The sequence below is a fragment of the Zea mays genome, chromosome 1 (assembly GCF_902167145.1).
Source record: "Zea mays cultivar B73 chromosome 1, Zm-B73-REFERENCE-NAM-5.0, whole genome shotgun sequence".
Lineage (NCBI taxonomy): Eukaryota > Viridiplantae > Streptophyta > Magnoliopsida > Poales > Poaceae > Zea > Zea mays.
Genome location: NC_050096.1, coordinates 76,236,162 through 76,308,250, shown reverse-complemented (window position 1 = coordinate 76,308,250; position 72,089 = coordinate 76,236,162). Strand labels below are relative to the sequence as shown.

The 72,089-nt window shown below is 46.1% G+C and overlaps 1 protein-coding gene across 1 annotated transcript; it reads right to left on the bottom strand.

The window, feature by feature from the left end:
• Nucleotides 1-26,040: 26,040 nt before the first annotated feature.
• LOC103636643 (protein argonaute 7) lies at nt 26,041-31,099 on the bottom strand. Its single transcript, XM_008658998.4, has 3 exons — nt 30,027-31,099; nt 27,929-29,180; nt 26,041-27,816 (listed from the first exon to the last, which is right to left on the bottom strand). The coding sequence occupies exons 1-3, from the start codon at nt 30,412-30,414 to the stop codon at nt 26,358-26,360; spliced, it is 3,099 nt and encodes a 1,032-aa protein (XP_008657220.1). The 5' UTR covers nt 30,415-31,099; the 3' UTR covers nt 26,041-26,357.
• Between the last annotated feature and the right edge of the window lie 40,990 nt (nt 31,100-72,089).

The window sequence follows — 72,089 nt, the reverse complement described above, 5'->3', positions numbered from 1 at the left end:
AAAAAACTTCATACGCAGTTGTCATGGCATCGTGCAAGCTGCGCCACTTCTTCGAGGCATTCAAGGTGTGCGTCACCTCGGATAGGGGTCTTGGAGAACTGTTTAGAAACCCGGAGGCATCCGTCCAAATCACCAAATGGGCAGCCGAACTCTCCGGGTACCACATCACCTTCGAACCTAGGACAGCGATCAAGTCGCAGGTCCTAGCAGACTTCATCGTGGACTGGACAGGGCCAACATGGAAACAAGAAGAGTCCCAGAGAAGGTGTGGACCATCCACTGCGACGGCGCATGGTGCCATGCGGGGGCAGGCGCAGCGGCAATTATCACGTCTCCCCCAGGCGTCAAATACAGATACGCAACACGCCTTAGCTTCGCTTTGGAGTCCGACAGATGCACCAACAACATAGCAGAATATGAAGCCGTCATCCTAGGCCTTCGCAAACTGCGAGCACTCGGTGTCACCACATGCATAGTCAGGATAGATTTCAAAATAGTCGCCGGCCAGGTCGAAAAAGAATACTCAGCAAAAGACCCCGCGCTCATGCAATATCTCACAGCTGTTCGCAGTCTCGAGAAACAATTCAATGGCTTCACCCTACAGCATGTAGACCGTGCCAGGAACAAAGAGGCCAACGCGTTGGCTAAGGCAGCGGCCAAAGGCGAGGCCTTGCCCTCCGACGTGTTCTACCACGTCATCGACACACCAGCTGTCCGCAACCCAGAAGGCTTACAAATAACTAATGACGCCGAAGGCCATCGCATTCTCAACCTCATCATGACTGAAGATTGGCGGGCCCCAATAACTTTGTATCTGCAAGGACATTACCACCCAAGTGATATCAATGAGGTCAAACGCCTCAAGCACCGAAGCCGGGACTTCGCACTAATCAGGGGCCAGCTGTACAAGAAGGGAATCAGTCAACCCATGCTAAAGTGCGTGACCGAAACCGAAGGCATTCAAATCCTTCGCAAAGTCCACAGCGAACCTTGCGGCTCCCACTCAGGACCCAGGGCCCTCGCTGCCAAGGTGATCCGTCAAGGATTTTACTGGCCCACAATAATCTGTATTGCGAATCGAGTCACGAGGTCTTGCGAAGCATGCCAAAAGTTTTCCCTCGCTCGAGCAACCCTTCGCAATTCACCAAGCTAATCGCCCACACATGGCCACTTCAATGTTGGGGGCTGGATATTGTCGAACCGCTGCCTACGGCTCAAGGGAACCTCAAATTCACCTTCGTTGCCGTTGAGTACTTCACCAAGTGGATCGAGGCCAGAGCAGTATCCACAATAACGTCGAAGACCGCCCAAAAGTTCTTTTGGAAAAACATTGTCTGCCGATTCGGAGTCCTGTCCGAACTCACAATCGACAACGGCAAACAGTTTGACAGCCAAGACTTCAGGGATTTCTGTTTCTCCATCGGCACCAAACATGTCTTCGCCTCGGTATACCACCCGCAATCCAACGGCGTCGTCGAGCGTGCCAACGGCAAGATTTTCACTGCCATCGAGAAAAGACTTCTCGACAACAAAAAGGGCAAATGGGCCGACCAACTACCTGAAGTGATCTGGGCCCTAAACACGACAGAATGTCGGGCGACCAGATTTACACCATTTCGCCTATTGTATGGATCCGAGGCCATGACGCCGCAAGAAATAAAGCATGGGTCACCCCGGACAAGCACATCAGCAGTTCCCGATGTCGACGAACCAACGTCCAAATATCTCATCGACGGAGACCGCGTCCTCGCCCTACAAGCCCTCAACAAATATCAGGCTCAAACCAAGGCCTAGCGTGACAACGCGGTTGTCCCAAGAGAGTTCAACAAAGGAGACCTCGTACTCGTCTGGACCACCCGGACAGAAGGGCAAGCTGGAGCCGAAATGGGAGGGTCCATTCATCGTCAAGTCAAAGGCATCCCCAAGCGCGTACAGGCTAGTAGCGCCTTCCGGCGAAGACTTAGAGCACTCTTGGAACATTGACAATCTCCAGAAATTTTTTCTTTAAACATCAGGGCCCTCGCGCCCTTGTAATTCAGCAAACAATGTTATTCCGACCCGCAATCTTTTCCTCCCAGGGGGTGAGGTTTTAAACAAGGCGGAGCCATTTAATACAACAGCAAAAGCCCCCGCAAAAACAAAAACTCAGATGCAACATGTCGAAAAAGATCGCTTCGACGGTCTTCGGCATTTGACCAATTCGAAGTCACCGCGACAGGTAGCGTAGACTATCCTCGCGTGCGATACTCCGTGCAAAAGTCGCCTAAGGGTGCAGCCGGACAAGCACAATAAGTGTGCCAATCGAAGTCTTTTATTAAAAAGACACTCCATGCAAAAGTCGCCTAAGGGTGCAGCCAGACAAGCACAATAAGTGCGTCAATCGAAGTCTTTTACTAAAAAGACACTCCGTGCAAAAGTCGCCTAAGGGTGCAGCCGGACAAGCACAATATGTGCGTCAATCGAAGTCTTTTACTAAAAAGACACTACGCGCAAAAGTCGCCCAAGGGTGCAGCCGGATAAGCACGATAAGTGCATCAATCGACACTCCGCGCAAAAGTAGCCTAAGGGTGCAGCCGGATTAGCACAAGTACGCGAAAACGGCCAAAAGTCCACAATACAATACAAGTTGCAGTTACATACACTCAGCGAGGGCACCACATACTACATCGGCTCAACCTTCGGGATGATGCCCGCCTCCCTATAATTGAACAACATTATTTTCAATTCCTCACCCTCAAAAAGATTTCGCAGATCCCCCTCATCAATGCTCGTCCCAATCGGCAAAGATAATAGCTCTCGTTTACCAAACCGGTCTACTCAAAGATGTTCTCGCTCCATCCCCATCCAACGGTGCCTACCACTCCGCGAAACCTCGCCCACGCCATGCTTCGACACCACCCTTCGTCGCCGGCACTTGGTCCTCGCACTAGGAGGATCAGCCACCTCACCAACCTCCACCCGCGATGAGGACTCCGCCGCGACCACATCTAACGCAGCAAAATAATCCAAGTCTTCATTCGAAGACTCTTCGGTCCAGGAAAACAGACTCCCAGACTCACCATCAGACGAAAATCACCCAGATCCAGAACTAGACAAATCGTCATTGGCAGGCACTACAGTTGCGGCCGCCACAAATTTAGTATCGTCAGCAGCGGTTGCTTGCGCAGGCCCATACGTCGGAACCTGCGCAGCAACCGAGTTTCAATATCACAAAAACAAAATCTTACACCCGACAGCCCTAGCCCCTATCCCACCACCTGCGAAGGGCTGGCCGACACCGCAGGATCTTCGGCAGCTGGTTCGTCCGCCACCACCGAAGTGTCCCCACCAGTCGGCGCAGCGGCTGGCACGGGGTCCTCGCCAGCACAGGTCGGCGCGGGGGTCACCAAGGGGCCCTCGTCAGCATCGGATGGCGGCGCCAACTCCCCCTCAGTCCCCTCCTTCGCACCCGAGGCCTCGGGCAGCGTGCTATCCAGGTCCCTGAGGTCTTCGACCTCCTCATCATGTGCCATCTACAGAAACAACATACTCATTCAACACAAACCGCACAAATATACACATATACCCACATATACAATCACAAATATACACATATACTCCATACCTGCTCCATCGCCCGATTGGACCTCTCTCGGACAGTCTCTCGACTGTGAGGGCTCCACATCCTATCATAAAGTGCCCTAGCCGACCGCTTCAGCACCAGGTCCTCAACCTGGAAGATTCCGCGTTCGAAGTCCTCGTCCGATCGGTCGAAGACCTCGAAGTGCCTGCATCCCTCGCGGGACAGGGCATTCACGACCCCTTCGCAGGTGATGAGTGAAGCGAAGGAAATGAAGCCCGTCACAATAGTCGAGAGCACCTCCAGCTCTTCCTGCAACCATCCGAGGAAGCGGAGCCCACCTCCTTTTCGAACGCATCAAAGGGAGCGGTCCACGCACCAAGCTCCCGGTACGCGTCCACGAGCTGTGCATGCGTCCGGTCGACCTCTGCGCAAGTAGAGGCCTCCGCTTTGTCCAGGCGGTCGCACAGGCTGCTATAGCTCGTTTCCACCTCCTTGGCGCATTGGCGAGCGAGACTGGCCTCCGCACGCGCAAGCTTGGCCTCGGTTTGTGCAGCCTGCGCCTCCTCAGTGCAGGCCATGTTTGCTTCTTTCCTCTCCGCCGCCAACTGACGGCTGAGGTCCTCCTTCTCGGCCTCTGCAGCCGCCAACTTCTCCATCAGCCTGCGGCTCTTGTTTTCCGCAGCTGACTTGTCCCACACAGCTTCCGTATGCTACGCCCGGAGGCGCTTAATCCTGCCCTCGAGTCGTTGCCTCTCCACAGCGAACTCCGAGGTCAGGGCGCCCGACGCAACATGATCGGCGAAGGCAGCCGCCTGCCATGAAAGGTCCATCAAATTCGCAACCACATAAACAAAACAAACCGACGAAGTCCAAGACGACTTACATGCTTCAGCTGCTGCGTTGCATGCTTCGACTGCTGAGAAACAGAACCCGCCACATCTTTAATGGCGGTGGCCGACGTAATCTCGCCGCTGGCGCAAAACTTGGACCATGAGTCCTGCGAAGCACCCTTCGGCTCGGCCATCGCCGCAGCTGGCGCGGCCGCCACCAGAGCCAGGACAACAGCCAGTTGCCCAGCATCCGACCCTGCACCATAATCTTGCCCAAGATCCAGTCTCCGTGTGAAAAAATAAACACTCACCAACAAGTCCCTGGCCCGTGTCGGCATCGAACATCATGACACCACCCACGCGGTAGTCATCCACGCAGATGTCCATGGTGAGGCCAGCCCCACCCGCCGCCGCCTCGGCGGCGCGCAGCGGAGACGATGGCCCTCGCTCCTTCGTCGGCTCCGCCGAAGGCAACTTGCTTGAGCCGGAAGCGACAGCCCTCGCACCCGACAAAGATTTGCTGGGCCCGGGCACGGCTGGCTTCACTGCCGGCGGTGGTTTGCTGCTGCCGGGGGCGGCGGACTTTGCGCCTCCTCACTCCCTCTTGATCTCGTGACTAGGGTCCCCGACCCTAGTGAACGCCCGGTGCTTCCGCATCGCGTCTTGGCGATCCTTGTCCATCACTGCCGATAAAACAACATCAATATTCCGTCCATAAGGAAAAATCTTCATCTCACGGGCCAAACAAGACGTAAACATGTCCTCACCGGCCACCCGGGGGGTCGGAATGTTCATCGGCCATCGACCCCTGGTAACCTCCAACATTCGCGCCGAAGATTCCTGGAGCTCGGGCGAAGACATCCTTCCCCCGAGGGCCGCACAGGTTCCCATTAAATCCATAGCAAAATGGTCGAAGACCCGCAACCCCTCAACTGCATTACCTAGTTTTCTCTTTTTAGTGGCCGACACAGCTCCCCGCGAAGGGCCTTCCTCAGCCGCAGCCACTGTCTTTTTCCCCGGCGATCGACAGTAGTAGCAGCGTCGTCTCTAGGGTAACCGCCATATGGCAGATGGTTTAGCTCGAAGACACGGTTCAAACGAACATTGGAACCACGAATATCCCAACTCCGGAAAGCTTCCGTCCTCGGCACATATCGCCCCACAATCCTCACTGCTCCATCCTCTACTTCACGAACGAACGCAGCTGGGTTCCGGCCGCGCAGATCCAAAGTGAAGGCCGGACTTCGCGCCAACTGCTCGCCCAAGGTAGGCATCTGGCGAGGGCACACATCGCCAAGCACCCAGCCGTGCGCCAAGGGCCATACTCCATAACCGATGAATTCCTCAACCAAATCACGCCCGCTACTCATGCGGGCAGCATACCGGAGGGCCACTTCGTCCTCATCGTCCTCCGCCACCTCAAACGGTGGGAATGCCACGTAACAGTGGGAGCACATGACTGCCGCAGGGAGCCCTGGGAGGTCTTCGATTTCCCCTCCTGAAACATAAAACTAATAGTCCCACCAGTTGCCCCACTTATTCCGAGCGCAAAGAACTATTTCCACGACTTCCGCCGAAGTCTTTCTGGTCCTCGGTGTGAAGGTGCACGATCCAAATTGTGCAATCTTATTTCCAATTTTCCTCTTTTGCCAGTGCAGACAATAGTTCTTGGCGAAGACCTCTACGGATGGCTGACCGCCGTACGAAGTCACCGCCCAGACATACTTCGCCAGGGCAACAACGACGTTAGGTGTCAACTGGTGTACCTGGACATCGAACCTCTGCAAGACCTCGGCCACGAAACGATGCGCCGGAAGGCGAAGGCCGGTGATGAAGAATGCCTCGAACACAACTAATTCGCCCTCAGGCTCAGGAATCTCCTCAACCCCCAGGACGCGCCCAACACCGTCACCAAAGTAGCCCAACTGCTGCATCTCCTGCACGCAAACTGAGGAAATCCTCGAGGTGCCGAACTCCACCGTGTGGCCCGGCTGTAACTCCATCGCCGCCAAATCGCTCAGGGTATCCTCGGACGATGGATCGGTCGACGACGCACTCACAGCAGATGAGGAGGAAGACATTGCTACGTACCGTCGGCGGCGGCGCGCGGTCTGCTTGACATGGGCCAGATCTCTGAAGCAGAAGAACAAAGGAGGGCAGGCGAGCGGGCGAGCGGTTTTGAAAAAGCTAGGGTTTCCGGTGCACACAAGCTGGGTAAGCAACAGCCCCAGCCGCGTCGCCTTTTTATAGACAGGACGCGGCGCTTCGGGAAACACGCAGTCCAACAATGCCACGTCCATCAACGGTCACCTCAAAAACCCCGCGGGACCATTTCGAGCGAGGGCAGCGTCTCCACCATCTAGCGACGTCTTCGGCACCAGATGACTCAGTCGAACTGGTCCCTCGGAGGGCAAATGTTGGGGCGAAGGCGAAGACGCTACCCTTCGCTCGACGTCTCCGTCGCCTCGCTACACCAACGAAGATGAAAGTCGCCTAGAGGGGGATGAATAGGGCAAATCTGAAATTTGCAAACTTAATCACAACTACAAGCCGGGTTAGCGTTAGAAATAGAAACGAGTCCGAGAGAGAGGGTGCAAAACAAATCGTGAGCGAATAAAGAGCAAGACACGGTGATTTGTTTTACCGAGGTTCGGTTCTTGCAAACCTACTCCTCGTTGAGGTGGTCATGAAGACCGGGTCTCTTTCAACCCTTTCCCTCTCTCAAACGGTCCCTCGGACCGAGTGAGCTTCTCTTCTCAATCAAACGGGACAACAAGTCCCCGCAAGGACCACCACACAATTGGTGTCTCTTGCCTCGGTTACAATTGAGATGATCACAAGAATGAAGAAAGAAAAGAAGCGATCCAAGCGCAAGAGCTCAAATGAACACGACAAATCACTCTCTCTAATCACTAAAGCTTTTTGTGGAGTTGAGAGGATTTGATCTCTTTGGTGTGTCTGGTATTGAATGCTAGCTCTTGTAAGGTGTAGAAGAGTGGAAAACTTGGATACTTGGATACCATTGAATGTGGGGTGGTTGGGGTATTTATAGCCCCAACCACCAAAAGATGGCCGTTGGAAGTGGGCTGTCGCATGGCGCACCGGACAGTCCGGTGCGCCACCGGACACTGTCCGGTGCGCCAGCCACGTCAGCAGACCGTTGGGGTTCGACCGTTGGAGCTCTGTCTTGTGGGCCACCGGACAGTCCGGTGGTGCACCGGACAGGTCCTGTAGACTGTCCGGTGCGCCTTCTCGCGCGTGCCTGACTTCTGCGCGCTCTGGCGCGCATTAAATGCCGTTGCAGGTGACCGTTGGCGCGGAAGGAGCCGTTGCTCCGCTGGCACATCGGACAGTCCGGTGTGCACCGGACACTGTCCGGTGACTCACCGGACAGTCCGGTGAATTATAGCGGAGCAGATTCCCGAAGCTGCCGAGTTTAGAGTCGCTTCTCCCTGGGGCACCGAACACTGTCCGGTGGTACATTGGACAGTCCGGTGAATTATAGTGGACCGGCTCTAAGAATTCCCGAAGGTGGAGAGTTGAGCTTGGAGTCCCCTGGTGCACCGGACACTGTCCGGTGGTGCACCGGACAGTCCGGTGCGCCAAACCAGGGCACACTTCGGCTGACTTTGCTCCCTTGTATTTGAATCCTTTCTTGGTCTTTTTATTGGCTTATTGTGAACCTTTAGCACCTGTAACACTTATAGACTAGAGCAAACTAGTTAGTCCAATTAATTATGTTGGGCAATTCAACCACCAAAATCAATTAGGAACTAGGGTACCGTTTGGTTCAAATATTTGTAACGTAATGGGTAAGTGATAACGTTAAATTATGTTTGTTTTAGTCCAACCGTAATCAGATACCATACTAAAAATTGATACCGGACTATTCAAACTTGTTACCGTCCGTAATCGAGTGTAAACCGTTACCATTACCCTTTACGTTACATTTCGTGAACCAAACAGCACCTATGTGTAAGCCTAATTCCCTTTCAGAAGACCACGCCCGAGCGAGCCGAGAGCGCCGGCCGGATGATGACCGGCGCGATCACCCTTCGTCCTCTCCATTGCAAGACGAAGGCAAGACTCCGACGAAGACTGCTAGTCCCATGTCCTCATCGCGCCCAAAGGCCCATGTGGGATTCGACCCACTGTAACGGGCCCCGCGCGGATAAGCGTGTTACAGGCCTCGTCTGTAATAGCCTTTTCTGTAATGACGGTCTGTAACCTCCCCTTGTGGGAATATTCTAGGGATAGTCCAGGTACCCGAGGGCATAAATGTCCTTACCGAAGGGCAGTGGACACTCGGGTACCTATAAATACCCCCGTACAGTGCCCTTGAAAGGCCAGATTAACCAAGTTATTGTCATTTCCCGTCGAACTTTGCAAACACTCTCTTCACATTCCCGTTGGATCTACTTGCGCCCAGGAAAGCGAGTTCCAACACACTGCGAGGCCCGCGTGTCGTTCATCAGCGGAAAAGAAAAAAAAGAGGTGGAAGTGGGCGGCGCAGTGGTAATACTGGGCCGCAGGCACGAGGAGCGGCGTGGGTTGAAACAACTCGGCTTCCTTTTTTCTTTATCTTTTTCTATTGTCTTTTTAAATTTCTTTCCTAGTTTCTAGTTGCAATTTGAAACTCAAATTCAAATTTATGTCTGAGTTTAGCAATCCAAATATTAATGCACAATGAATGTAAAAATATAATTTTATTTACCACGTATTTATTTCTCATATGCATGAAAAAATAGTTCGCTTAAATAAAAGAAATAACTGGAAAACTTCACTAAACCTCTCTAAATAAAAACTAACATGAATGCAAAATCATAATTTTATTTACCACATATTTATTTCTCATATGCATGACAAAAAAATAGTTCATTCGAATAAAAGAAATAACTGGAAAACTTCACTAAACCTCTCTGTCTAAATAAAAACTAGACTCCGTAGTATCTTTTGTGGTTTACAGTTGATGTGCTGGTAATTCCGTGCCGTCCTAATTCTCTAATTAGACTCCGTTTTGACATTAGTTCGTCTAGAAGCTTCACGAGTTGTTTAAAATTGTTTTGATTCAAACGAGTATTTTTTATAACAACTGGACATATGAAGTTCGTTAAAGGAGTTTCTCACGAGATATAATGTGAGATGAAGCTAAAAATAGCTACTTCTCTCATGTTCAACTGGCTCTGATGGATCGTGCGTAGATAGCTGTGAGTACATGTTGTGAAACGGTAAAACCAGCTTCTGCTCTATTTGTAGAGCTGTTCGTGAAGCTAAAGAAAAAACCACTTCACTACTAAAGCGGAGCTGTATAAAGTCAGACCTAGCTTCTCATCATTTTGCTACTCCCCCCCCCCCCCCCCCCCAAGTTTGACTGATTAACCCTTTGCATATTTTGTTTAATCATAAAATTAAGACATAATTATTTCTCGTCACTTCTTTATCAGCTAGCTTATTTATTTGTACTCCCTCCAGTGCAGTAAAGGTAGTCGTTTAGGACATGATTGTGCATACCAAGGAGTGATTAATTATCATAGAGTTTTCCCTGTTTGCCCTTATTAAATAGGGATATGGGTGCATTAATGTCACTAAAACAATTAGGCTTGATTGGTTGCTGCAGCAGCTCTAAGGCATTCTATACTAGAGGTCTCAAGTTCAATTCCTCTTAAATGCATCTTTTTTTGTGCAATTACTAGGGGCAACAACGTCCAAATCCGAGACCCATGCGCGCTATGAGGTCACGCGCAGGATGACTTCTTTTACTGCACCGGAGGGAGTACATAAATTTCTGATTGATATGAGTTTAGTTGGGTTAGTTCACAAATTTCACCTAGTTTATTATGATAAATTTTTAGGTCAATTGAAGTTCCGGTTTCCGAACGACTCAACTTTTGGTGACAGACTCATAGTTCTATCCACACCGTAAAACAAGAAATAATTAGATTTTGCGTTAAGGTGGAAGTGTTAGAACTTATCATTAACTTCCACAACTATTCAATCCACTAGTTGAATATTTCTAAGGTGTAAACCACCACGAAACAAAAACCGAACAATGTCAAGTTTCACGAAAAAAAAACATCACCACGAACATACACATTTTACCGTATTTTTGGGGCCACGAGAAAAACGAAATGCGCGGGGAATTGGTGTTGTCACTTGTCACCTTGCAGTCCAGGCCAAACACACAGACAGCAGCAGTACCCCACATGCATGCATGATGCGCGGGGCTGAAAGTACAGGTCGTGCACATCAAACCACACATCTTTTCCGGCAGAAACAGTCTGTCCCCCCTTGTTTGGCCCAGCCTTTATTTTTTCCGACAGCCTAGCGTCCCGACAATGGAGCTTTGATTATATTCTCGCAACACATAAATACTGTCAACAGACAGAAATGTACGTCAGCTCATTAGATTCTTTGTGGTAGACGCGGTAGTTTTCTCTACTCTCTTGGTCGCCGTCGGTTCCCACTCCATACGGTGACTCCGTCTCCTTCACCTAAATTGGTCACCTTTCCTGACAACGTGTCTTTCGATAGTTGGAATATGCATGCTTGCGTGGTTCGATAGAAATTTCTAATGCACCAAAAGACACTCTAGTCTCAAGAATAGACTAAAATTACAAAAAAGGGATTCAACCACAGTCCAACGTATTTTAGCTTATATTTTTCGACCTCTCTTTGCATTGCTATCATGTCTCATTAGTCATTGGGCCCGTTTGTTTCGGCTTCTGGTAGCTTCTGGCCACCAAAAGTTGCTGCGGACTGCCAAACACTCAGCTTTTCAGCCAGCTTCTATAAAATTTGTTGGGGCAAAAACCATCCAAAATCAACATAAACATATAATTGGTTGAGTCGTTGTAATAGTAGGAATCCGTCACTTTCTAAATCCTGAGTCCTATGAACAACTTTATCTTCCTCCACACGTAATTGTAATGATACTTAGATTCTCCCTACAACCAGATTCTCCACACAGCCAGATTTTCAGAAAAGCTGGTCAGAAAAAAGCTGAACCAAACAGGCCTATTATCTCACTATGTACTGGAGATCTTTATTGAACATGTTTAAATCATCTCAACAACCTGTCACACCCAGATTTAATGGTAAATCCAGACACGAATCAAATATGTGCTAGGATCAAGTCTCACATATATGATGACTCATGGTACATAAACAAATGTCACATCTTTACTATATAATAGGAGTTCTGTACAAAATAGCTAAATAATTACATCATATGAAGACAACAACGATCCTCCGCAAGCATAGTTGACTGGGAGATGACGACCTAGACCTCTCACGAACTCATCGCGTCATCCTTCATTCTACTCTTCTTGCGGTACCTATCCTGGGGGGTGTGGGTACAGCAAGGATGAGCTCACATACGTTCATCGCTCAACAAGAATAATGTGCATGAGCTCACTTACAGTGGGGGCTCATGTGAAGTGTAAGGCTTATCGAGAAGAATTGTTAAGACTGAGCATTGCTTTTAACAAATTAGTCAAAATTTTATTAACAGTTACTAAATAAAAGTAGATATCATCTCAATTAAATACAAGATCACAATTAATAATAAATCACACAATGCAATGCAAATGACATATTAAGTTCTAATTCTATAAGTTAATCACGTGAGTGTCCGAGACACTCTTGACCATGAGCACGACTAATATACCAGTTTTACACTCTACAGAGGTTGCACATCTTTACCCACTAATCGTGTTATCCATTTTCCATGGGGTCATGAATCTCATACATCTCTATCAAGTAGACAAGGTAGGGTAACACTATGAGGCCTTTACAAAATTCCACTAGCTTCAGAAAACCCGCTACGGTTTCTTGACGGAGCGATACAGGAATCCCTCGTCCGAAAAGCCATCGCACCATGATCGACCTGAGAACCTCCCTACACCGGCAGCACCTCTACCGCCCTTGCCCCTTTCGGGTAAGATAGTCCTCCACTAGCTTTTCTAATTAATCAGCCAAGAGCGTCCCATACACCCTTGTGGTAGCACTATTTTGTCGGGTGATTCTCCATGTCCCAATTATCACAATAATCTTATCATGCACAATAATCAAACCAATGGAACATGATCATAATTCAGACATAATATTAATCCCAAAATCAGGTAAAGCAATAGCAAGTCAACCCAATACTTCATTTGTTTGCAAGGTGTGGGTTAAACAAAACTAGAGTAACCTATTAGGTCCCTGTTGGGGGCCTTTGTCTTTCGAAGGTCCTCAAAAGCACATCTAACCATCAATTATTAGCACATCCTTAAGTATTGCAGGAGCTTCGGCACTAAGGTGGTTCAATGCTGAATACCTTTGAAGCAGAATAGGGAGGAGACCGAACATGTCAGCTTTGTCATAACTACACAAGAAAACGAAGGCAGAAGAAAAACAAGGCCAGAAGAAGGTGTTTACAAGAATTTAGCCAGAAACAATGAAGGCAGAAGAGGATATTGCATTTGCATCATTTGTAAACTATGTGTATAGGACATGTTTGTAACTTTACACAAAGTGGTATCTCTGCACTATAAATAGATGAGCATTGCCCTGTATAAAGTACCTTTTTGGAGCCAAGGGGAACAACTTCGTGTAATCCTTTCTTCAAAGTACCTTTGAGTTTTCTTTTTCGTCAAAAAGCCGAAGGTACTATTGTAAATTCGTTTGAAGGGACAATGTTTAGCTTCGTCACAACATTGCATGCAATCTTTATGCTCATCTCCCGATAATTTTATAAATTACATAGACAACGTTCGTACTTAGAGTGAGTTGTCCCGAAGGACAAACACTCTAAATACGAAGGATAATATCTTTCTAATACCGTGTTGCCCTGTTTTTTATTGTACACAACAATCGAAAACAAGTGATCAATAGTCCCATCAAATTAACCTGAGCATCACAATGATTAACAAGAACATTATTAGGGCACAACATTCCTTATACTTGCGATAACCTTGTAGTCTAGATGCGGACCCAAAAGTTGGGCTCCAGATTCCTCGTGACCTCGCCTCTACCCAAAGTAATACATACAATCAAGCAAATAATGGATATGGTAACATTACATCAAAGTATATGTCGGGTACCGTAATTAGGGGTACCCCCAACACTCCTAAACGCGGCTGGTAACCACCATCAGCACAAACCGCAAAGACTAATGGGCGCGGTTCAGGTCAAAGCTTCGTCTACCCAAGGGGCGCGATCTCGCCTCGCCTGAGCCTAGCCTTGGGCGGGAACTGTAGTCCCGGACGAAGTTACGTCTCGCCCGAGGGCCTCCTCAGGCACTGGGCGCACCCTCGGCACGCCCGAGGCCCAACTCGGGCAGGCTTCGTCGAGAAGCAACCTTGGCCAAATCGCCTCTCCAACCGACCGTATCGTAGGCGCATTCAATGCGAGGATCACCTTACACCTTATCCTGACACACGTGCCTCAGTCGGCAAGGTCGAAGTGACCGCAGTCACTTCGCCCTTGCACTGACCGACCTGACAGGAAAACAGCGCCGCTCGCTCCGCTCCGACTGCTGTGCCACCAACCAGGGTGAGGCTGACAACAGCCAAGTTCAGCCTCAGGCGCAACAAGAAGCTCCGCCTCACCTGACCTTAGGCCTCAGCCTCGGGAGGAGGTCTCCGCCTCGCCCGACCCCAGGGCTCGGCCTCAACCTCGGCCTCGGAAGGTGGTCTCCGCCACGCCCGACCCTAGGGCTCGGCCTCAACCTCGGCCTCGGGAGGAATCGCGTCCTCACCCGACCCTGACCTCGGCCTCAGGAGAAGTCTCCGCCTCGCCCGACCTTAGGATCGGACCGACCGCGCCACGGGGGATACATCATTACCCTACCCGTAGCTAGCTCAGGCTACGGGGGAACAAGACCGGCGTCCCATCTGGCTCGCCCCGGTGACAAGTAATGATGGCTCCCCGCGTGCATCCATGACGACGGTGGTTCTCAGCCCCCTATAGAAGCAAGGAGACGTCAGCAAGATCCCGGCAGCACTGACAGTTGTGCTTCTACAGGGCTCAGGCACTTCTCCGACGGCCACGTTACCGCGTACACAGGGCTCTAGCACCTCTCCGACAGCCACGTTGGCATGTACACAGGGCTCAGACACCTCTCTGCCAGACACGTTAGCGCATAGCTACACCCCCCATTGTACACCTGGACCCTCTCCTTGCAACTATAAAAGGGAGGTCCAGGGCCTTCATGCGAGAGGGTCGCGCGGGAGAACGAGCTGACGAACAGGCTCACTCTCTCTCTCTCTCGCGAACGCTTGTAACCCCTACTACGAGCACACCCCCTGGCGCGGGATAACACGAGTCGCGTTTCTCCCTTGTGTTCCATCTCACGCCAACCCATCTGGGCTGGGATGCGCAACGACAAATTTACTCGTCGGTCCAGGGACCCCCCGGGGTCGAAACTCCGACAATATATAAACAAATCGCGGATGAACATTCTACGCGCTGCTACGAGATCACAGGTTCAAAAACCACTAAAATCGGAGCTATGGTTGGGAAGACATGGTCTTCTAAATATTTATGTGATAAACTTATGTTGATTATAACTCATGTAAAAAGATATTCCAAAGAAATGACTAAAACCACTTTAAACTAAGTTATAGCTAGATTGGGAGCCATATATTAGTCAATTATTGTTGGACCATTTTAAAATATCACATTTAGATTTATTTAGAAAGTTTGATCAAGTAAACATAACTTAAACAAATTGGTTACCTACTCTTGAATATAGGTGGCATGGTAAAACAATGTTTTTAATGTGTAGACAAATTTATTACAAAGCTAATGCAATTGGAATAGGTTAAATCGGAGCTAAAACATAGGGAATATAATTTTCCAAAGTTTAGATATTTATTTTTATATTAGAATTCAATTTCCTTATTTAATTTAAAAAATTATAAGGACAGCTGGACTGCTGGATGGTTTTACTAAAGCTCAGGGGTCTATGTGTTACAAGAAGGGTTGATCTGTGACGATTCCTATGTCTGGAGAGACAGTAGGTAGTTTTCCTAAAGTGCACGAGTTCTCTTGCAACTAAGCCACAGTGGAAGGGTATCGTCCATTGTGAGCCGCTGGATTAGAAATCAAGGGTCCAGATTGGATCAAGCCCACGTGAACCGGTATCAACTCTCGACCTTCAGATCTTGAATCAACGTCGAGGATTTAAAATAAAAGGAATCGATTCACATGCGTTGGATCTAGATCACACGGACCAGATCAACCAGCCGAAATGCCATATGGCTTCTAATCCTGGCCACACGACGAGGATCCAATGGCTAGAGGCCTTCTTCCTCCCTCGACGACTGAGACGGGTGGCGCAAAGCCAACCCGCGGTGATAGCCATTGCCGACACCATGACTCCGCTGTCGGGCTATCTTTTCTGACCCAATCACAGTGTAAAAGATTGCGAAGGATAATGCGAGCTAAGGAGGCATATATTTACCAGGTGTTGTAGTGCGGGCGATGCTGCCCACGTGAGCAGTGGCACGGGGGTGAAACGCCTGACTCCGGTGAGCAATTCAGATATTTCGATTGGATTTCTTCGCACGAAAAGTGCATGCCTGCACGCAGGACGATGCAGTAATTTGCCTAGGTCACCCAAACCGCCCAGAGCGGTGGCACACGGGAGTTGCCCACGTGGCGACATTCTTGCTCATGTTTGCTTTGCTTGACGACGGGGCGCCATGATTTGGGCTCGACGACTTTGAGTTGGATGGGATGGGGTGGTTGTGACCTAGCATATATAGCCTACGGAGGCCGCATCGGGTGGTTTAGCAGGCGGATAATAGGGGATGCAACTGGATTCTCGAGTTCCACGGCGAGTTCGTTCATCCATGGTCGCTCCGTTCGTGGGGATGGACGAGCTGACTGGATGGGCCCACACGGTGGTGCCACGGTGCCAGCGCATGGTGCACAGAGGATGTCCGGTGGGGCCTAAGGTCGGGCGATCAGATTGAGGCGCGCGCGGCTTGGAGGAAAAGGAGAAGTGGGCTGCGGTGGTGTTGGGCCGAGCGGGGGAAGGGAAAAAACGAGGTGGGCCGAGAGCAGCGGAGGGAGCCGGCCCAAAGTCATTTTTATGCTTTTCCTTTTTCTTTTCTGGCTTCTTTTCTATTTAAATTCCTATTTTGAACTTCTAAATTCAAATTGTATTCGAATCTACGTTTGAATTTAAATTCAACTTAGATGCACATTCCAAAGATCCAGCATGATGCATAGTTCAATTTTATTTACTTTATCTTATTTTATCCACTAATGCATTGCTTTTCAATAGGAAGGCTTGTATGTACAAAGTATACCATCATTGAACACAACTTTTAATATACCATATTAATGTTCTGGTGGATATTTATAAATATAAAATCAGTTTGCATAAGGACCATTTATTCGATTTTTTTAATAAGAGAAGGTTTCTAAACACCAATATCTATTTAAGAATAGCTTACCAGTCAAACATTTGAGAATGTTTCCTCTAGTTTTAATTCTAACTTTTGAGCTATCAAACTTTTAATATCACTACTTATTTATTTTAAGGAAGTATACTTTATAAATAAAGGAAATACATCGTTAAAAGACAATTTAACCCGAATCTTTTTATAGAAACTTTTATAAATCCCAAGATAAGATTTTGAGTTTTACAAATTAGAAAGGCTGAATTATAAAGTATAACTATTCATCAGGGACATTTTACTTTGATTTCTTTTACTAATCCAAAATCAGGATTTTGAGTGTTACACGACCGGTGTTGGATAAGCTTTTCTATAATTGGTGCTACCCCAACCTATCACGTATATCACACAATGTACATGTTTATGCAACACTTATCTATCGAACACGTCGGCAATCCATCTAATTGTCTCCATATAAAACTTATTTTTTAACTTTTGTGGTACTGTCTTGTCATATAGAACATTCGATACTTAACGTCGCTTCATCCATCCCGATTTGATTCTATGATTAACATCTCCATCAATATCTCCATCTATTTTTGCATTGGTCCTAAATATCGAAAGACATCATTTCTATGCACTACTTGACCTTCCAAACTAATATCTCCTTCCTCATGCGTAGTGCCAAAGTCACATCTCATGTATTCAAATTTAGTTTTATAGAGTCTAAAACCTTTGAACTCTAGAGTATCCCGAGTTCATATTTACTTCTGTTCAACTTTCATCAACTAGCACTACATCTACATCCTCCAAAAAAAAGTATACACCAAGGGATATGTCTATCTATCATAAGGCAAAAAGGTAAGTGCTCAAAGCTAACCCTTGATATAGTCCTATTCTACTCAAGAAGTCACTTGTGTCTTCATCACTTGTTTGAACACAAGCCGTATATGTCCTTAATGAGTCCATGGAACCTCAAATAAATCTCAAAGACATATTCATGTTTGCATTTGAAAGAGTGAGGAAACTTTGGTCCCACCTTACTAGTTGAAGTGGAGGTTGTTATACTGAAACAAAAAGCACCCTCTACTTCTCCAAATCTAGTATAAGAAGATACCAAGGAAACCCTCATTTCCATGTTTGCTCGCCTTACCGGGCTAGGGCAAAGGCTGCGGGCACCTACGTGCATGTTCTATCAAATTCCACTCTCTCAAACTAATGCCCAATGCTAGAAACAAATATACTCGAGTTAGGGTTTTATTTATTTTTGCTACTATATCGTAATCATAGTCTCTCCATCATCCTGAGCACCTACATGAACCAATGATCTGGAGATTAGGTCTTGTGATCTTGCACTAGACAAGGTTGAATAAGGTCCTACATTGGGAGATCATGGATAAGGTTTTCGAGAAGCACCCTTCCCCACACTTTGATGATGACTCATCTTCTAAATCCTACATCAGCTTGTTGTCCCCAACATCGGCTACTTTGGTCTGTCATTAACAACGACGTTGCTCTTTCACTACTAGTTGATCTCCACCACCAGCCATGGTCTCTCCATCTATAAAAGAAAATTTTGCTCATCATGACTCGATCTAATATTACAGGCTTTCTAGTTCAATTATGTGTTTGATTGCATTTATATTGTTTGGTTCAACTAGTATGTTGGTGTTATACATGGTAATTTCTAAATTCATCATGATTTGTGTTTTGGAATCAATTGTAAAATTGCCTACCTAGTCAACATTGATCATGCTAAAATGCACATTTTAGGATAGGTCCAAGCAACTTCGGTCAACTACCGCGCATAAGGTTGTCCCTTTGCCTAAGAGGCAATGATTACAATGCCACAATGCCTAAAGACTATTTGTGTTCCATAAACATCTCGATCACAATGCCATAGGAACTCTAGATGGTTGTATTGAGGGTGGTACGTGTAATGGGGGATTGCCAAGCCCTGGTGTCCTAATGAAGGTGTGGTGGGTGACGTTGATGTCTATACATATGTCTTCAATGAGTCTTTCGATAACTTTCTTATGTGTTGTTCTTTCTGATCACCTCTTTGCCATCAAGTCTACTTGTGCATTCTTTAAATTATACTCCATCCGTCCCAAATTAAAATTCATTTTACCTTTTTACTGTATTCATACAATAATTAATGTATGTGTTCTATGCATATGTCTAGGTTCATAATCATCCATTTGAACGTGGACATAAAAATCTAGAGCTAAAACGACTACTCCCTCCGTTCTAAAATAGTAGTCGTTTTAGCTCTTGATTTTTATGTCTATATTCAAATGGATGATGATGAATCTATACACATATACAAAACACAAATCAAAAAAAATATATGAACTCACTAATTCTCTAAAACGAATAGCATATTGGGACTGAGTGAGTATTATTTTAGGACGGAGGGAGTGTCTAAAACACTAACAAATAATGTTAGTCTCAATGATTGTGTTGATCATAAAAACATCAAAGCTCAATTATTAATAGGCCTAACCAAATTGAGTATTTTAATATTAGTCTAAAATAATTATGTTGATCATTAAATGACCTTACCAACCAGAGTATTTTACACGTCCATATGTTACTTCATTTTTCAAACTCCACTTCGTTTCGTAAATAGTATTGTTAATAGTGAAAACAGTATACACGCTGGAGACGACCGGCACTACCGGAATCGAGCGCTTTGCCGAGTGCCTGAAGCACTCGGCAAACCCTGAAAAACACTCGGCAAAGTCTTTGCCAAGTGTGACACTCGACAAACCCTAAAAACACTCGTCAAAGTTTTTGCCGAGTGTGACACTCGACAAAGTATTTGCCGAGTGTGACACTCGACAAAGAGATCTCGGTGAACAGTACATCGGCAACGACTTCTTTGCCGAGTACTTTTTATCGGGCACTCGGCAAAGAAAAGCGACCGTCACAGCGCCTGGTAATGGAGACGGCGCCTTTGCCGAGTGTCACCTAATACACTCGGTATAGAGATTACCTCTTTGCCGAGCCTCTACCAGCCGACACTCGGCAAAGGGTTCACCAGCTGGGCCCTTTGTCAGCTTCTTTGTCGAGTGCTCTAGGAGGCACTCGGCAAAGCTTGCTAAGCTTGCTTCTTTGCCGAGTGCCAAAGCCACAGCATTCGGCAAAGAAGCTTTACCGGTGCCCAGGTGTTGCTACTTTGTCGAGTGTTATGGCCCTGACACTCGGCAAAGCACATCTTTGCCGAGTGTTACACTCGGCAAAGTGACCAGTATACACCTTTTTAATTTGTTTTTTTATTCTATCCAAACAAACATAAGATAGCACATATACATCACAGATATAACATATACATCACATATCTCACAAACACCATCAATCAAACAAGTTCTCACAGCATTACCAACATGTTCAGACACAAACTTAAGTATCCAACACTCAAGAACATAAGTCTCAAGTATCTCACAAAGCATTACCAACATCTAAGAACATAAGTCTCAAGAAAGATAATATCTCATCGAGGTGGCGGCTGGACTAGTGCAGCGATGGGTTGGGCGATCCATGAAGGTTGTTGGATGCCGCCCCAAATTGTCCCTGCACAGAGAAGAGATTGCATATGTTACACCAGATGCATTACCAACATCTAACTAGAATTTTTATACTCACAGGAGTATGGAACAGAGCAAGGTCATCTGTAGGGAACAATGGAGGTGGTGGAGCGAAACCCTGTGCGGCGCCAAGGCTCTGCATGTACTAGAACATCTCTGCCATCCTCTGCTAATCTACCAGGCGGACCTCCCGCTCCACCATCATCCTAGCCTCCATCTCCTGACGTTCCCTCCTCTCTGTTTGTAGCTGGGTCTGTAATATTACAACCCAATGTTATAGTAACTCAAAGAGAAGGTATATAACTCAAGGAATGACGAGTTACAAAAGCACTAACCTCGAGTTGTATGCGATAATGTGAGTTGTCCTACCAGGTCGTATGGCTGGACTCGAGCCCGTGCTCCTTACTCGCACCTGAGACAGAGTGGGAGTGGACGACGAGTCGATTGCCCCGTCAGCAATCCAGTACCGCCCATGTCTCTTGTCTCCTCCGACCCTCATGAGGACATCAGGGTCGATCTGCTTGGTCCTCGGGTCATATTTTGGGCCATGGACCTCTTGTGCCATGGCGGTGTAGTCATGAAGGCGGCTGTAGACGGCGGGGTTGTTGTACGCCTCGGGTCCGTCATCCGGGTTGTAGGTGACGTCGGACGTCACCTTGCCCTTATGGGTCATAGCATAGGCCGAGAAGATGGAGCAAGGCTGGCCACCATGTGACGCCGACTGCAAGAAAACCAACGAGATAGTTAGAAATAATATCTAATCCAGTGTTATATACCGAAATAAAAAAGAGGGCGTGCCCATGCTTCTACATATTGGCCTAGGCTACGACTGCCTTGGTGCGCCGTTCTCGGCTAGCGTTGTGCGCCTCGTCCCACTCAGGCGAGCACCACCTATCCACCATCTGCTCCCAACACAGAGGATGTGTGGCGCACCAATATAGAATCATCTACAAAGTAAACACGTACACTGCATATCAGAAGATAAAATTAAGGAAAAATTAAAGTGATGTATATTAAAGTGTTGTATTTACCTGCAGGTACTGGTCCCTGGTCAACGACATGATTCAGGCTTGCTGCTTGGTCACCTTCTCCCCAAGGACGGAGCCGTGGTAGCTGACAATGGCTTGGATTCGTGCCTCATAGTGCATGTCCACGACGAGCTTCTTACAGCTCGTGGTGGCCACCACATCCACCCTAGCCTCGTATACAGCCTCTCACCTGAAAAAATCCTGCATACAATAACGATGTATCCATACATTATTTCAAGAATGTGCAACGAATGCGACATATTTTACATTATAGTAAGACTTACCCATAGCTCTTGCTTCACCCGCTCCGCCTTGTTGTTGAATTCCCTGTCGTCCCGGTCTACTGCATCGGGGGCGACGACGTAGTGGTCGAATGTGTAGGCTGGGCCCGTCACTCCGGCGTACTCAACCAGTCCAAGTAAGTGTTCCCTGTACAGCAGGCCGAGGATGCCATTGGGGTTGCAACCATGACCCCTAGCATTCTCCACAACCATCCAAGACCTGTCCAAGTGATAAATAAAAAATATTAGTTTATATTATGATTTTGAACACATGATATGAACAAGCATGGAGAACATAAAGTTACATGCCTCTCCCCATCCGGCTGAATCAGCGGCCGCCTGTCCCGAAGTATGGGACGCTGAGGGAGACTCGCGGGATCTCGCAGGTAGACGTTCCTCGAACCTGAGGCGCCAGAACCTGAGGCGTCCTGCTGAGCGTCGTCGTCGTCATGCTGCGCCGCCTGCTACTAGTCGTCGTCGTCCTGCTGCGCCGCGTGCTGCTGGACATCGTCGTCCTGCTGTGCCTCCTCCGCCGTCCTGCTCCTCCTCCCCCTCCTCCTCCTCAGACAATCGCCCACCATCTTTGTCCAACAACCTGCAATTAAGAGTAAACAAGTATGCACATATAAAAAGATGTATTTATAAACATGTGCGAAATAAAAAAACTATAGCATTACATCGATTAAAAATAATCTTCATAGGTCTCGGGGTTAGCCGAATCATAACTCTCATCATCACTATCAACCATTTCATAGTCAACACCATCTGAAGGCGCAAGTTCGTCATTAATGTCATTGCCTTCAAGGATTACTAAGTCATTCTCATTTTGCACCTCATCCTCCTCATCACAACCATTTCAATATCTACTTCCATTTTGATAGCTTCGGTTAAGTCTATCTCAAATCGCCCTTCTAGCCCATCTTCTTGGAAGAACTCTCCATCATATGTGTCCGGGTCTAAGTTATAATCGTCATCATTAGGAACAGGTAATCTACCGTGCTCCGATACCTTATACACAACATCCCAACCCTTAAGATGTTCTTTCGTTTGACAGCATATGAGAGATAATACACTTGTGTGGCCTGTTGGGCCACGATATAGACATCGTCTCCTAGTAAGGTGGAATCTTGTCGAATTTGGACTATCCCAAGATTAGAATGTGTCTGTCTCGTCACTTGAGGGTCAAACCAATGACATTTGAATATCACTGGAGTAAGAGGTTTGGAACCATGAAAATTGAGTTCATATATTTCTTCGATTCATCCAAAATAATCGGCATCGTCAAGGCCGGGCGTAAAGACTCCAGAACACGTTGTTTTTCGATTGGGCCGACTTTGGTCGTAGTTTGTTGTGCGAAAACGGTATCCATTGACATCATACCTAGAATATTTCTTAACCCTATAAGCAAAGTCGTTGGCTACTTGTCTCAACTCGGCACTCATAGACGGATCTCTTTGACAAACGTACCTTACGTTTGAACGAGGAAATGAAATCGGGCAATCCATTTCTCGCACCCTTTCTAAGAAGAGTATCATATTCCTTTGGAGTTGGGTTCCTTGATCGACGCCAGAATTCATGAAGAAATTGTTCCATGTATGGCGTCACCTCTTCAAGGTTGGTCAATACATATAGCATGATATGTCGCCACTCTTCATGTGTCAGGGTCTTAGTGGTCGAACCACTTGCGCTTCCGAGTTGGCCTCAAAATATGTTGAGGTTTGATTCATTGCTGCCATCATTGTAACGAGGGGGTGGATTATGCACGCTCGACAGTTTGTCACTGTAGTAAGTTGTTGTGAAGTTTGACACCTCCTCTAGAATGTATGCCTCTACAATGTAAGTCTCGATTTTGCATTTATTTCTACATTTCTTTCGAATAGTCTTTAGACATCTCTCGATTGGATAGCACCAACGTCCTTGCACGCCCCCATTCGTGCCTCATAGGGGAGATGAAGAATCAAATGCTCCATTGGATTGAAGAAGCCGGACAGAAATATCTTCTCAAGCTTACACAGTAACACGGGTGCCAATCTTTCCAAGTCTGCAATCACGGTCCGAGATAACTCTTTTGCACAAAGCTGGCGGAAGAAATAGCTCAACTCTGAAAGCGCTAGCCAGACATGCTCAGGGACATAGCCTCGAACCATCGCAGAAAGAATCCGTTCAATACATATGTGGAAGTCATGACTCTTCATCCCTAAGACTCGCAGAGTAGATAAGTTCACCCCCTACTCAGGTTAGCTGCATACCCATCAGGGAACATCAACTTCTTGATCCACTAAAGTACTTCCTTCCTCTGGGCCCTGCTTAGGACGAAATCGACCTTAGGCCTTCTCCATGTCTTTCCACCACTAGGCGGCTTCATCTCTTGGTTTGGTCTATCACATAACGCTGCCAGATCCACTTATAGGTGTACATTCGGGCCGCCCGGCCCGGTCCAAGCCTGAAAAGGCCCGTATTGTTTGAATTTCAGGCCGGGCCGACCCGTTTGAATTTTGGGCCGTGCCGGGCCGGCCCATGGGCCTAGCCCTCGGCCCACGGCCTGGCCCGTAATTGCTTAAACGTGCCGGGCTCATTTCGGGCGGCCCGAAATTATAAAAGCCCGAAAATCATTTTTTGGTCCGAAATTCATACTAGGGCCCAAAATTCAGTTTTTGGCCCAAAATTCACATCTGAGCCCTAAATTCAAAAAAACAAATAAAAGATAAGACAAATAAATTTGAACAAAAGCAAACTTAATATTTGTATTAAAGTTACCACAACTATGCAATGGCTACCTAATTTACAAATCATTTTGTTAGAAGGAAAAAGAGTATAATCAGCTCTATACAAAGTTCGTAAGTTCAGTTTATTGTCTAATGTTCATAACAAAAGTAAAATTACATCACATACTCTAATTCAAAGCTACAAAAAACATCTAACTAGCACTATCTCTAGCTTTCGTTCTTTATCAAGTATATGAAAGTGTGGAATGAAGTGTGGTTTTAATAAATATATGGGCCTTTTCGTGCCTCTATATGGGCCATTTCGTGCCTGCCTTAAACGGGTCGTGCTCGTGCCCGCCCATGGGCCGTGACCTCGGCCCAAACCTGACCCGATATAACGGGCCGTGCCGGCCCGACACTAAAATATTTCGGGTCGTGCCGTGCCTGGGCCGTGCTTTTTTTCAGTGCTTCGGGCCGGCCCATCAGGCCCGGCCCAAATGTACACCTATAGATCCACTCTTGCCTTTATGTTATCCTTTAACTTATCAGCAATGTCCATAATTGTTGCCCAAAGTGCATCGTCAACATTATTTTCAGTGTGCATCACGTCAATGTTGTGTGGAAGGAACATGTCGTCATAATAGGAGAGCCGAGTCAAGCCCGACTTATGTGTCCACATATGTTGCTCACCATATCCCACAAAACCACCTTCTGTATTGGCCACGAGCCCATCTATCTGTTGACGAATTTCAGCACCAGTCATCGTTGTAGGTGGGCGGTATGTGATTTCATGTGTAGGGCACTTAGATTTCTACACATAGTGCATCATAACTTTTTCGAAACATTCTCAAATTTTTATCACAGCCTCTACATATGATATCATGACATGTGGATAACTTTCATGATTTTTTGACTTTGTTTATGTTTTATACAATTTTAAAATAACTTGATAACAAGTTCACGGTCATGTTTAGTGAGCATGATGCTCCAAGATTCCGGTTTGCTTCTAAAATCGGTCGTAACTTGTGCTAAATAATATGCATATCATTTTTGCATGTACGATTTTCAATGTTTCGAGTGACTTGCAGTTCAAATATGAATTTTCCGAAGAAATTCAAATAAACGAACTAAATCTAATAGTTATAGAAACACTTTTATAATTGTGCCAAAATGGTACATGTAGGTCTACATAGTGTAACAACATACCACAAAAAGTTTGGTTGGCAAAATAATAAAATAAAAATATACTTTGTCGAGTGTCCAAAGAAAGCACTCGGCAAAGCTTGCTCTGCCGAGTGTCAAACGGGGGGCACTCGACAAAGAAGTTTCTTTGCCGAGTGCCAAAACTCGGCTCTCAGCAAAGATAACAGCAGTCAGCTTTAGACGGTGGCTGACGACTCTTTGACGAGCATTGCCGTTCGTCGAGTGTTTGACACTCGGCAAAGATGTCTTTGACGAGTGTTTTTCTGTGCCGAGAGTCCTGCTCTGGTAAACGTAGTCGTTACCGAGAGCAGAACTTTGCCGAGTACGACACTTGACAAAGACTTATTTGTCGAGTGTCCGATAAAAAGCACTCGATAAAAAACTTGATTGCGGTAGTGCAGAACGAAAGAGTAGCCGATGGACAAAGCTACCAAACGGGGACCCTACAAGAATAGCAAGAAGACGGCAAATAGTCTTGCATTCCAAGGCCAGCGTGCCTACCCACACGGTGCAAAATGCGAGGCCCCATCCTACATGCACACGGGTCCCTACCAATACTCTAGTACACCTAACAGTTAGGGATCGGAATTTTTTGCATGCCACTAGCAAAGTATCATGAGCATCGCAGACTCGCAGTCTTGCACATGCCGCTCCACAGACACTATACATGATTCCCAAATAATACAACACCAGAATATAGAACGCACGCGATATATGGGCAAAGAGAACGCCGGCCCCTTCATAACCACCACTAAAAATCATCATAAGATCAGCAGTAGAACATGAGCCCCTTCACGCTATCTCTGAGCTTAGGGAGCGGCGCAGTCTGCAATGGCGCCGCCCTGTACAGAGTCGTCCGGCCGGTCGCCGCCGAGTCCGACCTCTCAAGGTACAGCCGTCCTCTGTACGCGGCCAGGTGCGCGTAGTACGCCGGCGGGACGAGGGACACGGGCTTGGTGCACCGGGCGAACGTGTAGCAAAGGCTGTGTATCAGCTGCTGCATCTCGTCGGACCCGAAGCCGTTCTCGTCCCACAGCACGCGGTAGTGCGTCGGCCTGGTCGTCCCCTTGGTGCCCCAGTGGCTGCACAGGTAGAAGTCGAACTCCCTCGGATGCGTGATCACGGTGTCCACCACCGTCCCCGGCGGCACATTCTGGTCGGCGTAGTGCGTGGAGCCGCCGCCACCGCCGCCATTCTTCTCCCTGTGGAACAGCCTGGTGTGCTGCCTCTTCTGGACCACCACGAACGTGATCGCCGGCTTGTAGCCCGGGTGCCTCGAGCACGCCAGCCGCACCGCCTGCAGCTCCTCCGTCAGCACCTTGTAGAACAGCGTCTCGCTGACGCCGTCCCTGAAGAATATGATTCTGCTGGGGAGCTTGCCGACTTCCTTCACGAACTCGTCGAGCAGCTCGCCGGTCATCACGTCCAGGCGCTCGATGATCTCTTTGCGGTGCGTCTGCGACCTCATCCTGGAGATGTACTTGTTCGCCGAAGGCCAGTTCATGCTCGCGACCACGGCGACCACGGACGGGCTCGAGTCGTCTAGGGGGTGCGGGTGTGTCACGTCGGCACCCATGAACATCGCTGGCTCCTCGTCCGAAAACACCCTAGGAATCTGGCACGGCAAGCTGTTGTAGAGGGCGACGTTGCATCCGCCAAGCTTCGCGTTTATCTTCAGCGCTAAGTTGGCCAAGAACTGGAAGCTTAGCTTGCTCAAGTTGGAATACAGGCAGCACTGCGTCAAGACGCCAATGGACGTTTCTGCGATACGCTTCAGATCAGCATAGCCCCGGTGCCTCCGCTCCATGACGCAGATTAGCAGCTGTAAATTGCCGGAGGCAGCTTCCTGGATTTTCTTCAGCCTGCTCTCCAGAACGCCCACGTTGTTCAGGATTTGGATCCGCTCGAACAATGGGCTGACGACTGTTTTCTTGCTGAGTAAGATCCCAAGCTGCTCACAGCGGCTTGCTAGATGGTTGATAAACTTTGGAATGAAAGACTGATGCTCTGGGCTGCCACCAAAGCTTATCAAAGCCCAGCTCTTGATCTTGGAACCCTCGGCGACATGGCTGTCCATCAAATTCCATTGCCGATCAAACCTGTCCGGTGTTAGATCCTTGATGCGCCCCCCCTTGCCGAGCTTCAGTTTCGGTGGCAAGAGGACCCTCCCCAATAGCTGAGTCATGTCCTTGGACACTTCAAGGTTGAACTGATCCGCATACGAATTGCTGAAAGAAAATAGTGTAGCCATGGTCAGGCATGTATGATCCAAACTAGTTTGAATATGGCAAAGAAACCACAAAGTCTATTGCTACTACAAAACACAATGAAAATCGGTACCTTCTTGTAGCAAATGCTCCTTCAACAACACCCTTTATGATTCCCTTTCTTTCGCTTGGCCTTTGGCAGCCCATTCTGAGCATTTTGGAGGTCTGTTCATCTGAGAGCTTGCCAAGAAACTTCTGGCCCTCGCAAACCACGCAAAGCTCCATTGGCACATAGCATGGCTTGCTCTTACCAATCTGCAGGCAGGGCAGGTTCCTGAATTTAATATCATGGTTGTAGTGCTCTTTGAAGTAATCTACCACCGTATAATCCTTGCCGCTGCGGTCTCGGAACTTGAGGTTCTCCGTTGTCTCCTCGGTCAGGCCATGCACATGGTACCTTTGGTCAGTTTCACGGTGGCACACGAAAACTCGGATGTTCTTCAATGCTTTCTCCACCTCCCTCCTCTCATCTACCGCCAATGCCCTAGTCTTCACCTGCGAAAGGTCCTTCATAAAGTCACAGCGCTTCTGCAAGTATGCGATTATGCCCGTATTTTCATGGAACGCTGTAAGCGAGAGGTCAACATTGAGGGCAAGACCTTGCTTCGTTGGCCTCAAGCTCTGGAAGAAACCTCGTAACACGACAGCTCCACCACCAATCTCCTTCGCCTCTCCCATGGAACGCGAATACAAAGACCGGCCTATGGGAATAGATTTCTCCATAGCGCCTTCCCTCAGGATGACATCCAGTGCATGAAGGTAGTCTTGAGGAAGAGGAATGCCATCCTTCTCTTCATTCAAATACTTGTTCAAGTCCTCGCCGCTCAGCTTCGAAACCAACCGAAGGTTCACCCTGAAAACCTTATGGTTGTGCCTGTCAACCATGTGGGCATTCTCTTTAGCTGCTATAAACCTTGTTGATGCAGCTGCTGGAAGGCTAACGAAGAATTCAAGCCTGTCCTGTTGAAACTCAATGGGACTAAATAGATTCTTGCGGCCATCGAAGGCCGGAAGGGCGCCCGAGAGGACATTTGAGTTTTCCTCAACTAGCTTGTTCTTGATCATTCTCGCCGTTTCTTTTGACGGGTGCGGGGATATGTCGACATCGTAATGAAAGATCTTCTGCCCGGGATCGAAACGCACGAGGAAATGGTTTGCGTAGAGAGGAATTGCAGTCCCCCCAACACCGCCACTGTCTGGTCTGGTCGCAACGGTAACTCCATGCACGGTGGTGGATGAGTTGTGATGGGTGCTCAGATGATTTGGCTTCGTTTCTGATGTTTGGTTCTCGTGAATGAAGCACTTGTGCTGAATCAGCTCGGTATCTGTTAATAAATTGGTATCGTCAGAGCCGTGCAAAGAAAAAGACAAATTTGAGCAACCACATCGTTAGGTGATTTGCACCATATATAAAATAAAATATTGCCAGGTCAAAAAGGAGGCACACGTTTGCCCTGAAAATTCTCACTTTAGAACAAGTAATGCAGAAAGTGTACAGCAAAACACAAAGAGTCCAAAAAAATGGAACATGTCTGTCTCAATGGGAAAGAAAGACCACTGGCGCATTAGTGGATCACAAATCCTCCCTAGTAAAGAGACGGCCATAGCCATATGCCCCCTTCTGAGGAGGGGAAAGGGGACTAACCGTCAAAACAGGAAAGGCGTCAGCCACAGTACCGCAAATAGAACTTTGTCTGTGTCTCATTAAACATTCTTGCGCTCTCCTTTTTCCCAAGAACAGTTTCAGTCCAAATTCGCGAGAGAGAAAAAACAGTGCAAGAGAAGGAAAAAAACAATGATGCGTAGTTCTAAGCATGAATCCATGAAATCACAAGCCACCAAGGGTACAAAATGGCAGGACTTGTTTGGCTATCTGGTACTACAGTAGAATTGCACCTAAAAGTCACTGTGCCGCATTACCTCGGCATGACAAGCCATTAGGGATCAAACATTAAGAGGAGAAACTATATTCTTTGGTACTAGTATCTAAGCACCCTCACTATCGGCCATTAAAAAACCATTAGAGCTATAGGAAGTAGCAGCACACCGCACACATCGATCAAGAAAGCAACAGCACTAACAAGGAGTGGCATTAAGCATATAAAAACACACGCCATGAGACCGGTGTAGTAGTAGCCAGGAGGGGAAGTAATCAAAGGATAGCGCTTTACCGTGCGGTAGCGGCAGCAGCGCGGCGGTGACGGCGTGCGGCGGCGGCGGCGGCTTCCTCGATCTCCACGGCGGCCCCCTAAGCAGCGGGGGGCCGGTGGGCTTCCCGTAGCACGCCGGCACCTTGGGGAACAGCAGCGGCGGCGGCGGCGGCTGGTGCAAGTAGACCAGCACGGGCGGCGGCAGCGGCAGCGCGATGATGCCGTTGCGACGCGCGTGTAGCGGCAACGGCAGGAGCGCCGGGTAGGCCTGGATGATCGGGTGATGCCTGCCGCCTCCGCCCTTCCACCTCCTCCTCGCATTCGCGCTCGCGCCACCGTCATTGCTAACGCCTCCGCCGCCGCCGCCGCCGGCCTTCCTCTCGTTCTTGGGCACCGCTTCCCCCTCCATGGCCGAGTTTCTGCTGCTGCCACCGGGCAGCGGGAAGTAAGCGCTACCCCGGTCCAATTTGTTCGTACTACTTGGTACTGCTGCGCAGCTTCTTCCGGGGCAGCAGGATCACAGCTTCTTGGGCTCCTTTTGGCGTGGCGCGGCGCGGCGTGGGCGTGGGTTGGCCTTGTGTGGGTTTCTTGGATGGTTGGAAGGTAGGGGGGCAAAAAGGAGGAAGCTGGAGAGGGGAAGAGTGGGGCGGAACTCGGAAGGGGATGGATGGCTGCCTCTGCCTCTGCTGAGAGAGAGAGAGAGGACTGGAGGAGGTATTAATGGTATGGCAGGCGCAGAGGTGGGGGACAGGAGAGAAGCCGAGGGGAGGGAAGGAAGGAGGAGGAGCATCTCTACGATAAACGCTGAGCACCGCTGCGCTGTGGCTACTATGCCTGTGCACTCCTTTGCCTCAGCGAACTGTGCCATCCATGCTGTGCTCCTCTCCCTTTGCTCGCTGCGCCTGCGCTGCGCCATTAAAAGTTTCTTCCTCCATTCTGCATTCCTGCTGCGCTCCTGCTGCCCCGTCTTCCCAGATTCTCAATGTTGGAGGGGGGATAATTTAATGCCGCACTAAAGACACCGACTCTACTACGCTGCATCTCGCTCCGTGCTCGAAAAAAATCCAGTTCTAACACAATCCCGTGTTCTATAGTATCTTGAAATTTAACTAACTATAGATAAAAATATCAATAGTTATAACATAAAATATTATTAATAGAACTAAAATAAATATGTTCTGCAACTAGGATGTAAGTTGTACATTAGCTATTTCACTTAACTATTCATAAAAAAAACAATATTCCCTCCACCTTGTGATATAAAGTCATTTTTTTCCTTGTAAAAAAATGATAGTTACATGAAAATTTGGCCAATCAAGGTACGCTTTTTATACATTGATATGCAAGAGGTTTTTTTTTCTCAAAGAAAAAAGGCAAAATTTTTATTCACACGCTAGAATACAACGACCTGGTTTTCAAGTGGAGATGTGATTCTTTTTGGTACGAAGATTCCATCCTTTGTTTTTTGGTCTTTTTTCCAAACCTTTTTTACAAAGAGAAGAAAAAGGTGTGAGCCGAGGGCATGATGAAATCCACTTTGGTAGTAGGTTTCTTGGTCCTCGCTTTGCTGTGAGGCTTGGCTGGCTCCCTCCCTTCCTACGCTCTACCCCGCTTTGTAGTAGTAGCAGTAGTAGGCTGAAGAGAGTCAGCTCATAGATTAGCCCGTCTCCATCAATGTACTGAAGCCATCTAGGGATTTGCTGAGAATCCTTGCCATTATGAATCTCTGCCTCTCCACCGATGCTCCGTTAGGGAAAAAAAAAAAGATAGTACAGTAGTACTAGTCAACAGAACACTGACCAAAACTAGGCGCAACGACCTTTTAACATACACTAGATTATCCTCATTTTGATTACTAGTAGTAGTAGATGGCAAACTAAAGATTGTTTTTTTCAGTAACAGGAATTCAGTGAGAGCATTCAGCATTGCGCACAACAGCCAGCCAGCCAAATTGCATATACGAAGACATGACATGCATCATTGGACTGAACAGTGTGCAGGCCAGAGTTTCTCCCACTTGTCTGACCCTTTTGACCTGAATGAACATAGGAAGCCATGCAGGTTGCACCGAAAGGTGAAATCTTTCCATGTTCACTTTTACCGAGACGTGTGGATGTGGATGTGGATGTGGATGTGGATGGAGGGAGGGAGATGGCTACCACAACTCTGAGAAGAGAAGTAAAAGGGACATTGGTGCCTGCCCGTATAAAAACTCGCTTCTCTGCATTGAATGGAATGGTTGTGGCTGTGGTTGCCCCCCAACAGTAGCATAAAAGAGCAGCTCTTGTACTGCCGCCTTTGCCTTCCCCCAAATCGCCTGTGCAGACAAGAGGGTGGGAAAGGAGCTATCGTCTTTACCCTGCTTTGGTCTCAGCGAAGAACCATGCTTCTAGAGCCTTGATTTTGCCATTGCACCACCGAACCGATGCTGAGAGTTAGAAAAAAAAATCTTGGTATGGAGAAAAGCAGTAGCTGCCAACGTAGGAGTACTTGTTAAATAAAACACCGCTCAGCAACAGGTGGTCAGGAGCCTTTGCTAATAGTCAGAGGAGAAAGCAACAACATGTGTTTATCTAGCAGAAGGATGGATGTGCTTGGCCAACTTTTTTGCATTTTAGCTTTTTTAGGGTTTTTTTACAACTATGTCATTTGCAGTTTCATTTCAAAAAATTTACCCCAACCTGACGTCATCATCATTGGCGCCGAGGTAACGCATACTGACGCCGAAATAATTGACGCCAACATTTCCTACGTGGCAGCCGATGTGGCAAGTCCCAGGGGGTCGACGTCATAGATCTTGGCGCCGACCCCCCTGGATAGCGCCGGACCTCGCCGTCAAGGGGGGTCAGCGCCAAGATCTATGGCGTCGATCCCCTAGGACTTGCCACATCGGCTGCCACGTAGGAAAAGTTAGCGCCAATGGTACTGGCGTCGTTGTGCGTTACCTCGGCGCCAATGATGATAGTGCCGAGGTTGGGGTTCATTTTTTGAAATGAAACTGCAAATGGCATAGTTGTGCAAAAAAACCCAAAAAGGGCTAAAATGCAAAAAGTTGGTGTGCTTGGTCGTTGGAAGGATGGGATGTAGGCCGAGTGAAACTGTGAAAGGAAAATAGGGTCAAACCTTTTTCTAAATGATTTTGGTGGTTGAATGCCCAACACAAATAATTGGACTAACTATTTTGCTCTAAACTATATATTCTACAGGTGCTAAAGATTCAACACAAACCAATAAAAAGATTAAAGTTAGGGTTCAAAAGAAAGGAGCAAAGGAAACCGAAGAGAACCCTGGTCTGGCGCACCTGACTGTCCGGTGTGCTAAAGATTCAACACAAACCAATAAAAAGATTAAAGTTAGGGTTCAAAAGAAAGGAGCAAAGGAAACCGAAGAGAACCCTGGTCTGGCGCACCTGACTGTCCGGTGTGCCACCGGACAGTGTCCGGTGCACCAGGGACCGTACAGGCTGAACTCTTCACCTTCGGGTTTCTGAAGAGCCGCTCCGCTATAATTCACTGGACTGTCCGATGTGCCAGCAGAGCAACGGCTAAGAAGCGCAACGGTCGACTCCAACGGTCGCCTGCAAACGTGAACGGTGCGCGGACAGTTCGCGCAGAGCCAGAGCAGCGCCTGAAGGCGCACCGGACAGTGAACAGTGCCTGTTCGGTGCGGCACCGGATAGTGACCAGTGCCTGTCCGGTGCGGCACCAGATAGTGAACAGTGCCTGTCCGGTGCCCCAAGATGTCAGAGCTCCAACGGTCGAAACCGTCAGAACCCTAACGGTTGGGTGACGTGGCTGGCGCACCGGACTGTCCGGTGCGCCCATCGACAGACAGCCTCCCCAACGGTTGGTTTGGTGGTTGGAGCTATAAATACCCCCCAACCACCACCACTCCAAGCATCCAAGTTTTTCAGACACCTCATTCAATACAAGAGCTAGTGCAATCAATACAAGACACAATTCAATAGAATCAAAGCCTCTCCAAGTCCCAAATCCACTCCAAACAAATAGTGACTAGAGAGAGAGAGTTTTGCTCGTGTTCTTTGAGCTCTTGTTCTTGGATCGCTTTCTTCTTCCCCATTCTTGTTCTCAAGACACTTGTAATCAAAGCAAGAGACACCAAGTTGTGGTGGTCCTTGTGAGGGGTCTAAGTGACCCGTTTGATTAAGGAGAAAGCTCACTCGGTCTAGGTGACCGTTTGAGAGAGGGAAAGGATTGAAAGAGACCCGGTCTTTGTGACCACCTCAACAGGGACTAGGTTTGCAAGAATCGAACCTCGGTAAAACAAATCACCGTGTCACTCGCTTTGTTTTTTGATTGATTTGTTTTCACCCTCTCTTTCGGACTCGGTTTTATTTCTAACGCTAACCCCGGCTTGTAGTTGTGCTTAAAGTTTGTAAATTTCAGTTTCCGCCTATTCACTCCCTCTATGCGACTTTCAATTAGTATCAGAACCCGATACTTCATTAGAGTCTAACAACTCGAAGTGATGTCGGGAGGATCCGCCAAGAGGAAGATGGAAACGGCCACAAGCCACGGGAAGGCTCCATCAAGGGAGTCCAGCGCCAAAGGAAGGGAGGAATCACCTCCCCGCGTCAAGTCGCATCGGAGTGGCGACAAGAAGAAGAAAATGAAGAAAGTGGTCTACTACGAGACCGATTCTTCGTCGCCCTCCACCTCCAGCTCCGACGCTCCGTCCGTCACTTCTAAGCGCCATGAGAGCAAGAAGTTTAGTAAGATTCTCTTACGCTATCCCCGCATTTCTAAACACACTCTTTTACTTTCCATCCCATTAGGCAAACCACCGGTTTTTGACGGTGAAGATTATTGTATGTGGAGTGATAAAATGAGGCATCATCTAACCTCACTCCACGCTAGCATTTGGGACATTGTTGAGTTTGGAGCGCAGGTACCATCCATGGGGGATGAAGGATATGATTCGGACGAAGTCGCGCAAATCTGGCACTTTGACTCCCAAGCCACCACTATACTCCTCGCCTCTCTATGTCGAGAGGAGTATAACAAGCTGCAAGGGCTAAAAAGTGCCAAGGAGATTTGGGATGTGCTAAAGACCGCGCATGAAGGGGATGAGGTGACCAAGATCACCAAGCGGGAGACGATCGAGGGGGAGCTCGGTCGATTCATCCTCAACCAAGGAGAGGAGCCACACGCCATGTACAACCGGCTCAAGACCTTGGTCAACCAAGTGCACAACCTCGGGAGCACCAAATGGGATGACCATGAAATGGTCAAGGTTATTCTAAGATCACTTGTTTTTCGTAATCCTACACAAGTTCAATTAATTCGTGGTGATCCTAGATATAAGCTAATGTCTCCCGAGTAAGTGATAGGAAAGTTTGTGAGCTTTGAATTGATGATCAAAGGCTCCAACTCCAAACATATCGTCGAGCAAGGCGGCACCTCCACACCCGAGGTGCAACCCGTCGCATTCAAAGCGACGGAAGAAAAGAAAGAAGAGTCTACATCATGTAGACTCCACATTGACGCCTCCAAGCTTGACAACGAGGAAATGACGCTCATCATCAAGAGCTTCCGCCAAATCCTCAAGCAAATGAGGAGGAAGGATTACAAACCCCGCTCCAAGAAAGTGTGCTACAAATGTGGTAAGCCCGATCATTTTATTGCTAAATGTCCAATATCTAGTGATAGTGACAAGGGCGATGACAAGAAGGGAAAGAGGAAGGAAAAGAAGAGATACTACAAGAAGAAGGGCGGCGATGCCCACATGTGTCAGGAATGGGATTCCGATGAAAGCACCACCGACTTCTCCTCCGACGAGGACGCCGCCAACATCGCCGTCACCAAAGGCCTCCTCTTCCCAAACGTCGGGCACAAGTGCCTCATGGCAAAAGACGGCAAAAAGAAGAAGGTAAAATCTAGAGCCTTCACTAAATATACGACATCTAGTGATGAGGTTAGCTCTAGTGATGATGAAGATGATTTGCTTGCTCTTTTTGCCAACTTGAACATGCAACAAAAAAATTGAATGAATTGATAGGTGCCATTCATGAGAAGGATGAACTCTTGGATTGCCAAGAGGAATTCCTCATTAAGGAAAACAAAAGGCATGTTAAAGTTTAAAATGCTTATGCCCAGGAAGTAGAGAAAAATGAAAACTTGTCTAAAGAGCTTAGCATTTTCCATGACACTGTCTCTAACCTTAGAACTGAGAATGCCAAATTATTTGCTAAGGTTGAGAAGTTAAATGGTTGTGATGATTCTCTTGTCAATCTTAAAAATGATAATGCTAGTTTAATTGCTAAGATTGATAAATTGAATGAATCACTTTCTAGCCTTAAGATTGAGAATGATAAACTAATTTCTAAGACTAAGGATTTAAATGTTTGCAATGATTCTATTTCCTGTCCTAGAAATGAGAATGGTACTTTAAATGTTAAGATAGAGGAATTAAGATCTTGCAAACCCTCTACTTCTATTGTTGAACATATTTCTATTTGCACTAGATGTAGAGACATTAATGTTGATGCTATCCATGATCACTTATCTTTAATTAAACAACAAAATGATCACATAGCTCAACTTACTGTAAAATCAATGAGCATGAGATAGAGAATGAAAATTTTAAATTTACTAGAAGCATGCTCTATAATGGGAGATGTTGTGGCATTAATGATGGCATTGGCTTCCAACAGGGAGACAATGTCAAGCTTAATGCCCCCAAAAGATTATCTAACTTTGTAAAGGGCAAGGCTCCCATGGCTCAGGATAACAAGGGTTACATTTTATATCCTGCTGGTTATCCTAAGCACAAGATTAGGAGAATTCATGCAAAGAAGTCTCATTCTGTTTCTCACCATGCTTTTATGTATAAGAATGAGGCTTCTAGCTCTAGGCATACCACTCATATTAAAATGCCTAAAAAGAAATCTCATGTTGCATCAAATGAGCCTAATGTTTCATTTAAGACTTTTGATGCTTCTTATGTTTTAACTAACAAATCAGGCAAAGTAGTTGCCAAATATGTTGGAGGCAAACACAAGGGCTCCAAGACTTGTGTTTGGGTACCCAAGGTGCTTGTTTCTAATGTGAAAGGACTCGAGACCGTTTGGGTACCTAAGAACAAGGCCTAAACTTGTTTTGTAGGTTTTTGCATCCGGGGGCTCAAGTTGGATCATTGATAGCGGATGCACAAACCACATGACAGGGGAGAAAAGGATGTTCTCCTCCTACGAGAAAAACGAAGATCCCCAAAGAGCTATCACATTCGGGGATGGAAATCAAGGTTTGGTCAAAGGACTTGGTAAAATTGCTATATCACCTGACCATTCCATTTCCAATGTTTTTCTTGTAGATTCTTTAGATTACAACTTGCTTTCAGTTTCTCAATTATACAAAATGGGTTACAACTGTCTTTTACGGATATAGGTGTTACTGTCTTTAGAAGAAGTGATGATTCAGTAGCATTTAAGGGAGTATTAGAGGGTCAGCTATACTTAGTTGATTTTAATAGAGCTGAACTCGATACTTACTTAATTGCTAAGACTAATATGGGTTGGCTCTGGCATCACCGACTAGCCCATGTTGGGATGAAGATTATTCACAAGCTTCTAAAGGGAGAACACATTTTGGGACTAACCAATGTTCATTTTGAGAAAGACAGGGTTTGTAGCACATGTCAAGCAGGGAAGCAAGTTGGTGCCCATCATCCACACAAGAACATCATGACGACCGATAGGCCGCTTGAGCTACTTCACATGGATTTATTCGGCCCGATCGCTTACATAAGCATCGACGGGAGTAAGTATTGTCTTGTAATTGTGGATGATTATTCTCGCTTCACTTGGGTATTCTTTTTGCAGGAAAAATCTCAAACCCAAGAGACTTTAAAGGGATTCTTGAGACGGGCTCAAAATGAGTTCGGATTGAGAATAAAAAAGATAAGAAGCAACAACGGGACGGAGTTCAAGAACTCTCAAATAGAAGGCTTTCTTGAGAATGAGGGCATCAAGCATGAGTTCTCTTCTCCCTACACACCACAACAAAATGGTGTAGTGGAGAGGTGAGAGCACCTAGAGGGGGTGAATAGGTGATCCTGTAAAAATCAAACACTAAATAGCCACAAACTTGATTATCAAGGTGTTAGTGTAGTCAAGTGGCTAAGAAACGTTCTCGTGCGAACAAAGCAATCACAATAGGCAGCACACGAGACACGTGATTTTTATCCCGTGGTTCGGCCAAGTAACACTTGCCTACTTCCACGTTGTGGCGTCCCAATAGACGAGGGTTGCACTCAACCCCTTTCAAGCGATCCAATGATCAACTTGAATACCACGGCTTTCTTCCTTAGTCTTTCTCCCGTTTGTGAGGAATCTCCACAACTTGGAGCCTCTCGCCCTTACAATGATGATCACAAAAGAAGCACAAAAGTAAGAGAGGGGAGAGCGACACACACAAGACTCAAATCCACAGCACAACCACGCACACAAGTCACAACTCGAGCTCGAAGTACAACACACGGAGTTCCCAACTCAAATAGAGCTCAAATCGCTAACACAGAGAATCAAATGCGTGGGAGCAGAGTCTGGATGCTTTAGAATACTCAAAGAATGCTTCGGTTCCTCCTCCATGAGCCTAGGGGTCCCTTTTATAGCCCCAAGGCAGCTAGCAGCCGTTGGAGGCTAACTTAGAAGGCCAAACTTGCCATCTGTCGGGTGGTGCACCAGACAGTCCCTGTAGCTGTCCGGTGCGCGATCGCCTTCCAAATCACGTGCATCCGACCGTTGCAACTCAGAGCTAATTGGCGCACCGGACACTGTCCGGTGCCCAGTCCGGTGCACCTGCTGACCGTTGGAGCAGTCCACGTGTCGCGCGAAGATTGCGTGGCCGACCATTAGCGCTGGCGACCGTTGGCTCACCGGTCAGTCCGGTGCACCACCGGACAGTCCGGTGAATTATAGCCACGTCGCCCCTTTGCTTTTCCCGAGGGCGACGAGTTCGTCGCGGATGACTCATCGGACAGTCCGGTGCACCACCGGACGGTCCAGTGAATTATAGTTGTACGTCGCCGTCGAGTCCCGAGAGCGGCCTTTTCACGCGGACCAGCTTGGCGCACCGGACACTGTCCGGTGCACCACCGGACAGTCCGGTGTGCCAAGCCGAGACAGAGCCAAGTCTCCTTCCAATTCTTTTATCCCTGTTTCTAGCACTTAGACAAAATATGTTAGTACTCAAAACAATGTACTAAGTCTAGAAACGTACCTTTTTCTTTGATTTGCACTTCTCACTTTACTTGGCACATTAGAACTCAATTAAATGTGTTGGACACTTAATCACCAAAACATTATAGAAATGGCCCAAGGGCACATTTCCCTTTCAATCTCCCCCTTTTTGGTGATTTATGCCAACACATCAAAAAACAACCAAAATAAGTGCAATATCATCGCAAATGAGGACCAAATTGTTTTTTACTATAATTTGGCATATTTGGATCATTCTTTGCCACCACTTGGTTTGTTTTTGCAAATCAAATTCATTTTCCTATCTCTAAGTCAAACTCACTTGTTTGGGCACAAAGAGAGATAATCCAAGAGTGAAATTGATCAAGTGCTAAAAACTCCCCCTTTTTCCCATAATCAAAATTCTCCCCCACAAGAGACCAAATTTTGCAATAAGAGTATTTTGAACTCCAAGACACCAGGGACCTTCCTAGGAATTGGCACGTCCCTGATGTGCTCTTCCTATCAATTTTGCATCCAGCATAATCGGAGTCTGAATATCCAATCAAGTCAAAGGTAGACCCCTTTGGATACCAGATCCCGAAGCAAGGCGTAGAAACTAAATATCTAAGAATTCGCTTAACGGCCACAAGGTGACATTCCTTGGGGTCGGATTGATATCTAGCACACATGCATACACTTAGCATAATGTCCGATCTACTAGCACATAAATAAAGCAAGGAAGCTATCATAGACCAGTATGCCTTTTGATCAACGGACTTACCTCCTTTGTTGAGGTCAACATGCCCGTCAGTTCCCATCGGTGTCTTCGCGGGCTTGGCGTTCTTCATCCCAAACCACTTGAGAAGATCTTGTGTGTACTTCGTTTGAGAGATGAAGGTGTCGTCCTTGAGTTGCTTCACTTGGAATCCAAGGAAGTAGTTCAACTCACCCATCATCGACATCTCAAACTTTTGAGTCATCACCCTGCTAAACTCCTCACAAGACTTTTGGTTAGTAGAACCAAATATTATGTCATTGACATAAATTTGGCACACAAAAAGATCACCACCACAAGTCTTAGTAAAAAGAGTGGGATCGGCTTTCCCAACCTTGAAAGCATTAGCAGTTAAGAAATCTCTAAGGCATTCATACCATGCTCTTGGGGCTTGCTTAAGTCCATAGAGCGCCTTAGAGAGCTTGAACACATGGTCGGGGTACCTGTCATCCTCAAAGCAGGGGGTTGTTCGACGTACACCTCCTCCTTGATTGGCCCGTTGAGGAAAGCGCTCTTCACATCCATTTGAAACAACCTGAAAGAGTGGTGAGCGGCATAGGCTAATAGTATTCGAATAGACTCTAACCTAGCCATAGGAGCAAAAGTCTCCTCGAAATCCAAACCTGCGACTTGGGCATAACCTTTTACCACAAGTCGAGCCTTGTTTCTTGTCACTACTTCGTGCTCGTCTTGCTTGTTGCAGAACACCCACTTGGTTCCCACAACGTTTTGCTTTGGACGTGGCACCAGGCTCCAAACTTCATTCCTCTTGAAGTTGTTGAGCTCTTCCTGCATGGCCAACACCCAGTCCGGATCATGCAAGGCCTCTTCTACCCTGAAAGGCTCAATAGAAGAGACAAACGAGTAATTCTCACAAAAATTAGCTAAACGTCAGTGAGTTGTTACTCCCTTGCTTATGTCACCCAGAATCTGATCAACGGGGTGATTTCTTTGGATCGTCGCTCGGACTTGAGTTGGAGGGGCCAGTGGTGCTTCTTCCTCCATAACTTGTTCTTCTTGTGCTCCCCTTTGATCACGCGCCTCTTCTTGATGAACCTGTCCATCATCTTGAGTTGGGGGATACACCATTGTAGAGGAAGATGGCTGATCTTGCTCTTGTCGTTCCTATGGTCGCACATCACCTATCGCCATCGTGCGCATCGCGGCCGTCGGAACATCATCCTCATCTATGTCATCAAGATCAACTTGCTCTCTTGGAGAGCCATTAGTCTCATCAAATACAACGTCGCTAGAGACTTCAACCAAACCCGATGATTTGTTGAAGACTCTATACGCCTTTGTATTTGAGTCATACCCTAGTAAAAACCCTTCTACTGCCTTGGGAGCAAATTTGGAATGTCTACCTTTCTTCACCAGAATGTAAAATTTGCTCCCAAATACACGAAAGTAAGAAACGTTGGGTTTGTTACCGGTAAGGAGTTCATACGAGGTCTTCTTGAGAAGGCGATGTAGGTAGAGCCGATTTATGGCGTGGCAAGCTGTGTTCACAACTTCCGACCAAAACCGCTCGGGCGTCTTGAATTCTCCAAACATCATTCTCACCATGTCGATGAGCGTCTTGTTCTTCCTCTCTACCACACCGTTTTGTTGTGGTGTGTAGGGAGCGGAGAACTCGTGCTTGATGCATTCTTCCTCAAGATATTCCTTGTTGGGGGTCTGCTTCGTCGCCGAAGGTCCCATAAGAAGAAACACCTTCAGAAGATTGGCGCAAAGCCGAAGCTATCAATCAGAAGGCTTCGGAGTATATTTCCAAAGGCACCGGCTTAAAGATAAAATGACCAATCGGCCCATGATTTGATTGTAGACCTCTGTAAAGGGCATGAATGTAATTCTCTATAGGCTGCGTCCTGTGCCTATAAATAGATGAACAGTACCCCTGTACTGTTCACGTTATTCGGTAATCACTCACACGCAACACTTGGATTTTTGCCTTCTGTCAAGCCGAAGGTACAAATATGATTAAATATCGTGTTTCAAATATTCAAGTTTGTATGATGAAATATATGAATAATATAATGTGTTTTGTTCATGCTATCTTTCATGTTTCATATATTTCATCTTTCATTATCTTATAACCGTGATGATGAAGGTACGTCCTTCATGACTTTTGTTCGAAGATCGTTATATCCTAAGGGAAATAATGCTTCGAAGGACGAAGGGCTTTAACATTTAATACTTTGTGTTGCCTTGTTCTTGATTCATAGCATTCGGGAACAAGTCTCCAACATTGGCGCCCACCTCCGGTGAACTCACTTCCACTTTCGAGCTGATGGCTTCGTCCGACAACCAAGCTGAAGCTGCTTCGGCTACGAAGCTGGTGCTCCCAATAACAGGCGGTTCATGCTTAGAGCCAGCCAACAAGAAACAGAAGAAGGAGGCCCAGAGAAGGGTGCAGCATGTTGGGGTACAAGGACCCTTCATCAAGTCAAAATGGTCCCACATCCCAATTACCTTCTCTCAGGAGGACCTTCAGCTCAAGGATTATCCTCATAATGATGCTATGGTCATATCTTGTGTCATTAAGGGATTTCTGGTCCATAATGTTTTGGTTGATACATGCAGTGCAGCTGACATCATATTTGTTAAGGCCTTCAGACAGATGCAGGAGCCAGAGGACAAAATTCATGATGCTACACACCCTCTTTGTGGCTTTGGAGGAAGGCAGATCGTAGCACTTGGCAAGATCACAATGCCAGTGACCTTCAGATTTGTCCACAACACAAGGACTGAACAGGTTGTGTTTGATATTGTTGACATGGAATACCCCTACAATGCAATCATTGGTCGTGGGACACTCAACGCTTTCGAAGTAATACTTCATCCAGCATATCTATGCATGAAGATACCTTCGGAACAAGGACCCATTGCTATTCATGGCAGTCAGGAAGCTGCTAGAAAGGCTGAAGGAAACTGGACAGATTCAAAAGCAATCCACAACATAGATGGAAATGAAGCTTGTGAATAGTACAAGTACAGAAGAGAGAAGGCTGCCTCGGCTGATCAGCCGAAGCCTATGCTTCTGTGTGAAGATAATGCAGAGCAGAAGGTATTGCTGGGTTCTCAGTTATCTGAAGAGCAGGAGAAAACCTTGATAAGGTTTTTATTCAACAACAAAGATGTGTTTGCTTGGTCAGCTAATGATTTTTGTGGTGTCAATAGAGATGTCATTGAGCATTCACTCAATGTAGATCCATCTTTCAGGCCAAGAAAACAAAGGCTTCAGAAAATGTCCGATGACAAAGCTGAAGGTGCTCGAAACAAAGTGAAGAGACTTCTTAGTGCTGGTGTTATCAGGGAAGTCAAATACCCAGAGTGGCTAGCTAACACTGTTATGGTGAAGAAGGCAAATGGTAAATGGAGAATGTGCATCGATTTTACAGATCTTAACAAGGCTTGTCCAAAGGATGAGTTCCCATTGCCAAGAATAGATTCTCTAGTAGATGCAGCAGCTTCATCAGAGCTTATGAGTTTACTAGATTGCTACTCAGGCTACCACCAAATCTGGATGAAGAAGGAAGATGAGCCGAAGACCAGCTTCATAACCCCCAGTGGTACATATTGTTATCTTTGGATGCCTGAGGGGCTCAAGAATGCTGGAGGAAGCTTCAGCAGAGTGATAGCGAAGGTCCTTCATTCTCAGATACGCAGAAATGTGCTAACATATGTTGATGACATCATAATAAAAAGCACGAAGCAAGAAAATCGTATCACTGATCTGCAAGAAACATTTGCTAATTTCAGGCAAGTTGGCCTGAAATTAAATCCTGAAAAATGTGTCTTTGGAGTAAAGAAGGGTAAGTTCCTTGGTTGCCTAGTTTCAACGAAGGGGATCGAAGCCAATCCAAGCAAGATAGAAGCCATACTTCGAATGGAACCGCCAAGTACGAAGAAGGGGGCCCAACGGTTGGCAGGAAGATTAGCTTCATTGAATAGATTTATATCCAGATCAGCAGAAAGAAACCTGCCATTCTTTGAAATATTAAAGTCAGCCGAAGTCTTTCAGTGGGGCCCAACTCAACAGAAAGCCTTCGAAGAGCTGAAGCAATATCTGATTGATCTAACAACATTAACTGCACCTGCGCCAGGGGCTCCGTTACTATTGTACGTGGCAGCTTCGCATTCTGCAGTAAGTGCGGCGCTTGTGCAGGAGAAACTCGAAGGACAAACCAAAAAGCAAGCCCCAGTATATTTTGTCTCCGAAGTTCTAAGCTTATCAAAGAAAAATTATATAGAATTGGAGAAGGTGTTGTATGTTGTCTTAATGGCCTCCAGGAAACTTCGACACTACTTTCAAGCATTCCATATAATTGTTCCTTCATCTCAACCTTTGAAAGATATTATGAGGAATAGAGAAGCTACTGGAAGGATTGGAAAGTGGGCTGCGGAACTCAACGAATTCAGCATTCATTATGTGCATAGATCCTCGATCTAGTTCCAGGTGTTAGTAGACTTCATCGCTGACTGGACGCCAGGGGCTTAGGAAGAAGAAGCAAATAAAGATGCCAAAGCTTAAATGGTGTTCTGCAACGGTTCCTGGGGAACCTTCGGGGCAGGTGTAGCTACTGTCTTGGTTGCACCTTCCAAAGTCAGAACATGCTATGCAGTAAAACTTGATTTCAGCTGCACAAATAATATTGTTGAGTACGAAGCTTTGCTTTTGGGGCTTCGAAAGCTAAAGGCAATGGGGATAAGAAGGGCGGTCCTTAAAACTGATTCTCAAGTTATTTCTGGTCATGTCGACAAAAGTTGTAGAGCAAGAGACCCGAAGCTTGAGAAATACCTGGATACAGTTCGAAGGCTTGAAGCTTCTTTCGAAGGGTTTTCTGTCAAGAATATTCCACAAGGAGAAAATGAGCACACTAATCTGCTAGCCAAGTAAGCGGCACATGGGCTGCCCTTACCTTCGAAAGTATTCTTTGAGACAATAAGAGCACCTTCGGTGGAACTTCTTGAAAGAGCAGCGCTCAATATATCTCCTGTTCATAGTGAAGATTGGAGAACCGAGATTATATCTTTTCTCCAAGGCAACTGCCTTTCAGATGACGAAGCTTATAACAAGAGAATAGAGGCAAGAGCCCGTCCATATGTAATAATAAAAGGGGAGTTATACAAATATGGAGTCAGTTCTCCACTGCTTAAATGTCTATCCAGAGCTGAAGGCATAGAATTGATGAAGGAAATACATGCAGGATTGTGTGGATCTCACATTGGATCTAGACCTTTGCTGGGGAAGGTCTTCAGACAAGGATTTTATTGGACGAAGGCAGCTTCGGATGTAGCGGATCTGGTTCAAAAATGTGAAAATTGCCAAAAATGCGCAAGAGAACAGAAACAACCTTCGTCGTTAACCCAACTGATACAACCAACCTGGCCATTGCAAAGATGGGGCCTAGATTTGTTAGGTCCACTTCCACCAGCACAAGGCAATTTAAAATATGTTGTGGTGGCTATAGAATATTTTTTCAAGTGGATTGAAGCGAAGCCTTTGGCCACAATAACTTCGGTTACAGTCCAGAAATTCTTTTGGCAAAACATTGTTTGTCGCTTCGGTGTGCCGAAGGCTATAACTGTGGACAATGGAACACAATTTGATGCTGAAACATTCAAGGATTTCTGTGACCAAATTGGCACGAAGATTCATTTTGCATCAGTAAGGCACCCGGAGTCAAATGGATTGGTCGAAAGAGCAAATGGCATTATAATGACGGGAATAATGAAGCTAATCTTTAATCAGCCCAAAGGAAAGTGGCCAGATGAGTTGATTAAAGTGGTGTGGAGCCACAATACAACTGTATCAAGATCAACAGGTTTTACGCCATTCAGGCTATTATTCGGTGACGAAGCTATAACCCCAGAAGAAGCTAAAACAGGGTCAATAAGAACAACAACTTCAATTGAAGACGAAGCTGATTATCATGTTGCTAAAGACACTATAGAAGGGGTCAGACTTCAGGCTGTGGAAAATATTAATAAATATCAAGCCGAAACAATAAAATGGCGCGACAGAAAAGTTCGACTGAAAAATATTACGCCAGGTCATCTGGTGCTTCGGAGAGTGGCTAATCCGGACACAGTAGGTAAACTATAGCTGAAGTGGGAAGGACCTTTTCTGGTTGTATCTTCGTCAAGGCCCGGTTCCTACAGACTGAAAGATATGGATGGCAATGACATTCCTAGGTCTTGGAATGCAGATGAGCTTCGGCAGTATTACGTATAGAGTCATGTAATCTTTTTCTATTTTTCTATGGCACCCTTTTCCTTTCCAAAGGGGGAGAAAGGTTTTTAATGGGGCCATAGTTTGTAATCTTTTCCTTTTTTACTTAGCTCCACGAGAGCAAAAATCCCCAAAATATGTAAATGTAAAATCTAAGCATGCACCATCGAGTGCAGAGAAAATGAGGAAACATGGAGAAGCTCGAAAGTCGTCCCTAAGGGAATGTAGAGCATGACGAAGCTACAAAAAGCCATTCCTTAGGGAGCGCAGCGTAAGTTTTCTGCTCAAAAGTCGTTCCTTAGGGAATGCAGAGCCAAATACCGCCGAAATATAAGGCGAAGCGCGAAAAGTCAACGCGAATACCGATGAAATAGAAGGAGAAAAAGTTCAAAAGACGTTCCTTAGGAAATGCAGAACTTACACCGAAAAATAAACGGTGCAGCCGAAAAATAAACGGCAAAGAGATTTCAGTCATTCCTTAGGGAATGAAGGTTGTGGATGAAGCTTCGGATGTGTGTGTGTTTGGGCACTCATTTGCACGATACATTACATCATACATTGCATACATAAACATTCATTTAGACATACATAGGATCATCATCATCATCATACCATAGAGACAGTTGCTTCGGCTCTAAGAATGTAGCTTCGAAAGCAGAATCATGCTTCATTGTGTACGGAAAGAAGGGAAGGTGTTTTTCGCCTTCAGCTCAAAAAGTACAAGTTTCGTTCACATAGAAGCATTTCACACATCGATGGAAAGGTAAAAATATATTACAAGGTATGGACAAGATTTACAGAATAGAATTTGATTCTTAAATTACAACATTCTTTATAAAGGTTGATACAAGTGTTCTTAGAGTTTCTTCTACAGCTAGCTATTCAAGCTTCATCATCATCTATTGAGCTTCGAACTGTCCACTAAGCTTCGGCTTTGGGATCTTCAGCTTCGTCATCTTGCTCCTTAGCTTCGTTATCCTATACATATTAAAGTGTTGTAAGGAAAATTCAAGTTTAAAGGAAAATGTAAGCACAAGGTATGATTTTATTACCGGTTTAAGATGACTTCGAGCTTCGTCACCAGCTATGCTTCGTCCACCCTTCGTCCATACTAGTTTTATAAATCTGTTGCCTATGCTTCGGGCAAGACTGGGAATATCAATCAGATCTGCTGGTGGTAAGCTAAAATTGGGTCTATTGACAATCTTTCCATGTGTGCAACCAGATCTCAGGAAGGCGACAGCTGTGCCCCGAGAAGCTACCAGGGCATAGAAATCACCATGTCCGGCTATAATTTCATCAAGGGCATCAACTTCACCCTCGATATGTTCGAAGGCCCCTAGCAGGTCTTCAGTCAAAGGATTAAATTTTTCACAGCTGGCTCCAACCGAATTGAAGATTTGCTTTAGCCGTTGCACACATCGGCTACTGAACTCCAGACATTTGTTTTGAAGCTCTGTCAATGATTTTTGCAAATTTGAACTTTTCTCGACCTCAGCCTCAAATTTTGCATTAAACTTCTGCTTTTCTTGTTCGAAGCTTTCTGACTTTGAGAGAAGCTCCGTATTCAACTTTGCAATTTTAGCTTCAGCTTCTGCCAATAAACCCTCTGTTGTCTAAAGCTCGAAATCCTTCTTTTCAAGAGCAGCTGCTTGATCTTTTGTTTTTCTTTCTAAACCCTCAATTATAACTTCATGCTTTTTATCTTCAAGATCTTGTTGCATTCTCAAAGCTTTACTCAATAGCATACTCTGTGCAGAAGTAACCTTCGTTAGAAAACACCTTCGTTGTTAAAAATAATAAAAAGCTGAAGAAAAGTTTTTTACCTTGAAATTAGAATAGAATAAACTACCGACGATATGCTGTCGTCGGTAGCGGCTGATGTCGGTCTCGAGCTTCGGGAAACCAATACTCTTTGATAGAGTATCGATAACCTTCGCTCTGGTTTGATCTCGGAGGCAGCCCAACCTTTCATCGTCAACATCGTCGTGCCCCTGGTTGATATCCACAGGATATGGCATATTCTCTCAACTCTTCTTTCTCAGCCTTCGTCAATTCTTGCCCAATTAATTTTTGAAAGTTAAAATTTTCTTCTTCTAAAGCAGTTTCGACTATTTCTTTCTCCTTCTCAGGCACTGTAGCTGTGGTTTCTTCGGCGGCTGTAGCAGCTTCTTCTGCGGCCATGTCCAGAAGTATCTTATCAATGTTAGAAAGCGTGCTTTCTAGATTTGCATCTTCGGTCGGTTCAGCTTCGGCAGTTGCAGCTTCAGTAGGTGCAGCTTTGGTAGCTGCAGTATTCTCAACAGCTGGCGCCTTCGAAGCCGAGGCTGGTCGTGGTGTCTCTTCTATAGCTTCTGTCATAGTAATAATTCTTCGTTTTTTCGGCCCAGCTGCTTTCTTCGCTACCGTAGGCTCCTTCTTCTTCTAAAAAAGCTTCGTCAGATGTGGCACCAGTGGACTTAGCTTGATAGGCAAGGATTCAGTCATTACCTTTAGAGTTTCTGCCACATCGGTAGCAGAAGGTGATGCAGGAGTTTCTTCTTCTATATCAGTAGCCTTCTGCTTCGGAGCTGCAGCTTTTCTCTTCTTTGGAGCAACCGCCGCCGGCTCAGGGCTCAATTTCCTCTTCTTCAGTTTTTCTTCATCTTCTTTTACCATTCTAGCGGCCTGTCTGCCCACAACACTAACAACTCTTTTTCTTTTTTGCCCTTCGGCAACTTTGTTCAAACGTTCATAATCAGGATATTCAAAATGTAGAGCATCCATTACCCGATTCAATCTTCGCTTCGGTCAGGAGCCGAAGGCTGCAGTCATCAACTGATCTTCTTTTTTCGTATAGTTCCCTAAAATCTCGTTACACATAACTTTGATCGTGTCCAACCATTCTTGGCAGGGTTCCTTGAAGTGCTTTTTGAACTTAAAGTGATAAGGCAGCTGAACGAGTTCACCCTCTGTCTTCTCTTTTTCAAGCTTCGGCATACCCCACTTCCTCAACGTTGGGAATACTCTGTTAGCTAAGTATTCCTGGACCAGATCCCTAGTTCCAATATGTTCAGATACAATTCTAAATTCATATACAACATTTTGGCATGGATCCCCCGGTGTCATGTGGCACTGAGGCCTAGTCAGCCCGAAGATTAGCTTCAGTGGGCTCTGAACTAGCTTCTCCTTTTCCTCATCAATTTTAACATAAAACCATTCAGACTTCCAACCGGTCGGCCACTTAGTGCGATAGCTGACCACCGGTGTCTTCATATCCTTCCGATAAGCAAAATTATAACAACCAAAGTTCTCATGCAATCCATCTTCTCTAGCCTTCGTCTGATAATTTAGTTCATGTACTCGGCAGAATGCATCGGCGAGCGGCTCTACCCCTTGGCTTCGGAGGGCCCAGATGTACACGATGAGCCTAACAATGGCGTTAGGGGTCAACTGATGAAGGTAAATCCCAAATTTTTCCAAGACTTTTGCAATCATTTCGTGCAAAGGGAATCTCAACCCTGCTTTGAAGAAGCTTTTAAAAACTACAACTTCATCATCTTCTGGTTTCGGGATAGTTTCTCCCCCGCCAAAGCGAACCAACCCCTTCTCGGTTTCTTTGAAGTAGCCTAGCTTCGTCATCATAGTCATATCAGCTTCAGACACAGTTGATTTCCCAAAATCCAGATGGCTGGGCTTCGATGGCATAATGATGTCATAATCAATCTCCCCTTCATTACCATCACCCTCTTCAATATCTATCTGCTCGGTTTCAGCAGCGGGTGATTCTTTGTTAGCAGCGCCTCCAGTCACAATCAATCCCGACCGCCTCATAACTTCGGAGATCGGGGCAGCTTCAGCAGCTTCGGCTTCCTCTCTGTCGCGAGTAACTCTAGCTGTTGAGCGTACCCTGGCCATTTGATGTTGAATTTTCTGCGTTTTGACAAAGTTGAATTTTTTTATCTTTTGCCGAAGCTCCTTCTTGTCACGAAGCTAGAGCAAGATGATCCTTCGGTTCAGAGTGCAATAGCAGTAAATGCTGTGGTCAAATTTTTTGGTAGCACAACAATGCAATAGCAGTAAATGCTGTGGTAACTTCACACCTACCCGTCTGTTTATATAGTGCTGCAGGTGGGAAGTTGAATCGTCAAGCCGCTCGCAACCGTTGAACAGTCGCCCACACCCGCTGAACGGTGGACCACTCGGTGCCTAGAAGGTGAATCGCCAGATCGCTCGTATACGCTGAACGGTGGACCACCCGACGCTGGGAGTATTTTAATCGTTTCTCGGCAACGAGCTCAGGGAAGGTGTTTTTTGGACCTTCGGCATTCCGAAGCCTGGGAGAGTTTTTCACGGATCGAGCTCGTCACGAAAAACGATCTAGTACCGTGAAGGGGCTACTGTTGGGGGTCTGCTTCGTCGTCGAAGGTCCCATAAGAAGAAACACCTTTGTAAGATTGGCGCAAAGCCGAAGCTATCAACCAGAAGGCTTCAGAGTATATTTCCAAAGGCACCGACTTAAAGATGAAATGACCAATAGGCCCATGATAATTTGTATCATGATTGTAGACCTCTGTAAAGGGCATGAATGTAATTCTCTACAGGCTGCGTCCTGTGCCTATAAATAGATGAACAGTACCCCTGTACTGTTCACGTTATTCGGTAATCGCTCACACACAACACTTGGATTTTTGCCTTCTGTCAAGCCGAAGGTACAAATATGATTAAATATCATGGTTTAAATATTCAAGTTTGTATGATGAAATATATGAATAATATAATGTGTTTTGTGCATGCTATCTTTCATGTTTCATATATTTCATCTTTCATTATCTTATAACCGTGATGATGAAGGTACGTCCTTCATGACCTTCGTTCGAAGATCGTTATATCATAAGGGAAATAATGCTTCGATGGACAAAGGGCTTTAACATTTAATACTTTGTGTTGCCTTGTTCTTGATTCATAGCATTCGGGAACAAGTCTCCAACATTCCTCAACTTGCAAATTCTTGAACTCGATCCCGTTGTCACTCCTTATCTTTTTCACCTTTAGCTCAAATTCGTTTTGAGCCCTCCTTAGAAAGCGCTTTAGGGTCCCTTGGGTTTCTGATTTATCCTGCAAAAAGAACACCCAAGTGAAGCGGGAAAAATCATCAACAATTACAAGACCATACTTACTTCCCCTGATGCTAAGGTAGGCAACGGGTCCGAAGAGGTCCATGTGAAGAAGCTCCAGTGGTCTTGATGTTGTCATCACATTCTTGTTGTGATGCGCGCTTCCCACCTGTTTCCCTGCCTGATAAGCTGCACAAGGTCTATCTTTCTTGAAGCAAACATTGGTTAGTCCTAACACATGTTCTCCCTTTAGAAGTTTATGAAGGTTCTTCATCCCAACATGTGCTAGACGACGATGCCACAGCCAGCCCATACTAGTCTTAGCTATTAAGCATGCATCTAGATCGGCCTCCTCTTTCAAAAAATCAACTAAGTAGAGTTTGTCGTCTAATACACCCTTAAAAGCTAATGAACCATCACTCCTTCTAAAGACAGATACATCAACATTTGTAAACAAACAATTGTAGCCCATGTGGCACAATTGACTTACAGACAGGAGGTTGTACCCTAATGACTCTACTAAAAATATATTTGAAATAGAGTGCTCGCTTGTGATGGCTATCTTTCCCAAAACTTTGACCTTGCCTTGGTTCCCATCTCCAAAAATAATCGTATCCTGGGAATCCTTGTTCTTGACGTAGGAGGTGAACATATTCTTCTCCCTCGTCTTGTGGTTTGTGCATCCACTGTCGATTATCCAGCTAGATCCCCCGGATGCATAAACCTGCAAGGCAATTTAAGCTTGGGTTTTAGGTACCCAACTCTTGTTGGGTCCTACAAGGTTAGTCACAATATCCTTTGGAACCCAAATACAAGTCTTGTCTCCCTTGCATTTGGATCCCAACTTTCTAGCAACTACTTTTTCATTCTTACATAAAAGCGCAAATGAAGTATTGCAAGCATGGTAAATGGTAGAAGGTTCATTGCACATCCTCCTAGGCACATGAGGCACAACATTACTTCTTCTAGGCCTACTTCTACCATGCACAAAAGTAGAGCTAGAGGCAAACATAGCATGTGAATTAAAAGCATCATGATCATAACTCCTATTATAATGAGCATTCCTAGAAAATTTTCTATCATAAATGTAGGCATGACACTTTTGAGAACTACTAGCCATAGGAGCCTACCCTTTCTCCTTGTTGAGAACGAGAGCCTTTTGGCTTGTTAAGTTCTTGGTTTCCTTTCGAAAACCAAGTCCATCCTTAATAGAGGGATGTCTACCAATAGTGTAGGCATCCCTAGCAAATTTTAATTTATCAAAATCAATTTTGCAAGTCTTAAGTTGAGCATTAAGACTTGCCACCTCATAATTTAGTTTAGCAATAGAAATAAGGTGTTCATCATAAGAATTAACATCAAAGTCCTTGCGTCTATTGCAAATAACAACATGCTCTACACATGAACTAGATTTATTAACTCCCTCTAGCTTAGTAGTTAATTCATCATTTAAACTCTTTAAACTAGACATAGTTTCATGGTAAGCAGATATTTCAGAGGATACCATTTCATTTCTCTTAATTTCTAGAGCAAGAGATTTTTGAACACTAACAAATTTATCATGTTCTTCATACAAAATATCCTCTTGCTTTTCTAAAAGTTTATCCTTTTCATTTAGATCATCAATTAATTTATTAATTTTTTCTATCTTAGCTCTATCTAAACCTTTAAATAAACTAGAGTAATCTACTTCATCATCAGAAGATTCCTCATCACTAGAAGAACAGTACTTAGGTGTATCTCGAATACTTACTTTCTTCTCCTTGGCCATGAGACATGTATGGCGTTCGTTGGGGAAGAGTGAAGACTTGTCGAAGGCTGAGGCGGCCAGTCCCTCATCGTTGGAGTCAGATGAAGAGCAGTTAGAGTCCCACTCCTTTCCAAGGTGCGCCTCACCCTTCGCCTTCTTGTAGTTCTTTTTCTTCTCCTTCTTGTCGTGTCTTTCTTGTGCCTGGTCATTCTCATTATCGGGATATTGAGCAATAAAGTGACCAGCCTTACCGCATTTGAAGCAGGAGCGCTTTCCCCTTGTTCTGTTCTTGTTGGGGTACTCCTTGCGTCCTTTAAGTGCGGTCTTGAAGCGCTTGATGATAAGCGCCATCTCATCCTCGTTGAGGCCAGCAGCCTCCACTTGTGCCACCTTGCTTGGAAGCGCCTCTCTGCTACTAGTTGCCTTAAGAGCAACAGGTTGAGGCTTGTAGACGGGTAGTGGATCATTTAGAGCATCATCCACATATCGAGCCTCCTTCACCATCATACGCCCGCTTACAAACTTTCCAAGGATCTCCTCGGACGTCATCTTTGTGTACCTGGGGTTTTCACGAATGAGATTCACAAGATGAGGGTCAATTACAGTAAATGACCTTAGCATGAGTCGGACGACATCATGATCCGTCCATCTTGTGCTTCCGTAGCTTCAGACCTTGTTGATCAGGGTCTTGAGCCTGTTGTAAGTCTGAGTTGGCTCCTCTCCCCTGATCATGGCAAATCTCCCCAGCTCGCCTTCCACCAGTTCCATCTTGGTGATCATGGTGGCATCATTTCCCTCATGTGAGATCTTGAGGGTGTCCCAGATTTGCTTGGCGTTGTCGAAGCCACTAACCTTGTTGTATTCATCCCTGCACAAAGATGCTAGCAAAACAGTGGTAGCTTGTGCATTATTTTGAATTTTTTCATTTATCATCACAAGATTATCAGTACTATCGAAACACATTCCATTCTCCATGATTTCCCAAATGCTAGGATGGAGAGAAAATAGATGACTACACATTTTATGACTCCAAAATGAGTCCTCTCCATCAAAGTGTGGGGGTTTTCCAAGAGGAATATAAAATAAATGGGCATTTGAATTGTACGGAATACGAGAATAATCAAAGGAATAGTTTTGATTAACCGTCTTTTTCTTTGACAAAGAATCATCATCGTCGTCGTCTCTTGGTGAAGAAGATGCATCGCTGTCGTAGTAGATGATCTTCTTGATGCGCATCTTCTTCTTCCCGTCCTTCTTCTTGTGACTCGAGCCAGAGTCAGTGGTGAAAGGGAAATGTGCCCTTGGGCCATTTCTAAGTATTTTGGTGATTAAGTGCCCAACACAAAAGGTTCAAGTAGTAAATTGAGCCAAATGGTGGATGAAGTGCAAATCAACACAAAGGTATGATTCTAGACTTAGTACATTGGTTTTTGTGTACTAACATATTTGTCTAAGTGCTAGAATCAGAGAAAATATAAAAGAAAAAAGACTTGGTTGGAACAGCCAAGACTCTGTGCAGTCTGGGTGCACCGGACTATCCGGTGGAGCATCGGACAATGTCCGGTGCGCTAGGCTGGCTTCTGGTCAACTAGCCACTCTTGAGAATTCGTCGGCAGCGTACGACTAAAATTCACGGGACTGTCTGGTGGTGCACCGGACTGTCCGGTGAGCCAACGGCCGGCCGCGCCAACGGTCGGCCGTGCAATCCGCGCGTGACGTGTGGCCGAGCCAACGGTCTGATGGCGGCACCGGACCGTTCGGTGTGCACCAGACAGTGTTCGGTGCGCCAACGACTCCAAATCTTCAACGGTCGGCTGCGCCAATTTAGGAAGGCGATCTGCACCGGACAATGAACAGGGGATGTCCGGTGGTGCACCGGACTGTCCGGTACGCCACCCGACATAAGGCAAGAATTGCCTTCCTGGAATGCCTCCAACGGCTCCTAGCTGCCTTGGGGCTATAAAAGGGACCCCTAGGCGCATGGAGGAGATATACAAGCATTCTTTGATCATCTCTAAGCACCAAGACTTCATTCTAGCGCATTTGATTCTTTGTGATAGCAATTTGAGCTCCTCTTGAGTTGAGAACTCCGTGTGTGAACTTAGAGCTCAAGTTGTGACTAGTGTGCGTGTTTGTGCTATTGCTTTTGAGACTTGTGTGTGTTGCTTTTCCCTTCCTTACATCCGTGCTTCTTTGTGATCATCATTTGTAAGGGCGAGAGGCTCCAAGTTGTGGAGATTCCTCGCAAACGGGGTATAGTGAAAGAAAGAAAAACACTGTGGTATTCAAGTGGATCTTTGGATCACTTGAAAGGGGTTGAGTGCAACCCTCGTCCATTAGGACGCCACAACGTGGATTAGGCAAGTGTTGTACTTGGCCGGACCACGGGATAAACCATCGTGTCTCTTGTGCTTGTTCTCATTGTGACTATTGTGTTTCATAAGAGCTCGGTCTTTGGCCACTTGATTTCATTGTGCTAACCCTTAATTAAGTTTTGTGGCTTTAAGTTTTAAGTTTTTACAGGATCACCTATTCACCCCCCCTCTAGGTGCTCTCAATTGGTATCAGAGCCGTTCTCTTCACGAAAGGGACTAATCGCCCGAAGGGATGGATCCTAAGGGAAAGGGAATGCTGATCAACGACAAGGAGAAGGAGTCCTTCATCAATGAGCCAAAAGACGACAAGTCCACTGACTCCGGCTCAAGTCACAAGAAGAAGGATGGGAAGAAGAAGAGGCGCATCAAGAAGATAGTCTACTACGACAGCGACGAGTCCTCTTCTTCCCAAAGAGACGACAACGACGAAAAAAAGAAAACAGTCAACTCAAACTTTTCTTTTGATTATTCTCGTATTCCGCAAAATTCCAATGCTCATTTGCTTTCTATTCCTCTTGGTAAACCTCCACACTTTGATGGAGAGGACTACAGATTTTGGAGTCACAAAATGCGTAGCCACTTGTTCTCTCTTCATCCAAGTATATGGGAGATAGTAGAAAATGGAATGCAATTTGATAGTACGAATAATCCCATGTTTATCAATGAACAAATTCACAAAAATGCACAAGCTACCACTGTTCTTTTAGCATCCTTGTGCCTGGAAGAGTATCATAAGGTGGGCGGCTTGGATAATGCCAAGCAAATTTGGGACACCCTCAAGATCTCACATGAGGGGAACGACACCACCATGATCACCAAGATGGAGTTGGTGGAAGGCGAACTAGGAAGGTTCGCAATGATCAGGGGGGAGGAGCCAACTCAAACGTACAACAGGCTCAAGACCCTGGTCAACAAAATCAGGAGCTATGGAAGCATGAGATGGACGGACCACGACGTCGTCCGTCTTATGCTAAGGTCCTTCACTGTCCTTGATCCTCATCTTGTAAACTCTATTCGTGAAAATCCTAGGTACACCAAGATGACGCCCGAGGAAATACTCGGAAAGTTTGTAAGCGGGCGAATGATGATCAAGGAGGCAAGATATGTTGATGAGGCGTTGAATGGCCCAATGCCGATCCACGAGCCTCAAACCGTTGCTCTCAAAGCAACAAGCGGCAGGGAGGGGCTACCTAGCAAGGTGGTGCAAGTTGAGGCGGCCGGGCTAAATGAGGATGAAATGACCCTCATCATCAAGCGCTTCAAGACGGCGCTCAAAGGTCGCAAGGAGCATCCCAACAAGAGCAAGACGAAGGGAAAGCGCTCCTGCTTCAAGTGTGGTAAGATTGGTCACTTTATTGCTAACTGTCCCGATAATGATAGTGACCAGGAACAAGGAAAGAATGGGAAGAGAGAGAACAAGAAGGTTTACAAGAAGGCTAAGGGCGAGGCACACCTTGGAAAAGAATGGGACTCAGATTGTTCTTCATCCAACTCCGACGATGAAAGACTCGCCGCCACGGCCTTCAACAAATCGTCTCTCTTCCCCAACGAGCATCACACCTGCCTCATGGCAAAGGAGAAGAAGGTAAGCACTCGAAATACTATTGCATATGCTTCTTCAAGTGATGATGAATCTAGTGATGATGAAGTAGACTATGCAAGTTTATTCAAAGGCTTAGATAGAACTAAAATTGATAAGATCAATGAATTAATTGATGCGTTGAATGAGAAGAATATATTGCTAGAAAAGCAAGAGGATCTTTTATATGAAGAGCATGATAAATTTGTAAGTGTGCAAAAGTCTCTTGCTTTAGAGGTTAAAAGAAATGAAATGCTTTCATGTGAATTATCTACTTGTCATGAGTCAATTTCCAGTCTAAAGAGTGTCAATGACGACTTAAATGCTAAGTTAGAAATAGCAAATAAATCTAGCTCATGTATTGAACATGTAGTAATTTGTAATAGGTGTAAGGATTTTAATATTGATGCATGTGTTGAGCACCTTACTTCTATTGCAAAATTAAATGGTGAAGTGGCTAGTCTTAATGCCCAACTTGAGACTAGAAAGAATGACTTTGATAAACTAAAATTTGCATGGGATGCCTACACTATTGGTAGACACCCCTCAATTAAGGATGGGCTTGGCTTTAAGAGGGAAGCCAAGAACTTAACAAGTCAAGAGGCTCCCATTTTCAACAAGGAAAAAAGGGAAGGCTCCTATGACTAGTAATAGTCAAAAGAACCATGCCTTCATGTACCATAATAGGAAATATTCTAGAAATGCTCATTATAATAGGAGTTATAATGCTTTTGACTCACATGCCATGATTGCATCAAGTTCCAAGTTTAATGGTAGGCCTAGGAGAAATTTTGTGTCTCATGCTCCTAGGAAAGTGTGTAATGGATCTACCACTGTCTTTCATGCTTGCAATGCTAAATTTGTTCTCTCATGCAAAAATGAAAAAGTGATTGCTAAAAAGGTGGGGGCCAAATGCAAGGAAGACAAGACTTGCATTTGGGTCCCTAAGGCTATTGTTACTAACCTTGTAGGACCCAACAAGAGTTGGGTACCTAAAACCCAAGCCTAATTTGCCTTGCAGGTTTATGCATCCGGGGGCTCAAGCTGGATTATCGACAGCAGATGCACAAACCACATGACAGGGGAGAAGAAGATGTTCACCTCCTACGTCAAACAACAAAGATTCCCAAGAATTAATCATATTTGGTGACGGGAATCAAGACAAGGTTAAAGGACTAGGAAAGATAGCTATTTCATCTGAGCATTCCATATCAAATGTGTTTTTAGTTGAATCGCTCGGGTATAACCTGTTGTCCGTTAGTCAATTGTGTAATATGGGTTATAATTGCTTATTTACAAATGTAGATGTGTCTGTCTTTAGAAGGAGTGATGGTTCATTAGCCTTTAAGGGTGTACTAGACGTCAAACTCTATCTAGTTGATTTTGCAAAGGAGGAGGCCGGTCTAGATGCATGCTTAATTGCTAAGACTAACATGGGCTGGCTGTGGCATCACCGTCTAGCACATGTGGGGATGAAGAACCTTCACAAACTTCTAAAGGGAGATCATGTGTTAGGTCTAACAAATGTAACTTTCGAAAAAGATAGACCTTGTGCAGCTTGTCAAGCAGGTAAACAAGTGGGAAGTGCTCATCACAGCAAGAATGTGATGACCACATCAAGACCCCTAGAGCTGCTGCATATGGACCTCTTCGGACCCGTCGCCTACCTCAGCATCGGTGGAAGTAAGTATGGTCTTGTTATTGTTGATGACTTTTCCCGCTTCACTTGGGTATTCTTTTTGCAAGATAAGTCTGAAACCCAAGGGACCCTCAAGCGCTTCCTAAGGAGAGCTCAAAATGAGTTTGAGCTCAAGGTGAAGAAGATAAGGAGCGACAACGGGTCCGAGTTCAAGAACCTTCAAGTGAAAGAGTACCTTGAGGAAGAAGGAATCAAGCACGAGTTCTCCGCTCCCTACACACCACATCAAAACGGTGTGGTAGAGAGGAAGAACAGGACACTTTTAGACATGGCAAGGACGATGCTTGGTGAATTCAAGACGCCCGAACGGTTTTGGACAGAAGCTGTGAACACGGCTTGTCACGCCATAAACCGGGTCTATCTTCATCGCCTCCTCAAGAATACGTCGTACGAACTCCTAACCGGTAACAAACCCAACGTTTCATATTTTCGTGTATTTGGGAGTAAATGCTACATTCTAGTGAAGAAAGGTAGGAATTCCAAATTTGCTCCCAAAGCTGTAGAAGGGTTTTTGTTAGGTTATGACTCAAATACAAAGGCATATAGAGTCTTCAACAAATCATCGGGTTTGGTTGAAGTCTCTAGCGACGTTGTATTTGATGAGACTAATGGCTCTCCAAGAGAGCAAGTTGATCTTGATGATGTAGATGAAGAAGATGTTCAAACGGCCGCAATACGCACCATGTCGATTGGAGATGTGCGACCACAGGAACACAAAGAGCAGGATCAACCTTCATACTCAACAATGGTGCACCCCCTAACTCAAGATGATGAACAGGCTCATCAAAAAGAGGCGTGTGATCAAGGGGGAGCACAAGATGATCATGTTATGGAGGAAGAAGCACCATAGGCCCCTCCAACTCAAGTCCGAGCGACGATTCAAAGGAATCATCCCGTCGACCAGATATTGGGTGATATAAGCAAGGGAGTAACTACTCGCTCTAGATTAGCTAAAATTTGTGAGCATTACTCTTTTGTCTCTTCTATTGAGCCTTTCAGGGTAGAAGAGGCCTTGCTAGATCCAGACTGGGTGTTGGCCATGCAGGAAGAGCTTAATAACTTCAAGCAAAATGAAGTTTGGACACTGGTGCCACGTCCCAAGCAAAACGTTGTGGGAACCAAGTGTGTGTTCCGCAACAAACAGGACGAGCACGGGGTGGTGACAAGGAACAAGGCTAGACTTGTGGCAAAAGGTTATGCCAAAGTCGCAGGTTTGGACTTTGAGGAGACTTTTGCTCCTGTGGCTAGGCTAGAGTCTATTCGCATTTTGTTAGCCTATGCCGCTCACCATTCTTTCAGGTTGTTCCAAATGGATGTAAAGAGCGCTTTCCTCAACGGGCCAATCAAGGAGGAGGTGTACGTAGAGCAACCCCCTGGCTTTGAGGATGAACGGTACCCCGACCACGTGTGTAAGCTCTCTAAGGCGCTCTATGGACTTAAGCAAGCCCCAAGAGCATGGTATGAATGCCTTAAAGACTTTCTAATTGCTAATGCTTTCAAGGTTGGGGAAGCCGATCCAACTCTTTTCACTAAGACATGTGACAGTGACTTATTTGTGTGCCAAATTTATGTCGATGACATAATATTTGGTTCTACTAACCAAAAGTCTTGTGAAGAGTTTAGCAGGGTGATGACTCAAAAATTTGAGATGTCGATGATGGGCGAGTTGAACTACTTCCTTGGGTTCCAAGTGAAGCAACTCAAGGACGGCACCTTCATCTCCCAAACGAAGTACACGCAAGATTTGATCAAGCGGTTTGGGATGAAGGACGCCAAGTTCGCAAAGACTCCAATGGGAACCGACGAACATGTCGACCTCAACAAAGGAGGTAAGTCCATTGATCAAAAGGCATACCGGTCTATGATAGGTTCTTTGCTTTATTTATGTGCTAGTAGACCGGATATTATGCTAAGCGTATGCATGTGTGCTAGATTTCAATCCGACCCAAGGGAGTGTCACCTTGTGGCCGTTAAGCGAATACTTAGATATTTAGTTGCTACGCCTTGCTTCGGGATCTGGTATCCAAAGGGGTCAACCTTTGACTTGATTGGATACTCAGACTCCGATTATGCTGGATGCAAGGTTGATAGGAAGAGTACATCAGGGACGTGCCAATTCTTAGGAAGGTCCCTGGTGTCTTGGAGTTCTAAGAAACAAACTTTTGTTGCCCTATCCACCGCTGAGGCCGAGTATGTTGCCACAGTACAGTGTTGCGCGCAACTACTTTGGATGAGGCAAACCCTCAGGGACTTTGGCTACAATTTGAGCAAAGTCTCACTCCTATGTGATAATGAGAGTGCAATCCACATGGCGGATAATCCTGTTGAACACAGCCGCACGAAGCACATTGACATCCGGCATCACTTTTTGAGAGACCATCAGCAAAAGGGAGATATCGAAGTGTTTTATATTAGCACCGAGAACTAGCTAGCCGATATCTTTACCAAGCCTCTAGATGAGTCAACCTTTTGTAGGCTGCGTAGTGAGATAAATGTCTTAGATTCGCGTAACTTGGATTGATCTATAGCATACATGTGTTTATGCCCTTGATCATGTTCTTTTATGCATATTGTTGCTTATTTATGGTGCTCAAGTTGTACATGATCCCCGGACCTCACAAGTCCATTTGCAAGTGATGCACTTATTTAGGGGGAGGCATGCTACAACTTGACACTTTGAGACTAATCTTGTGTTTGAGCTTACTTGTTTTAGTCTCAAAAGTGGATTGAAAGGGAAAGGTGGACTTGGACCATGAAAGACTTCCACTGCACTCCGATGAGAGGGTAATTTACTCCAAGTTCATCTCCATGCTCTTATTGCCTTTTTACTCCTAATTGAAGATTTTGGTGAGGCAATGAGGTTAAAGAGCCAAAAAATGATCCCGTTTTGGTGCTTGATGCCAAAGGGGGAGAAATTAAGGCCAAAGCAAGCAAATGGATCAGCTACCACTTGAGAATTTTGAAAATAGTAGAGTTAGTACTTTTGATTTGTCAAAATACTCTTGTTGTCTCTTATTTTCAAAAGTTGGTCTCTTGTAGGGAGAATGTTTGATTATGGGAAAAAGGGGGAGTTTTTTGAATCTTTGATCAATTTCTCTTGGAATACCTCTCTTTATGCCTCAACAAGTGTGTTTGACTTAGAGATAGGAAATTGAAGTTGATTTGCAAAAACAAACCAAGTGGTGGCAAAGAATGATCCAAATATGCCAAATTTGAATCAAAAACAATTCTTGTTCTTATTTGCATTAATGTTGCACTTCTATGTGTTGCTTTGTGTTGTGTTGGCATAAATCACCAAAAAGGGGGAGATTGAAAGGGAAATGTGCCCTTGGGCCATTTCTAAGTATTTTGGTGATTAAGTGCCCAACACAAACGGTTCAAGTAGTAAATTGAGCCAAATGGTGGATGAAGTGCAAATCAACACAAAGGTATGATTCTAGACATAGTACATTGGTTTTTGTGTACTAACATATTTGTCTAAGTGCTAGAATCAGAGAAAATACAAAAGGAAAAAGACTTGGCTGGAACAGCCAAGACTCTGTGCAGTCTGGGTGCACCGGACTGTCCGGTGGAGCACCGGACAGTGTCCGGTGTGCCAGGCTGGCTTCTGGTCAACTGGCCACTCTCTGGAATTCATCGGCGGCGTACGGCTAAAATTCACCGGACTGTCCGGTGATCCAACGGTCGGCCGCGCCAACGGTCGGCCGCGCAATCCGCGCGTGACGCGTGGCCGAGCCAACAGTCTGATGGGGGCACCGGACCGTCCGGTGCGCCAACGGCTCCAAATCTTCAACGGTCGGCTGCGCCAATTTAGGAAGGCGATCTGCACCGGACAGTGAACAGGGGATGTTCGGTGGTGCACCGGACTGTCCAGTGCGCCACCCGACAGAAGGCAAGAATTGCCTTCCTGGAATGCCTCCAACGGCTTCTAGCTGCCTTGGGGCTATAAAAGGGACCCCTAGGCGCATGGAGGAGATATACAAGCATTCTTTGATCATCTCTAAGCACCAAGACTTCATTCTAGCGCATTTGATTCTTTGTGATAGCAATTTGAGCTCCTCTTGAGTTGAGAACTCCGTGTGTGAACTTAGAGCTCAAGTTGTGACTAGTGTGCGTGTTCGTGCTGTTGCTTTTGAGACTTGTGTGTGTTGCTTTTCCCTTCCTTACATCCGTGCTTCTTTGTGATCATCATTTGTAAGGGAGAGAGGCTCCAAGTTGTGGAGATTCCTCGCAAACGGGATATAGTGAAAGAAAGAAAAACACTATGGTATTCAAGTGAATCTTTGGATCACTTGAAAGGGGTTGAGTGCAACCCTCGTCCATTGGGATGCCACAATGTGGATTAGGCAAGTGTTGTATTTGGCCGAACCACGGGATAAACCATTGTGTCTCTTGTGCTTGTTCTCATTGTGACTATTGTGTTTCACAAGAGCTCGGTCTTTGGCCACTTGATTTCATTGTGCTAACCCTTAATCAAGTTTTGTGGCTTTAAGTTTTAAGTTTTTACAGGATCATCTATTCACCCCCCTCTAGGTGCTCTCAAGTGGGCTTGTCATCTCTTGGCTCGTTGAAGATGGACTCCTTCTCCTTGTCGTTGATCACCATCCCCTTTCCCTTAGGATTCATCTCTTCGGGCGATTAGTCCCTTATGTGAAGAGTACGGCTCTGATACCAATTGAGAGCACCTAGAGGGGGGGTGAATAGGTGATCCTGTAAAAATCAAACACTAAATAGCCACAAACTTGATTATCAAGGTGTTAGTGTAGTCAAGTGGCTAAGAAACGTTCTCGTGCGAACAAAGCAATCACAATAAGCAGCACACAAGACACGTGATTTTTATCCCATGGTTCGGCCAAGTAACACTTGCCTACTTCCACGTTGTGGCGTCCTAATGGACGAGGGTTGCACTCAACCCCTTTCAAGCGATCCAATGATCAACTTGAATACCACGACTTTCTTCCTTAGTCTTTCTCCCGTTTGCGAGGAATCTCCACAACTTGGAGCCTCTCGCCCTTACAATGATGATCACAAAAGAAGCACAGAAGTAAGAGAGGGGAGAGCGACACACACAAGACTCAAATCCACAGCACAACCACACACACAAGTCACAACTCGAGCTCGAAGTACAACACACGGAGTTCCCAACTCAAATGGAGCTCAAATCGCTAACACAGAGAATCAAATGCGTGGGAGCGGAGTCTGGATGCTTTAGAATACTCAAAGAATGCTTCGGTTCCTCCTACATGCGCATAGGGGTCCCTTTTATAGCCCCAAGGCAGCTAGGAGCCGTTGGAGACCAACTTGGAAGGCCAAAGTTGCCTTCTGTCGGGTGGTGCACCGAACAGTCCGGTGCACCACCGGACAGTCCCTGTAGTTGTCCGGTGTGTGACCGCCTTCCAAATAGGTGCATCCGACCGTTGCAACTCAGAGCTGATTGGCGCACCGGACACTGTCCGGTGCCCACCGGACAGTCCGGTGCACCAGTTGACCATTGGAGCAGTCCACGTGTCGCGCGAAGATTGCACGGCCGACCGTTGGCGCTGGCGACCGTTGGCTCACCGGACAGTCCGGTGCACCACCGGACAGTCCGGTGAATTATAGCCACGTCGCCCCTTTGCTTTTCCTGAGGGCGACGAGTTCACCGCGGATGACTCACCGGACGGTCCGGTGAATTATAGCCGTACGTCGCCGTCGAGTCCCGAGAGCGGCCTTTTCACGCTGACCAGCTTGGCGCACCGAACACTGTCCGGTGCACCACCGGACAGTCTAGTGTGCCAAGCCGAGACAGAGCCAAGTCTTCTTCCAATTCTTTTCTCCCTGTTTCTAGCACTTAGACAAAATATGTTAGTACTCAAAACAATGTACTAAGTCTAGAAACGTACCTTTTTCTTTGATTTGCACTTCTCACTTTACTTGGCACATTAGAACTCAATTAAATGTGTTGGACACTTAATCACCAAAACATTATAGAAATGGCCCAAGGGCACATTTCCCTTTCAAGAGGAAAAATAGAACTCTACTTGACATGGTGAGGACCATGCTTGATGAGTACAAGACTGGACCGGTTTTGGGTTGAGGCGATTAACACCGCCTGCTACTCCATCAACCAGTTATATCTTCACCGAATCCTCAAGAAGACATCATATGAACTCCTCACCGGTAAAAAGCCCAATGTTTCATATTTAGAGTCTTTGGTAGTAAATGTTTTATTCTTGTTAAAAGAGGTAGAAAATCTAAATTTGCTCCTAAGGCTGTAGAAGGCTTTTTACTTGGTTATGACACAAACACAAGAGCATATAGAGTCTTGGACAAATCCACTGGATTAGTTGAGGTTTCTTGTGACATTGTGTTTGATGAAACTAATGGCTCTCAAGTAGAGCAAGTTGATCTTGATGAGCTAGATGATGAAGAGGCTCCATGTGTCACGCTAAGGAACATGTCCATTGGGGATGTGTGTCCTAAGGAATCCGAAGAGCCTACACAAGCTCAGGATCAATCGTCATCTTCCATGCAAGTATCTCCACCAACCTAAGATGAGGATCAAGCTCAAGATGATGAAAATGAAGATCAAGAGGATGAGCCACCTTAAGAGGAGGACAATGATCAAGGGGGAGATAACAATAATCAAGACAAGTAAGATGATCAAGAAGTACAGGGTCAAAGAACGCCACACCCAAGAGTCCACCAAGCGATTCAAAGAGATCATCCCGTGAACTCCATCCTCGGAGATATTCATAAGGGGGTAACTACTCGATCTTGTGGCACTCATTTTTGTGAACATTACTCTTTAGTTTCCTCTATTGAGCCATACAGGGTAGAGGATGCATTAAGAGATTTGGATTAGGTGTTGGCAATGCAAGAGGAGCTCAACAACTTCACGAGGAATGAGGTATGGCATCATGTTCCACGTTCTAACCAAAATGTTGTAGGAACCAAGTGGGTATTCCGCAACAAGCAAGATGAGCATGGTGTGGTGACAAGGAACAAAGCCCGACTTGTAGCCAAAGGATATTCACAAGTCGAAGGTTTGGATTTCGGTGAAACCTATGCACCCGTAGCTAGGCTTGAGTCAATTCGTATATTACTTTCCTATGCTACTTACCATGGCTTTAAGCTCTATCAAATGGACGTGAAAAGTGTCTTTCTCAATGGACTAATCAAGGAAGAGGTCTATGTTGAGCAACCTCCCGGCTTTGAAGATAGTGAGTACCCTAACCATGTGTATAAACTCTCAAAGGCGCTTTATGGGCTCAAGCAAGCCCCAAGAGCATGGTATGAATGCCTAGGAGATTTTCTTATCACTAATGGCTTCAAAGTCGGTAATGCCAATCCTACACTCTTTACTAAAACTATTGCAAATGATTTGTTTGTATGCTAAATTTATGTTGATGATATCATATTTGGGTCTACTAAAAAATCTACTTGTGAAGAGTTTAGTAGGATAATGATTCAAAAAATCGAGATGTCTATGATGGGGGAGTTGAAGTATTTTCTAGGATTTCAAGTCAAGCAACTCCAAGAGGGCACCTTCATCAGCCAAACCAAGTATATACAAGACATACTTACCAAGTTTGGAATGAAGGATGCCAAGCCCATCAAGACACCCATGGGAACCAATGGGCATCTCGACCTCGACACGGGAGGTAAATCCGTAGATCAAAAGGTATACCGGTCGATGATAGGATCTTTACTCTATTTATGTGCATTTCGACCGGATATTATGCTTTCCGTATGCATGTGTGCAAGGTTCCAAGCCGATCCTAAGGAAGTTCACCTTAGGGCCATGAAAAGAATCATGAGATATTTAGTTTATACACCTAAGTTTGGTCTTTTGTACTCCAAGGGATCCACTTTTGATTTAATAGGATATTCAGATGCTGATTGGGCAGGGTGTAAAATTGATAGGAAGAGCACATCAGGGACTTGTCAGTTTCTGGGGAGATCCCTGGTGTCTTGGGCTTCAAAGAAACAAAACTCAGTAGCTCTTTCTATCACCGAAGCCGAGTATATTGCCGCAGGACATTGTTGTGCGCAATTGCTTTGTATGAGGCAAACCCTTAGAGACTATTGATAGTAGACGCGACCCGATCTTCCGTGAGATACGATAACTTGATTGAGTGGAGATCTCGACGTTGATGATCCAAGGCTCCGAGCGAACGGTTCCTCGCAATCACTACACCACGGCTCCGTTGGTTATCACCCGTGCACGAATGACCTTGCCACGAAGGCTTATCCCTTCAAGCGCAATCAAGAACACAAGCAAGAACAAGAAAGAAACGCAACCAAAATTGTATTGATTACGGGATGGGGTCTCACAAACCGATGACGACGATACTGTTCGATGACAGAATTGATCTAAGCAAAACCCAAACCTAAATGTGGCGGCGGCTACTGAATAAATAGAGTATTAGGGCGTGCGTGACCCCTGGACTCGCCCCTAATGGGCTCCGACGCGATACATGGCCCAACGGCCCAACAGACGGTGTCGCAGCACCAAAACAGAATCTGAATGCTGACTTGTTTCGACGATTCCCGTTGACTCCGGATGAATTTTAGGGTGAAACCAGTTGGGTTAGTTAGATAATCTCGTTATCTTTCCAACCATATCCAGTCTGTCGCAATCGGAGTCCGGATGCATCTTGGGCGTTCATTTTAGTGCAGACTGGTCCTGGAACCCGAGATGGAGTCGTAGCTGACTCGAACTTGATCTCCTTCCTGTTGTGGACGCCCTTGCTCCTCCTCCTCAACACCTAGGCCTTTCCCAAGTCCTTGCTGGTCCTCTCCAAGGTTCCTAATCCTCAAAACATCCATAGCCCCAAGCGTAAGCTCTGAAACGCAATTGACTAGGGTAGAATGTACCTAGAGATTTAGCTGTCGTGCACGCGATCGTGTTATCGGTCCATTCATTGTATGTATAGAAGTGATGTCCTCATCATCCTCCTCCTCTTGAATTGGAGTCGTCTTTGACTCGATCTCATCTTCGTCACCCATATATGGCTTCAAATCTGAAATGTTAAAGGTGGGACTAACCCGAAAATCTGGAGGCAACTCAGGTGGTAATTCAGGGGGTATCTCAGAGGGAAATACATCCATATACTGTTGCAAAGGGTTAGCAATATTCGGTGGCAAAGTAATAGACTTATCATCAATGGAATAGAAAGCATTTTTGCACACTAAGGCATAGCAAAGTCCAACAGAGGCATGTAACTCATCAAGATCAGATCTAGTGGCTAGCAAAGTAGGAGTTTTTAACTTAATATGTTGCTGATTTTCAGAGTTCAAAACACCTTTTTGCTTAGCATTAGTCTTTTTCTCATGTTCAAAGTGGACAATTTCAGTGGGAGTTATAGGAAGCAACACAATTTTCTTTCCCTTATGCATGAAAGTATATTTATTAGATCTACCATGGTGAATAGCATCAGTATCAAACTCCCAAGGACGTCCCAGTAAAAGAGAGCAAGCATCCATACTCACCACATCGAAATCAGCAAAGTCATGGTAAGAGCCAATAGAAAAATGCACCCTTGCTGTTTTTGTTACCTTGAACTTACCGCTGTTGTTAAACCATTGAATGTGATAAGGGTGGGGATGCTCTCGTGTTGTCAAGCCAAGCTTCTTGACCAACTCAACATTCACCAAGTTGTTGCAGCTACCACCGTCAATGATGGTATGTACACGGCAGTCCTTGACGATGAGGAACATGTTGAAGAGGTTGTGGCGCTGTCTGTTGTCGTCGTCAATAGCCGTGGCACTCAAAGCTCGTTGCACAATCAAGGCCTTATAGGTCTCGGTCGTTGTTGTACCAAGAACCTCTTCATCACCATCATAACTCTCTGCAATGTTAGCTCCAACAGTATCTTCATCTTCAACATCAGAAGCACTAACATACCCACCATCACCAGTAGCAATGTATGCCCGTTTGCTGGGGCAATCTCGCTGAATATGGCCAAATCCCTGGCAGCGGTGGCACTTGATGTCGGAGGAGCGGCCTGTGGAAGAGGTGGTCGTAGTAGGTTTTGCTGCAACACCCGAAGGCACCAAGGACTTTCTGTTGTCGTGTCCCTGTGATGCCGAAGGTGCGGTGCTGCGTGTGCCGCTAGTGGAGGAAGATGTGGACGTCCGTACGCCCGAAGAGGATGACGCCTTAGCTGGCGCCGGTGGCTGGTGTGGCGCGAAAGTGCTACTCCTCCGCTGTTGATGACCCTGCAATTCTTTTTCGACCAACATAGAAAGATGGAACAAGCGTTGTATAGAATGATATTCTTTATAATCAACAATATCCTGAATCTCCCGCCTCAATCCCCCATAAAACCTAACCATTTGATCCTCCGGATCCTCAACTACCCCACATCGTAGCATACCTTTCTGAAGCTCTTGGTAGTATTCCTGTACCGACATGTCTCCCTGATCTAAGCGTTGCAATTTTTGTCGAAGATCACGTCTATAAGAAGGGGGAACAAAGCGAGCTCACATCTCCTCTTTTAATGCATTCCATGTTTGTGGTGCAGCACATGTGTTAACAAGTTCATTCCACCAAATGATAGCAAAATCTCTAAATTCACTAGTGGCTTGTGAAAGGGAAATGTGCCCTTGGGCCATTTCTAAGTATTTTGGTGATTGAGTGCCAACACAAGTGCTTAAATGTGAATTTATGCCATGGATGAATAAAGTGCAAATCAAGAGCAAAGGTATGCTTCTAAGTCTTAGTACATTGGTTTTGTGTACTAATATGCTTGTCTAAGTATCAGAAACAGAAAGAAGAAGAAAAGAGAAGAGTTGGCTGTGTACAGCCAAAAGGCTGTTTCGGTCTGGGGCACCGGACTGTCCGGTGCGCCAGGCTGCCTCGGCCGAAGTAGCCGCTCTCGGAAATTCGCTGACGGCGTACGGCTAAAATTCACCGGACTGTCCGGTGTGCACCGGACTGTCCGGTGAGCCAACGGTCGGCCGAGCCGACGGTCGGCCGCGGATTCTGCGCGCGACACGTGGCCAAGCCAACGGTCGGAAGGGGGCACCGGACTGTCCGGTGTGCACCGGACATGTCCGGTGCGCCAACGGCTCCCAGATCTGCAACGGTCGGCTTCGCCATTTAAGGAAAGGAATCGGACACCAGACACTGTCCGGTGTGCACCGGACTGTCCGGTGCGCCCGATGACAGAAGGCAAGGATGGCCTTCCAGATTTGTTCTCAACGGCTCCTAGCTGCCTTGGGGCTATAAAAGGGACCCCTAGGCGCATGGAGGAGAACAACCAAGCATTCCTACAACATTCCTAAGCACCAAGACATCGATCTCACGCATTCGTTTCATTGTGATAGCGTCTAGAGCTCTTGTTGAGTTGCGAACTCTTTGAGTTGTGTTGCGAGCTCTTGTTGCGACTTGTGTGCGTGTTGTTGCTCTGATCTTTTGAAGTCTTGTGTGCGTTGCTCTTTCCCCCTTTGCTCTGTGTTCTTTGTGAACTTCAATTGTAAGGGCGAGAGACTCCAAGTTGTGGAGATTCCTCGCAAACGGGATTGAGAAAAAGCAAGCAAAACACCGTGGTATTCAAGTAGGTCTTTGGACCGCTTGAGAGGGGTTGATTGCAACCCTCGTCCGTTGGGACGCCACAACGTGGAGTAGGCAGGCGTTGGTCTTGGCCGAACCACGGGATAAACCACTGTGTCATCTCTGTGATTGATCTCTTGTGGTATTGTGTTTTGTTGAGACTCCTTTCTAGCCACTTGGCATTTATTGTGCTAACACTTAACAAGTTTTTGTGGCTATAAGCTTAAGTTTTACAGGATCACCTATTCACCCCCTCTAGGTGCTCTCAATTGGTATCAGAGCCGTTCTCTTCAAGAAAGGGACTAACCGCCCGAAGAGATGGATCCTAAGGGGAAGGGAATCGTGATCAACGACAAGGAAAAGGAGTCCTTCGTCAACGAGCCAAAAGATGACAAATCCAACGACTCTGGCTCGGGCCACAGACGTAAAGATGGGAAGAAGAAGAAGACAAGACGTATCAAGGAGATCGTCTACTACGACAGCGACGAGTCTACTTCTTCCCACAAGGACGACGACTACGACAAACAAAAGACGGTTAACTCAAACTTTTCTTTTGATTATTCGCGCATTCCGCATAGCTCAAATGCTCATTTGCTCCCCATTCCACTTGGCAAGCCTCCTCACTTTGATGGAGAGGACTACGGATTTTGGAGTCACAAAATGCGTACACACCTATTTTCTCTCCATCCAAGCATTTGGGAGATTGTGGAAAGTGGAATGAAATTTGATAGCTCGGATAGTCCTTCGTTTATTAATGAACAGATCCATAAAAATGCACAAGCTACTACTGTGTTGCTAGCCCCTTTGTGCAGGGACGAGTATCACAAGGTGAGCGGCTTGGACAATGCCAAGCAGATTTGGGACACCCTCAAGATCTCGCATGAGGGGAATGATGTCACCTTACTCACCAAGATGGAGTTGGTGGAGGGCGAGCTCGGACGATTCGCGATGATAAGGGGCGAGGAGCCGACGCAAACATACAACCGACTCAAGATCCTTATCAACAAAATAAGGAGCTACGGAAGCACGCGATGGACGGATCACGACGTCGTCCGCCTAATGCTAAGGTCATTTACCGTTCTTGATCCTCATCTCGTGAACAATATTCGTGAGAATCCCAGGTACACGAAGATGACGCCCGAGGAAGTACTCGGAAAATTCGTCAGCGGGCGAATGATGATTAAGGAAGCAAGGTACGTGGACGACGCCTTGAATGGACCGATCAACGAGCCGCAACCTCTTGCTCTCAAAGCAACAAGAAGCAAGGAGGCGCTACCTAGCAAGGTGGCACAAATTGAGGCGGCCGGACTTAATGATGAAGAGATGGCTCTCATCATCAAACGCTTCAAGACGGTGCTAAAAGGTCACAAGGGGCAGCCAAGCAAGACCAGGACAAAGGGGAGGCGCTCATGCTTCAAGTGCGGTAAGATTGGTCATTTTATCGCTAACTGCCCCGATAACGATAGTGACCAGGAACAGGGGAACAAGAGGGAAAAGAAGAAGAATTACAAGAAGGCCAAGGGCGAGGCACATATCGGAAAGGAGTGGGATTCGGATTGCTCCTCCGACTCCGACAATGAAGGACTCGCCGCCACCGCCTTCAACAAGTCATCTCTCTTCCCCAACGAGCGTCACACATGCCTTATGGCAAGGGAGAAGAAGGTGAGTACTCGAGACTCCACTTATGCTTCTTCTAGTGATAATGAGTCTAGTGACGATGATGACATAGACTATTCATGCTTATTCAAGGGTTTAGATAGATCTAAGGTAGACAAAATTAATGAATTGATTGATGCCTTGAATGATAAGAATGTGCTTTTAGAAAAGCAAGAGGATT

Bases quoted from the DNA above. Each gene is read 5' to 3' on its own strand.
- LOC103636643 (XM_008658998.4), bottom strand. From the start codon at position 30,414: ATGGAGGGGGAAGCGGTGCCCAAGAACGAGAGGAAGGCCGGCGGCGGC. The intron at 29,181-30,026 runs GTAAAGCGCTAT...ATTTATTAACAG, and splicing joins GCTGCTGCCGCTACCGCACG to ATACCGAGCTGATTCAGCAC. The intron at 27,817-27,928 runs GTACCGATTTTC...ATTTTCTTTCAG, and splicing joins GGAGCATTTGCTACAAGAAG to CAATTCGTATGCGGATCAGT.